The sequence below is a fragment of the Marmota monax genome, unplaced genomic scaffold, assembly GCF_021218885.2.
Source record: "Marmota monax isolate L192 unplaced genomic scaffold, Marmota_monax_Labrador192_F-V1.1 WCK01_AAM20220418_F8-fsc00002, whole genome shotgun sequence".
Taxonomy (NCBI): Eukaryota; Metazoa; Chordata; class Mammalia; order Rodentia; family Sciuridae; genus Marmota; species Marmota monax.
This window is the reverse complement of record NW_026693571.1, coordinates 21,222,891-21,294,979: the sequence shown is the minus strand read 5'-3', so window position 1 is coordinate 21,294,979 and position 72,089 is coordinate 21,222,891. Positions and strand designations below refer to the sequence as shown.

Here is a 72,089-nt window from a genome sequence, read left to right as displayed (position 1 = left end):
ACTTATAATAGTGAAGAAAACAAAAAATAAGTTTATTATACTATTATTCATAGATCATTTATGATATCAAGTGTTGGAAACTATCTAGAACTATCTAGATGATCATCAATAGAAGAATAGTTAAATAATATATTGTATATAATGAGACTATGTATTGGTTAAATACAGTAACATCATCCTATATTATGGAATTAAAAGTCACAAACCTATCTGTAAGAATATAGGTACTAAAATATATATTTTATCTAGAACTGATAAAATGTCATGTATATAACATATTATATATATGAACTATATGATATGAACTATAATATGAACTATATGAACTATAATTGAGAGTGACAAATGGTAGGAACAGACTGGATGACATTAGAGTAGATGTAATCCAAATTTATCCATCACTCTTTTGTTTGTTCTGAATCAATAATCAATATTTATTATTTAACTATAATATATAAATAATCTATGAATTATAAATATGAACTATAATTTACCCAAGTGAGATTGCATAATATATGAACTATATATGAGAACTATAATTTACCCAAATGAGATTGAAAAGTTATTGTCAATAAGTAATCAAAATGTATTTTATAAAAATTTATGTGCCATGTAATATCCTAGGAACTGAGATATAAGAGCGAGCATGAGAGTGATATGCATTCATGAGTGTGAGATAATATGCAAACATAAGTAATACAATTTCAAAAACTGCAAATCAAAAAGAAGATGGAGTAGGGCTTTGTAGTGGAGACTAAACAGGGGCATGTTGCTCGCCTTTTATAAGTTGGTCAGGAAAGTATCTCTCTTTTTTTTTAAGAGAGAGAGAGAGAGATTTTTTAATATTTATATATATATTTTTTTAGTTTTTCGGTGGACACAACATCTTTGTTTGTATGTGGTGCTGAGGATCGAACCCGGGCCACACGCATGCCAGGTGAGCGCGCTACCGCTTGAGACACATCCCCAGCCCAGGACAGTATCTCTTAATGAGTAATATTTTAGTTGAAACCTACATATAAGAAGGATGGCAGCATAAATATTATGAAGATTTAGGGAATAAGCACTGGAAACAGAGAGAGAGGGAGAGAGGGATAGAGGATAGTCAGCAAATGCAAAACACAATGGCATGCTCAAAAGTTATAGTGAAGATCAGTAGAGTCCGGTAAGTGGAAGAGAAATGGCCTGGGAGGACAAAATAAACAGGTAGGTGGCCACGGTGCTTTTCAGCCAGGTGATTTAAACTTGGAGTTCAAGTTTATTGGAAGCACACATAAACAGGATTTAAGGAAGTCTAATTATGATCTGATTCACACTTAAAACTGACACCATGGAATGGAGCATTAAGAGTAAAGTCTTAATCCAGGGGAAGGATTGTGGTCACTCCAAACTGTGTGGTTACAGTAGCCTTTTCTCTTGTCAGTAACTATTCTGTCTGTGTCTATTTGTCAGTCCTTCCTTTCTCCTTTCATTCTTCTCCTCCCCATTCCCCTCTCTCTTCCTCTCTTTGTCTATGATGAGCACATATATTGTGCCCTGGTGTGGACACACAGAAATAACTACAAGATTCACATTCTAGATAAAGCTGCAGAGATCATTACAGAGTTAACACTGATTGGTAACACTACATAGTGATGCAGACAGTTGCTTTGAAAATAGTCAGAGATTTATTTCATCCTGCTTACAGTGCTATAGGGCATATTTTGAGTTCCAAGGGGGAGGTGTCTTCTGTGCAATATATCATTTATAATCCATCATAGGCACTGCAGTGGGGAGAAGAGTCTGCATTTGCTGTGTGTTCAATGGCTTGTCAAAAAGAGCTGACCTAAGAGACATCCACGATATTTGCAGAAATACTTGTTACGCTCTAAAGTGTTTTCAAATAACGGTTTTCAGGCTCAAGGTAGAATTTGAAATATACTGAAATGTTTAGAAATCTCTCTCTCTCTCTCTCATAGGGGTTTTGCTATTTGTATCTGTTAGGAAATAGCTATTCCAAAGGCACAAATTTGAGAATAAATATTTGAAAGAAGAATAAAAATCTGATTTGCTAATATCCATGAAGAAAGCAGTTCAGGTTACTAAACTAGAAGTTTATATAGTGTATCTTAGAATACTTTCTTATATTCCATAGGAGAAAAGATTTATCTGACCTATTCCATGCAAAAAGTTAAAGGAAGAAGTAGGATTTCACTTGTAATTAGATCTCTAAGCTAAACACGTTAGCACTTGCTATGCATGACATTTCAGGGAATATCACACTTTGTCAGCTCATATTTGATCCACTCGTGAAGGGCCAGCTCCAATATGGCCAAAAGCTGAGGAGGGCTGGTAAAGAATCACAGTAATACTATTTATAAATCCACCAGCTTATAGCTTAGTATGTTTTTGTTCATTTCTCAACTGGGCTGAATCTTCTGAGAGAAAACGATTACTATATGGATTAAGCTATTAGATATTAGAATTAACTATGTTTATTAGCATATAAGACAGTAGATGTCAATAAAAACAAATCCACTTAAAAGATTTACTGAACAAAAAGTACCACTTATCTATCATCTTGAGTGTATAACATAAATAAACTACTCTGTGTCTTCCAAGTAATCTAGAAATTAGTGGAAAATACCTGTGATAGTTTTAATCTGGAGCTTCAGTTACTGAGTAATTTTAAGTCCATACTTGACCATTCTTGGATTTGTGTTCTGATTACTAAAATGGTTATGATGATAATCATTCCTGTAGTAGAAAATTTTGATTATTAATTCAGAACAAACAATGGAGTGATGGATAAATTTGGTTTACATCTGCTCTAATGCTATCCAGTCTGCTCTTACCATTTGTCACTCTCAAAAATGTCTGAGTTTGGATAAGAAATAACATGGTGAAGATAGGTCTGTAGACATCTTTGCTGACTTTTATTTTGTGCCTACCACCTCCTCTGGTCAGCCCACATGCCTGAAAGGATGGGGATAGTATCTCCATGCCCAGGAGAGGGTCTTGATATGTCTAATCCAGTGATTGATTTAGGAGCTCTTGCTATGCTTTATCCAATCAGCAACAGGAAGTCTCCTGGGACTCTAAACTCCAGGGTGGACACATGTTCCTGGGTTGTCTTAACTCAAAAATTAAAGATTTGTTTCCTGGTTGGGGAAGAGAAAAGTTTCTGTTTTCTCTAAACAAAGAGAGCACACTGTCTCAATGACTGATGGCAGCTATCTTAAAACCAGGAGGGAAGGTAGCCTGAAGGTAAAGCTGATACAGAGAGGCAAATTAAGAAAGTCATGGGAGCTCTGTTCAAAGCATACAGGAAGAGACTCTACCTTCCTATCTTGAGCTCTTTAAAATAATGTGTCATTATTGTTGTGCCAGTGTGAGGCAATATTTTTAAAAAATAAATTGGAGTTAAAATATTCTACTCAATGCAGTCTCTTATGATATTTTCTAATGATTAAATAAAAATTAACATGTTTACTGCTAGGTTGAGAACAGTAAACTGTTAGCATTTACTTATTTTTCATATATGTGGGTAAATACCATCACAAGAAATCTTGGTTCAGCTGTGATTCCAGTGACTCAGCAGGCAGAAGCAGGAGGATTGGAAATTCAAGACCAGACTCAGCAACTTTATGAGTCCCTAAGCAACTTAGTGAGACCCTGTTTCAAAGAAAGAAACTAAAAGGGCAGGGATCTAGCTCAGTGGTTAAGGTTAAGCACTCCTGGTTTCAATTTTCTGGTATCAAATTTTTTTTTTTCAAAAAAGAAAAAAGAATTCCTTTTACAAATGCTCTTAATGTACCATATGTATAAAACTTTGGGCCTTAGATTATTAATGTTCTTTTTAAAATCAAACAGTGCTCACTGGTTTTAGACAGATGAGATATTCTCTTCACCAAGCTTGGCAGTCAAAATCTAAGCATATTTTGAAGTTCGTAAATACTTAGATTTTTTTGTCCTATTATACATTTTCATCAGCCACATCTGACGGTCTCTGTCTTGAGTAGAAATAGCATGAGGTTAAACATTAGCCTGACCTGAGTAACTGGAGTGGACATCTGTGTGTGTATGTGGGTAGGTGAGAGACCTGGACTCCCTATATGTAATCATCCCACTTGTAGTAATAATGTTAGGGGACAGACAGATGTGAGTGGTGGGAATATGAAATTAAGGAAATAATTCCTTAAAATGAATCCACTGTGCTGAATCTCACATGCTTTCACTTTAAAAAGCAATTTGTAGCCTGGCCTACATTAAGTCAACAGAACATGTTCTATTCCTCAGCAAACTACCTGTTTTCTGCAGGGGAAATGCAGGCCTTAAATGCCGTAAGAACACAAGTTACTCTGAAGGAGGAAACTTTTGTGACCCTAACACAGACTAGATCCCAGAACTCAGGGAGATAGGAATTACTCCCCCCCAACCATAAAACCTGTCAGAACAGATTTCAATTAGAACCAGTTGGCAGGGGCTAAGTTGACCTAGAGTGATCATAACAGCAGGGACTTGAAAGTCTGATGTCATCCTTTTGTCAGTCAAGTCAAGAGGTGGACCTCAAGAGGACTCTCTGGAAACTTCTTTGGGATCTCCAATACAACTGGGGAGCAGGGGAGGCATGCTGTACCTTTCCTCTCCGAGAGGACCCACTTCTCCCTTTGGCGTGTCCCCTTTTCACTTTTTCTTTCTCTTTTAGTAAACTCATGCCTGTTATTTATGAGTGACATATCTGAAATCTTTCTGACTTGATTGCAAGAATTGGGGTTTAAAGGGGGCCTTTGTATGGCCTCAGTTTCCCAGAAGATCCCAGCCCTGTAACAGTAACACTCAAAATATTGAAGGAGAGAATCTAGTCTCCTCCTTTTTTAATCCATGTAATTTGGGGAGGGCTCTGTCCAGTCTCCTAAAGTGAAACATATACTCAAAAGCCCAGTTGGAATCAGAGCATAACTTTCAGACTGGTCAAGAATGAACATGTGACTCAAGACACATCAATAAGGACCAACGATAGCTAGAATCACAAGGTTTTTGCTGAAGCCACTGAAGAATAGTGTGTTCTGTCATGCTATGCTTAAATTTGAAAGCATGGAGGGCTAGAGCTGCTTCCACCCTGAGGAATTTTGTCTATCCTTCCACTTAGTTCTCTCAAGAACATCTATAGTTTTTTTCCAGCCTGTCAACTTTTCTGCAAACCCGTTTTTCAAGGCTTCATAACTCTAATGAAATTATTTCATGTAAAAATAAATTTGTTGGGCATCACATGTAGGCACAGTATCAGAATACTTTGGTGAACAAGATACAGACTCTGCCTTAGAGGACTCTCACGAAAATTTTGCAAAGCACGTAGCAAAGGAAATTAAAATAGCATTTATTATTGTATAAGCAGTCCTCTTTCTACAATGCATACAAAAAGAGTCACATATCTATAATCTCTCTCTACCTCTATCTAGGTAGTTGTAAAAGTTATGAATTTGGTGATCAAATTGTAGAAGTACTTTCAAAGCTAATATTAAATACATTGCTTCTCCTCCACTTTTTCATATAGTACAGAAGTCAACAAGGAGCTTTACAGATTTCTATGTATGCAGATAAATCAGGCTGTCCAGCTCCTGCAGCTAAGGAATGTGTCACCAGCAGGAGAGAGGAGCCCGTAGGCATTTTCTCAGGGAAACTGACCATGAAGACCTAGATCCAGAAGGAAGACAGCAGGCTTCGAACTTATGAAGACATCAACAATATACCCAAAGATAGAATGCTAAATTACCCTATCTTTTGAGACTGATAAAAACAAAAAAAAGCCAAACTAGCAAGATGACTCTAAACTTCTCTTTCGCTCATTTTATTTCCCATATATCAAAAAAGAAAATCAGAGCATCATGGCCAGAAAAAAAAGTCTGGATCAGTTCTGTGTTATCATAACAGGGTGCCTGACAACCCTGGAGGCAGATGATAATAATATGTTAAGAGCTGACTGGGCCTAAAAGCTTTGCAAGCGGAGCTCAACTCTTCAGAAATGTTAATTGCATGAGAACTTTAGCAGGATTGTTTTATTTTTAGGAGGAGGGTGATAGGTAGTCTATTCTGATTTTAAGTATATAAGGTATGGTGTCATGTGTCCCTGAACTTTCCATGTAAATGAGCTCTGGATTGGACTGTGACTGCCCTGCTTACAGTAGGGAAAACTGCTGAAAGATGAGAAAATGGCATGAATTAATGCCGGAGATTTTGCCAGAGGGTAGGCAGAGAGAAAAAGAGATGATCTGATTATACATTCAGGAATGACAGGTGAACCTCTAAAAGTTCAGAGGTTCAGTTCAGATATCCATCTCAACATTGAGCTGCTTATGTGAAGCTTTGCCACACACAAGGGAATGTGTTCTGTTTCAGAAACTGTTGACAGTCCTAAGATCTTCGGGTTCACCAGAAGAACTCTTATTCCTGCTTTTCTTCTCACTCCATCTTTTAAGAACAAAGTGTCAACAAAAAATGTGTATTGTAGTCAGAATTTTCCTTGACTGCGTATTTTTCTATTGTTACTGTCCTTGGGGGTTCTAAAATATAATGGAATTTTACTACATAAAGAAAAATACTACTTTTAAAACTTTCTCCATCCGAAATCATGAAATCACACCAAAAAAGGAAGGTAAAAATTTTAAATATCATTACTATCAATATCCTAAATTTGTCCTTTAATTTTATGGACTTTTTTAATTGGCTTTTTAAAAAACAAACAAACAAACAAACAACAACAACAAAAAACCTTTGAAAAGTTAGTTAATAATTAAATTATCTTCTTTGACCTAGTTGTTTGTTTCTCACACCTAATTATTGTTGAAAATTGTACTTTTGTTACTGTGGTTTGACAATACAAATTAATTTTAATACCACAGGCTACATAACTTCTACCATTGCCAGGCATTTAGTTATAGTCACTATCTGTAATTGTTACAGAGTTTGACAGATGAAAAACGACAACAACGATAAACAAAGCAAAATAAAATTTACATACATATTCCACATACAAAACAAATCCTGATGAAAACAGGCCTTATTCTGTCTGTTGCCAAAATTAATCATTTTCTGTACATGCTGGCTCTACACAGTGGGATATGCAGATCAGCAGCATCAGATCATCATCTAACCACATGAAAGCTGGTTAGAAACACAGAATCTCAGGCTCCACCTCAAATATATTTCATGAGAGTGTATCTTAGCAAGTTCCCATGTGCTTCCTGTGTACATTAAGAGATATTGAACACTACTTTGCCACTTTCTTTTTTCCCCTCCTCTCCCCTCTTTTCTCCTCTCCTCTCTCTTTCTTTCTGTTGTATTGAGGACTGAACCCAGGGAAGCTTTGCCACTAGCTACATCCCCAGCCCTTTTTAATTTTGAGACAATGTCTCCCTAAATTGCTGAAGCTAGTCTCAAACTTGTGATCCTGCCTCAGCCTTCATAATCGCTGGGATTACAGGCAGGCATCATTGCACCTGGCTACTTTTTTTGGATAGTGATATTTTTGGGGGTACAGATCAATGTTTTTAAGAATAAAGACTATTTCTTTTAGGCTGTAAATTAAGATATATCTTATATATATATCATATATATATATATATATATATATATATATATATATGATATATATATATATATTTTTTTTCCTGTTTACAAAAGAATATATGTCTATTTAGAAATAAAAGTAAAAACATTCATGAATTTATAAAGAAGGAAGTAAAATTTCTCATAATTTTATTCCTTGAAGATGATTCTTATTAATGGCAGAAAATAAATGATCAAAAGATTAACTCTGACATAAGAAATAAGACAAAATATAATTCAATCATTTATTTAATATGTCTGTATTAGTAGAAATCTTAACTCCATTTATAAGAGTTAGAACATGGTTTAAGTTTTTTAAAAAATTATAAGAATGTCTGAGGTTTACCTTAAATGATATTTCAATAAAGAAGATGCTGAAAACTCTAAGAGCCAGGTGTGCTGGTGCACAGGAGGCTGAGGCAGGAAGATCACAAATTTGAGGACAGCCTCAGCAACTTAGTGAGTCCCTAAGAAACTTAATGAAACCCTGTCTCAAAATAAAAATATAAACAAAAAGGTCTTGGAATGTGACTCAATGAAAAACACCCCTGGGTTAAATCCCCAATGTCAAAAAAAAAAAAAAAGTATATGTGCATTCTACTCTATTCAACATACAGCTCTTTTTCACCTCTGTGTTTATCTTTCGTTACCTCTCCCTTACAGAAAATATGACATGAAAGCCTGATGGAATTTGTATATTAAACTTAACACAAGAAAGTATCAGATGTCAAAATTCTACAATCTTTATGAGAAAAAAATGATATAATTCCAAGAAATAATAGAAATAATGAAAAATGGTGAATATTACAGTGGGACAAGGTGTGTAGAGAACATATTATTTTTCAAATATAAATTGTCAAAAATTATATTTTACCATAAGAGAATCAAAGGAATACAATGTCATTATCATATATTAGTTGGAACAGATATAAAAGAATAAAATGGTAAGAGTATGAGAAAATAGAATTCCCATACATTTTTAATTAGTTGTAAATTGGTCATTTCTAAAGTTTATTTGGATGATGTTTATCAAAACCCTTATAAGAGGCATACTAATTTTCTCATGAATAAGATTTTTAAAATTTATTCCAAGAAAATGATTATGGTTTCTAAAATTTTCATGAAGATGTTTATTAAAGAAGATTTTATGATATACAATTAAATAACCACATAGATGTCAAACAACTTAGGGTTTGTTAAATGGATCACATACAGTACTATGATAAGCCATTAGTATAGTAGTATGATAAATCTTTAAAATTTATATTAAAATAGTAGTATGATACATCATTAAAATTTTACTTTAAAGACATTATTTCATAAGACTGCCCATGGGATAAAGAAAAAAAATCATCATACATTTTTTAAGTGAAAAGAAGTATTCAAATTGGTTTATTATTTTACACCAATTTCAGCTTTGCAAACTTGACATTTGAAAATCTCATAGCTAGTTAAGTTTTACTAACCATTCATTTTTTTCCTAACTGAAAATAAAGGTGATTTCACTCTGAGTGATATGTCCACTCAGGGATACATTTTATTTACTGCACGTTATCAAGGTAACAATATAGTGTCAAATTTGTTTAGAGAATATTAGAGGGAAGGGGATAGGTGGACTCCATTTCATGATGATATTGGAAATGTGTCTATGCACATTCAACTCAACATTTCCGAGGTCAGGGTCTTGTATCAAGGGAGGTCTCCTCCATTCTTGCAAATGTTTGAATTCCTGGCATACTCACAATCAAAAACTCACAATCTACTATATGGTATGCTATAATTTCTCTCTGTCACTTCAACTATTATGAATCCTTTCACTTTACACTTGTATACAATGGAAATCACTAGCCACAACAGTACCAAACAAACAAACTTTGTCCTCAATAGTCTATTCGTGTATGTATGTATGAATGTACATATGTATCTATTGTAACCAATGGCTTTAAATTTTGGGTCCATAATTTATTATTTTTTTTCATTTTCTCTGAGTTAGGTCAGAAGTTAAAAAATGAGGGATAAATATATGCTGGTTCTAAACTAAAGCTATGTATTTGTGTGGTATAAAAAAGATCAACTATATTTAACTCATAAAATCAGATGCCAGGAGTCCATTTCTAGAGGAGAGATCTTTAATGGTAATTTATGAGACTAGGTTTTCTACCAGACCAACTTCTAAGACAATTTTGGGGATGAGTGGGTGAAGAGAACCTCATGGTGAATGAGAAGGGGAAAGTGGCTTCTCACAGCAACGTTTAATGCTTGTTGAGCTGCAGAAGCTTTTAGTTTTGTTCTCGAACTTTTATTAGTTTTGTACAGAAGAATTTGTAAAAATGTTCTTGAGAAATCTTAGCATGTAGTAAGGAGTGGACCAAGGCAGTCACTAAGAAAAACATCAGGAAAGAGGGCAATGAAGAAAGAAGTCTACATATACATTTATTATTTGTCTAGACAAGAATGAATAAGGCTCAGTATGTAAAATGGTGAACAACTGTGTCACCTTGAAGACCTTGCACAGGAGGCTGCCTGCTGGAGGAGAGGGAACTTGAGGAAAGAAGCACCAACTATGGGAAGGTCTGAGGAAACAACCAGGTTGTATCTCTTACACCAGAGAGCTAACAGAACACGGGGGATTCCCTCCCCAACACATGAGGTGGTGAAAACCTCCTTGAAAGTACCCTCCATGAAAGATGTTCTTAGTCAACAGCCACCAAAAATACACACCAGCTAAATAACAAGTCTGTGAATTTCTCCTTCTAGTGTCTCCTTCCCTTACCTGACCCTGCAAAGGACAGGAAAGGTAGAGAGTGAAATACAGACCAAGTATCACCTCTGTCTATACTGCTGGCCATGAAGTTACTACCAATTTCAGATGTCAAAGGCAGGAAAAAAAATCTTTAATTTGGTTGGAAGTCTAAAATATTTCTTTAAATTAGGCTGAATTTATGAATACATGAAAATAAAACTGTTCTAAGACTCTTCTAAGATGTAAAAATTACTTAAAGTCTATAGGATCAGCCAGAATTGTGTCTAAAGTAAGAAAAGAAGATATAGTAAATCATGTTGGATGACATTTGTAAGAAAGAAAATAAATGCTATTTATTGACTGCCCCCTAAGGAGTTCAACTGACTTCAAAAACCACTTTCTACATATATTAAATATAGGGCCATTCACTTGCAAGTATGCTTTATATAAATGACTTTGTTTTTAAAGTAAAGTATGATGAAAACCTTCAAATATATCACATATAACAGTATGCAAACCAAGGCATTTCCTGTCAAACATAACTTTCAGGAACCTCAAACACATTAATCCATCAACCAATAGGTATTGCATATTTATTCATTTGTTCAAACATATATTGACTACAGCAAATAGGTACCAGTACTATAAATATGAGTCTGGAAATTCTTACATATATATGTCTCATATAAACCTTAATACAAAAGAAAACTTGTTTGAGCATTTTTCTGTTAAACATTGTGTTTGTTCAGAAGGTAAGGATAATTAAAATGCTCTTGGTATCCTCACCATTAGAGTGTAGTGAGAAATTAGACTTAACTATAACAAAAAGTGCAAGATGATTGATATACTAAGAGAAATACAAATAAAGGATCATAGATTGTCAAAGAAGAATCATGAAAATTGAATTTCAGTCACAAGCAATTGATAGAGATGTCAAATTAATATCACAAAACTGAAATTTCCTTTGTTTAAGCCACTACCCCCCCCCCCCTTAAAAAAAACCCAGGAACTGCAAATCTGTATTTAGAAATAGAATTTTCCAGACACGACTCCAGCACACTGGTAAGAATAGCAATTCCATATCATGACTTTCCAAGGGCTTTGCACTAACCCAATTATGTCATTACATCCTCAAAATGACTCTCATGTTAGGACATGTTCCTTTTGTAGAGGGTAGGAAATTAGGATTTTTCTTGTTCTTTTTCCTTTCTTTCTTGTTCTTTTTCATCTCTCCCCACCACCATCCCCTTCAAGTCTGCACATCCTTCTTTCAACATTAGCACCAAATGTTGTAGGTGTGCCAGAGTAGAGGATCCAAAGCCAAAAAAGCCTGAGGTTTGAGTTCTGGGTCTGCTACTTACTCCTCTTGCTCGTGCTTTACTGAACAGCTATTTCTGAGCATCAGTTTACTTTTCGTTGGAACTTCAGTTGTGACTACAAAGTATGATTTTTGAAAGTACTCTGTAGCATATACAAATGCTACAGCACATGTAAGAATTTCAAAACATTCAGAATTAACCATCTCTTATTCTTTCCAACAGTTTGGATCTACGTATATTTCTAACTTGTCACCATGGTTCAAGTACCCTTTTCTCCCCCAGTAGATGACGGGTTCTAAAGAGGAAGCCATACTCCTATTCTCTGTAGCCTGTTCAACAGCAGGATACATAGAAGATTCAAGGGTATTAGTTAAAGAGAGTGTTTGAGATTTGTGGGATAAAGCTAAGATTATTTCAATCACAGATATATTAATTAGAGGTCCAAAATAAATTTGAATATAGAATTTAAGAATATAAGTACTAGTGATAAGTATATAAGTACTAGTGATGTGAGAACAGGAATTAACCTGTTTACAGGGATGTTTAAGAAGCTCAAGGAAAATGAGTTGGCAGTGAGGCAATATCATATGCTATCAATTGATCTTTTAAGTAAATGAGATTAAAGGTCTGTATGTAAAAAAAAAAAAAGAAAGCATTCTTACTCTTCTTCACAAATATCAGGAGACTGGATTTCTAATCAGGGATTGGATGACCTTAGCAGTTTAATTAACTCTTCTATGATGTTCTCTCTTCAACTAATATGGTAATAAAACCCCTTCCATGCATTTCATAGGATGCTAAAGATAAAGTTATACATATGAAAAGCTTGGAGATTTTTTTCAGAAAGGTCTTCTAATTTTCAATTCTATGCTCTTTCCACATCCTTGACATTTAAGTTATTGCTTTGTGTTTCCTTGAGTGTGCTGGCCCATGGGTAATCCTGACAGAGGATGTTTGTTTTTGGCATGGGTTCTCTCTGGTTTGGGTGAAGCTGCCGAGCTGGGTGCCAGTCCTGCGCTGCTCTGCAGCTGTTCCAGGGTTTGCTGGCATGTGCTCCTCTTGGGGATGGAGTTAGACAGCTGCCTCTTCAGTGGAGAATGCTGTCCCTATTGGAACCTTCTCATCAGTGCTGCTGTGCCCATTCCCTTTCCCATTTCCACCATGGCTGCCCTAGAGGTTCTCCTGGACTTATGACCTCTGAGAGAGCTACTCACATCATTGTAAACAATTTACCCTTCCACCACCACGATCCCTCTCACTAAATCTCTTCCAGTTTAACTGAAACTTTAGTCCTTATCTTCCAGGCATTTCTGTGAGGAACAGCAGCAGGAATCCTGGGTGAAAAAGGTTGCTATCTGAGGCTGACCTGTTGCTTCTTTCAGTCCCCTAGGACCAACACTGCCTTAGAATCCCATCTAATTGCACAGGTAAAGGAATTTCACAGGGCTCTAATGTGTTTGGTCTTGTTCATCCAGTTCTTTTTTATCTTCATCTGTCAATTTCTGCCCCTTGATTCTCTTGCAGTCCAGAATCATTCCCAGTATTCCTGGTGAGGATTGCCCATCCCATGAGGAAGGTCCTGCCAGAGGGTCATTCTATATTTGCACTGAAGCCAGTGGCCAGCACACAAAATTTCTGACACTTTCATGGCTCCATGAACTTGACTCTTTTTGCAGAATTAGTGAGGGATGTGTGGCAGAGTATCAAAAGTTTGTCCTTAAATCTCTATGTCTTTCCCATAAACAGATGTTGATATTTGAAAAACGGAATGCCCTTGCTAGCATTCCATTCTATTTCAATATGTTGAGAAAATTTTGCCTTTAATATTGTTTCCTACCCTTGCACACTAACTACTTTCGAATGTTTTTCTGATAGTTTGGGGATTCCTGATTGCTAACTGAAAAGTCAGAACTTCAGCATTCCCAGACTTACAATAAACATAATCAGCTTCTTAAGTGCAGTGTGTTTTCTTGCACACAAGTCTAACCAAAGCCCCTTAAGACTGCTGCAAATTTTCTTTAATTTACTCAAGATAAGCAAGGATACTTTCTTTCCATTTCTTGTAACTTCAAAAAATACATCAGAAAGGAGTGTTTTCTTTTAACTTGTTACAAATAATGAGGAAGCTTAAAGAATATCTTTGGAGAATCTCTATGCTTAATGATAATAGTTATCTATGGTCAGTATACAGAGAATACTTATATTTATCCTTACATGGATGAAAGATTAATTTTTAACCATGGAAGGGCTTTTGAAATTAGAAAATGTCTTTAATAAATTCTCTTGGTCTTCTCCTCAAGCATTTATTTTGGAAGAATTAATAAGTTGTGGAAATTACTTGTGCTCCTTAGAGAGGTGCTGTGTAAATGTAAGGTAACAGTATAAGGAGCCATTATATTAAGCATCAGATAATTATTTGAAGGACTATGAAACTTTAACCCATGGTGATTAAAATATTTTTTTCTGAAATTTTGGAAATGATTAATGTTCAATTCTGAATGAGAATTGTCATTGCTAATAGCTTTGGAGAGTATCATCAAGCAATATTCCTTGTGCTGAGTTAAGCGACTTATAAACCTAATCATAGTCATTTCCCATAGGAGAAAATATGAAATAGTTTGCTTTAGGCAGTACTGAAGAATTTCCAAGGAGAGCTTTTATTTTTCTTTACAATTCACAGAGGTGTTTTACTATAATGCACAGTCCACCGCCTGCTTAACTGGCTTTTCAATGTCATAAATGTAAGGTTACCTTGGGTTAATTTTCCTGTGTCCACCTGATCTGGCAGATCCTCCCCCGCTCCCTTCCTCAAAACTGTCAGCAAGATGACTGATTACAGCCAACTGCAAGTCCCCTTTTGGAATGAATGACCTTTTCTGGAATCAAGTTAGAAATTCAGAGGACATGCAGAAATCACTGTAAATTAATAAAGGAAGAGTTTAACACCCACTGACCAGTTGAGCAAATCATCATCGTGTTCACTTGCTTCTAGAAATCATTTGCAATGGATATTCTTTCAATTACCAAGAAAATTAACTACCTCAGAAGAATCAAATTAAGAAGTCCAGTGCAATGAGGTGGGAAGTCCTTTATGATTGGGATGGCCACCTGATGAGCAACAATTTCACATTTAATTACAATGTTGTATAATTTATAACTCTCCTTTCAAATGATGCCACAATGGAGGGGCTTCCAGCTAAGGGAATTATATTATGGGAGAAGACTCTACATAAGATAATCTCATCACTTTTCTGATAAGACAGGGCACTCCAACGAATAGTACTGGCTTTTACCTTGTTCTGATAAGCCATGTGTCTTATAGCAAGATTTTCCATCTAGATCTCCAAACCTATGTCTTTGATTACACACCCTTCCTCAGGCCAGACTTTGAGTCTGGCAAGAAACTAATTTCTTGCCGTCTCCACTTATTCCTACTGGATAATAAAGTATCTTTTTTTTCATGTTCAAACACATTATCACTTAGACACATTTGGAATCTTGCTGAAGTAGAGGGGTCAGAAGACAATGCAAGAGAAGAAATAAAAGCTAATAGTTTGAAGGGGTATGACTTAGAGGACCACATAGTTTCTGGGGAATTTCCAATGGGAAAACCAATGTGGCTGAAGACATATGTCTATATTTTGCATTTTATATAGATATTCTCATAATAGTAAGTAATGTTAGGGAGTTAAATTTGACTTCTTTTGACGTGTTTAGACTGTCCCTTTAACAAATAGCAATAATACTGGAAAAAAGACATGTACAAATATTTGTTGAAGGTAGCAGAGTCCCTAGACCTCAGTTTATTGCATTATGTTTTTTACCTATTTCAACCTTATTAGAATTATTTTTATTCTTCAAATGTTGTCTTATAATTAATATAATTAATATAAATTTTGAATTTCTTATTCTGTTTTAAAACAGAATTTTTTTTCATAGGATATAATTCAATAAATGCATTTTAATGTCATTGAAAAAATATGTTTTAGGACAAAGGCAAACATAATTAAAGAAATACTTGACACATTAAAAGTAAAGAAATATAAATAAGGTCTACTGTCAACATATCATTTAACACTTTAGAGGAACTACTGAAATTATAAAGACATTGTAATTTGAAAAGAAAAATAATATATAAAAAATAAGAAAGGAAGACCTTAATTTTTGTCAGAGATTATGTAATTGTGGATGAATAAAATTATCCTTCAAAATGTCCAAGTCTTGCATTATCTCTTCTGGAGGGCTTGATAGTGTGCACAGGAAAGCGAAGAGGAGTAGGAGAGACTAGTTGGACAGGGACAAAGACCACTAAAGAGTGCACTCTCTAACTCACACACTCAGTTGGGATAATGGACAGAGATCTCCTCCTTGAAGGCAGCAAGATGGCTGAGTTTACTGTGTGAAGTACTCAGCTCATTGGTACTCAGCAGTAGCCTACTTTCTATGATCCACGTCAGGTACTCTTTCTTACTCACATTTTTTTCCAGTCATCTTTTCTTTGTTCTCCAAACTGTCTACTTTCTTTCCTGCCCAGAACCTTTGCATACTCTTCACCAGCTTGGTGTCCTATCATTCCCTCCTCACGCCTTACAGTATCAAAATTTCTCACCATTATACCCCACTTCCTTCGGGAAACCTTCCTTAATTCTTGAGACCTGGGCTGAAATTTTATAGCACTGCATACATTTCCTTCACAATTATCCATACTGTAATTTAGTTATTGTGAAATTAGTTGTTCAGCATCTTTGTTCATCCATGTTCATCCATCCTCTTTTCTGTACCCTCATAAGTTTTAAATTATTATAAAGGCACTGAAAACTCAGGCCTTGCCTATCGTCTTTATTATCAGAGACGTGTTTGGTATATGAATAATTTCCATTATGGAGGACCTTGTATTTTTAGAAGACCAGTCTCCTTAAAAACAAACAAAAAAAATTGCCCTTTAATCTAAGAGTAATCAATTGAGTCATTAAAAGAAGTCTGTTGCTTTCACAAAACAATCTTCTAAATACTATGAGACAGTTCTCTGTCCTTCTGTATTTTCTCTGTCATTGAACACCATTCATTCATTCACTGCAAAAACATTTATTGAACACCTCATCAGATGGCATAAAGTCCAGAGTTTTTGTCACTTCTCACATACACTATGTTGACAATGTGGTTCCACTTTTTCCCTCCAGTGCCCTTGATTTTTGCTTTTCTGTAGTCTGTACTTTTTTTAACTTCTGCCATTGAAGAAATACACTGCATAGTGCCTCTTGAAGTTTCTTGTACATATCTTCAAAATTTGACTCTAGTTTTCCAGGGGATATCATGTTTATTAGCAAGCAGATGGTGTTGACAATAAAAAGGTCACAGGGTTCAGTTGTAAACACTAGGTAAATTGTGGGTATGGAATGGATAGAGAACAAACATATTCTTACTAGGGAATATTTTCCTATAAATATTTATACTCAAGGGAAAGTGAAAACTATTGGAAGGTTTAATACAATATGAAACTTAGAAAGGTGTTGTTATGGCTTAAATGTGTCCCCCAAAGCTTAGGTGGTGGAAACTTAATCCCTAATGTGCAATGTTCACAGGTGGAAACTTGAAGAGGTGATTAGGTCATAAGAGAGGAGCTTTCATGAATGCATTGATGTCATTATCATGGGACCTGGTTGGTTATAAAAGTGAGTTAAGCTCTCTCACATTTTCTTGCCCTTCTACCTTCTGCCATGGGATACTACAGCCTGAAGGACCCCGGCAGAGCGTAGCTCCATGATCTTGGACTTCCCAGCCTCTTATACTATAAGAAATAAATCTCAGTTCTTCACAAATTACTCAATCTGTAGTATTCTGTTTTAGCAGCACAAATCAAACTAAGAGGGCTGTCTTCTTTCAAAATGAATATTCTGATAGAACTTTTTCCATACTTAGATTAAAAAAGGTAAAGATGTAATGAGTGTAAAAATGTAATCATCTATATATAATAAGGACAAAATTTTAAAAGTATCTAGAAAATCAAGAAATCTGTAGGACCAACATGAAGAAAATTTTCACTGAAGTATATAACTTTTTAAAAAAAATTCGTAAAGAACAAAATATTTGATAAAGTAGAAGTAAAAATGGCAGTCTGGGAAAAGGCTTTAATGATTTCCAAACTTAGGAACAGATTTTGGACAAAACAGACTAAAATGTTGGTATATTTAAAATGATAAAAAATATCCTTTAGTCAAATGTGAAAATAATATGTATAACACTGTGGTAGTTGCTCTTCCCCAAATCATGTGCACTTTGTGATTTTTTTTTTTGAATAGAACATCCAGAAAATATTTGTCACCTTGTGCTCCCAGAATCACATCAAAACCATGATATTAAAAGAAGACTTCAGCAGAGACCAGGTAACTTGGAGAAGTCTCTCCTGGATACCTGCTCAGGTAAGAAGCTTAGAAGATAAAATTTTTACCCAGGTAGGGATTTTGTTTTTTATGCATGGAACTTCTTATGGAAATCTTAGTGAGAAGGGGGTGGAGGTGGGAAACACAATAAAACCTTGTCTCAGTGGATGGTAAAAAATTATAACATAGTATAGTAGGCTCTACTTGGAGTCCAGCATAGGCACAATTCTGAAGATACCTGTATCACAGTGAAACTATCCATTATGGGACTGACAAAAGAAAAAAAACAAGATCAACTTCCTCATGAACCTATTCATGTTAATCAATTTCTGTGTGTACATATGTATTTAATAATTTACACACATTAGAATGTAAACTGTTTTATTTATCTCTATTGTCCTTTCAAATTTTTCTTTATGTAGACTTTTACAGTCTTTTGTCCAGAAAGAAAGTTTGGTTATGTCCTATAGAATTTTTTACAATTTTTGTTAAAAGGCCTCTATCAATTCAAGAAGTAAATAAATTAAAAAATCAGTTATGAAAATTGTCTCTCATCATACTGCAATCTCCATATTTTATAGACTGGATATGATAAATTATAATTATGTATTACATGTCTCATCTGGATGGTATGCCACCTGCCTTTAAAATGTGAATGTCCTTTGCTTCTGTTCTATTTTCGTTTGGGGTCCTCAGCACAAAACTGAGGCCAAAACATCATGGCACATATTCACTTGTAAACTTGAACAATTAAGAGAAACTTACTACCTATACAAGGAAAATCAGTAACAGGATCAAATGACTTCCACTGAATCACAATAAGTGTAGAAGAGAATTTTTATGATCTCATTAGCATTTTCAATGAGATTTGAGCATTAATAAAAAGAATGCTATAATGAGAATGGAAAACTATAAAGAAAATAATTCTTGAATATTATCCTCCCCACAGTAAAGCCCTCAAAATATGATTTTTGAAAGTGAGCAAATCTCAAGAGAGAAACAATAAAAAATATGGTCAAAGTTGAAACATAATATTTTATATTAGATGAAGAAACAGTTTCTTTGATAATAAAAATACAAAAGCAATATGCAAATGACTTGAATATACATAAAATCAAACATTAAAATAAAAGGTACAGATAAAATATAGTAAAGTAGCTGAAAAAAAGCAAAACTGAAAAAATAAAATGAGACTCTCCTATTCTGAAGAAAGACTTAAGTCCCCATATTCTCAAATCTTTTTCCTTTAAATGGTTATTCTATTTTCATATGCATTTAGATATCAGTGCACTTATACATGTATTGATAGATAGCCCATATTTACTAAGAAATAATTTGCAGAGTTGTTGCTTAATAATTTAAGTTTTTATAAATATCCTATATGTAGAATGCCAGGACATATTGGATTAGGAGCACCAGGTATATAAAATTCAAATAAGTAGTTCTTATCTTTCAAGAATTTCATAATGTTATGAAGATCCTTATAACTATGTATGTGGAATTTTGCAACTTTCAGGTGGTACCTACCTCAATAAACATTAATTTCCTTTTTTGCTTACTGTGTTCCACATGATCTTTCATGTATACTGCAGATGTTATTATAAGAACTAGTTCTTCTGTGACAGAAGTTTATCTGCAACATTTTGGTAATATTGTCATGCCTTATTTTATAATATGCAAGTTTACCAATCACCATATATACATACTTCTGTTTGAAATAAATTCATGTTGAAAAATTATCTGTCCTTTTTAATAAATTAAAAAAATCTCTCCCTGGTGATCATAATATTTTAGAACATATTTTAAGTTTTCATTTAAATTATGTGGGGAATTGGTATGTAGCTCAGTGATAGTGTTTGCCTATTATGTATAAGGCCCTATGTTTAATCCCCACTACTACGAAAAGGTATTCCCTCTATCTCTTACACACACACACACACACACACACTCACACACACAAACATACACATATACACATGTGTATATATGTGTGTGTATGTATGTTGTATATGTGTGTGTGTTTGTGTGTGTGGGTGTGTAAGCCAGAATTGCATGAATTGAAGTTCAGGGATGTGTATAAATAGTTTTGTTCTGTTACTTCTTCCTCAAATTATCTTATTCATGTGAATCTACACTTATTTTTAAGAATTGAAACATTTCAAAAATAGAGGCCATGGAGCTTTTCTGTTAGAAAAATTTTTAGTGATTAGTAATTAATTTCAGCTATTAATGGTGGCTGCCTGACTTGATAATATGCCCATATGTCTAACCAGTGCTAATCTACATTGTGCAGAGGTCAATTCATTTAGAGATACACATTTTCATACGTGATCATCAATATCCTTTGATAGTGAATTCTCTGGAGAATTTTCAGCTAATTCATTCTCAGTATTTAGTTAGTAGGAATTTTTATGTGATGCTGAAGATGAGAATAATCAAATAACTAATTTCCACAAAGGCATTATATCTACCTGCTACAAGTTTGTATTGTAAAATTTGTATAAATATAAACATTTAACCACACATTTGAAAATTCCTTTACACATATATGAATTACAGTCAAAAATACTTCTAGGAGTGCCTGGAAAATGATAAATGTGTTTTAATTGTCAATCACGTAATTTAATAGTCAAACTGTTGTCATTCCATCTTTTTTAAAAACACATGAACACAAGTTTTCCCCTGTGGCAATGTAAATGTTCTTTCTTAAATGGATAGTTATTCCAGATTGGGGCAGAATTGTAAGCAATATAGTATAAATGTAAATTACCACATATTTTTACTAACGGAAATGTTGGGATATTCTGGGATGTGGTGACAGCTGTCAATAGAACTAACAAAAATCAGTTGTGTCGTCCCTGAGAAGAAGACGAAATGATTAACGCTGAAGGTAGGGTTGAACAGAGGTTGTCAATAGGTACAGAAATAGAACTTCTAGACGGTTGAACACCAAGGGTACAATGCAATGAAAGAAAATTTAGTAATTGTTAGTTCATGGATAAATAGATCAGGCACTATTACAACAATGGAATTTGTGATATATAAATAGTCACTAAGGAAAGAGATTGAAATGAAAGATTGGATTTACAAGTGGGGAAATTTCTCCCATATCGTTAATCTGTCTAGATAAAACTTCAACACACTACTTACCAAATAAAATAATGTAAGTGTATATAAACTTTAAGGTGAACTTTCTGAGGTTCAACACTGTCTTCTCCACATAAGAACTATGATCTTTTGAACAAAGTTTACTTCTCTTAACCCTCTATTTTCTCATAACTAAGAATAGGATTATTCATACAATCAACTTCAAAGAAGTAAAAGGTTTGGAAATTAATATTTGAAAGAGTTTTCATCTGTGCTTGGTTCATACATTTTACACAAAATTTTATTATAGAGAAAAATAATCTATATTGGAAAAAAAACCTACAGACATATCCCAGAATCAAACTATTCTATGGGTGAGATAAAATATAAAGTCTACAAGGAACCGTAATATACTAACTCATACCAGTAATTTCATGAAGTCAGGATGCTTGCCTATGCTATGGAAAGTAGTACCAAGGCATCACTGTGAGAAAAACAGACTTGGCTCCAGGCTATTCTATGTTCTCCAAGCCCATTGAATTCTCCTAAAAATCATTTGTTTTGTCTAAAACTTGTCTAACATCTCTACCATATCCCCTTCTTCTGTAGAAAAGGGGGTATATAAGTTTTGGGATCTTGTTGAGCTGGTTGGTAATCATACCATATGATTCTCTCCAGGCATGTAATGAATGTATGTTTCTTCCTTAAATAATCTGCTTGTGTCAGTTTATTTCAGTAAACTTTTAGGAGGTGAAGGGGAAGTCCTTTTGCCACTACATTATCTACAATAATAAACTTTAAATAGAAAGAATCAGGTAAGGTAACATATATACCATATTAACACTAAGAAACACTTTCAAAAGAAAGATATTAGAATAATTATATAAATTTCAGACCAAGTAGTCTTCAAACAAAAAAAAATGTTAGTTATGAAGAAGATATTAGATGATTATAAAGTGGTCAGTTCCCAAAGAAGATACAAAACCCCTTAATGTTACTAGAAGTAGTGATGCACACCTGTGATCCCATTGGCTTGGGAACCTGAAGCAGGAGGATCACAAGTTCAAGGCCAGCCTCAGCAATTTAGTGAGAGCTTGTCTTAAAATAAAAAATAAAAAGGGTGGGAACTTAGCTAGTGTTAAAGCACCCCTGGATTCAATTCCCAGAAAAAAAAAATGTCTGTTAGGTTTGGATTTAGAATGTTCCCCAAAGGCTCATGTATTGAAAGCTTGGTCAATGCAGTAATATTCAGAAGTGAGGATTTTTGGAGATGATTAATCTATTGAGGTTATACTTTGAATGGTCTGTTGGAAGACAATAGAAACTGTAGGAGGTGGGGCTTAGTTGAAGGGAGTGAGTCCTTGCGGACATGCCCTTGGAAATTATCATTTGTCCATGGATCACTTTTATTTCCTTCCTTTTCCAGACTCTTCTCCCATGATTTTCTGGCTCACTTCATGTCCAAAGCAATGGGCCAATGGACAGTAGATCTAGCAGAGTATGAATGGAAATCTTTGAAAAGTGATTCAAAACAAATCTTTCTTCCTCCAAATTGTTGTTCTTAAGTATGTTCTTAAGTATGTTGTTAAAAAAGCTAACATGGTGTATATGTGCAAATTTACTGTTATAGAGATTTCAACATTCCTTTGTCAGTAATTGCTAGATTAAACAAGAGAAGATAATAATGATGTAATTACTAAAATAATACTGTCAATCAACTTGATCTAATTAACATTTATAGACTATTCCATTGAAAGAGAGCGGTCCATACACTCTTCTCAAGATTACATCAGAAATTCAATAAGATAGATGAGATTCTTTTTCATAAAAATACAGGAAGCACAGAAATAAAAAGAATCCTTTCAGAAAATAGAAGAATTAAACTGGAAATGTCAAAAAGAAAAGTTGAATAATACCCAAATATTTGAATATTAAATATATTTCTAGATAACACTTGGTTCAAAGATATCATAAGAGAAATTAAAAATAGTTTGAGTTAAATAAAATGAAAATATAGTTTATAAAATTTGTGTAATGAAGCAAGCAAAAAGCAATGCTTAGAGAGAAATTTGCAGCATTAAATGCATGTATTCGGAGAAAGATGTAAAATGAATGATATATGTTTCCATATTAGGAAAATGGAGAACAGTGAACAATTTAAATGTAGAACAAACAGAAAGAAAGAAACAATAATTTTAACAATAGAGTTTAATTTAATTGAAATTAGGGGGAAAACTTCCGAAACCAATAGCAACAGAGTCAGCCTTCATTGGTGAATTCCACAAAGAATTTAATGAAGAAATGATAATTCTCCATAATGTTCTACAAAAAAAGCAGCAGCTGCAAAGAAGGTGCTTTTTTATTTATTCAATGTTGCCAGCATTGCCCTAATATCAAACACCAGATATAGATATTACAAGAAAGAATAACTACAGACCAATATCTTTCATGAACACAGATATAAAATTTTTTCCCACAATATGAGCAAATTGAATCCAACAATGCATAAAAAGAATTACACACCATGACCAAGTGAGATTTATTTCAGGTATGCAAGGCGGGCACAAGATTTGAAAATGAAATAATGTAATCCATCATATCAAAAGGTTAAAGAAGAAAAATTATTCAGACATATCAACTGACACAGAAAAATCATTTGACAAAGTAAAATGCTCATTTATGATGAATGCTTCTAGCAAACTAGGAAAGGAGGAGAATGCCCTCAAACAGATATGGAACACATCCAAAAGCAAAAGCTAACTAAGTGGGGGTACACAGAATGCTTTGCTCCTAAGATAGGGATGAAGGAATGATTTTACTTTTGTCCTCTCTTGTTTGATGTTGTATTGGAAGTTCTTGCTAGTGCAATAAGAGAGGAAAAAAAATAACCAGTATGCAAAAGAAGATGGAAAAAATCCTGTCTTTGTTCACAGATGAGATAATTGCCTATGTAGAAAATCTCAAATGGTTTAAAAATTACTGCTTCAACTAATGAGATTACAGTAAGGCTTTAGGATGCAAAGTGAATAAATAAAAGTTACCTTTCTATATACAAGCAACAGACAGTTGTAACATGAAATTTAACAAAACAGTACTATTTATATTAACATTCTTTTACAAGGAAATATCCAGATATAAACCCCATAATGCATGTATAGTACCCATGTTTGCAATACCAAAATCACAAATATTATAAACCTTCATCAAAGATATCAAGCACTTCTAATTAATTGGACAGGTTTCCCATGTTTATGGATTAGAGTGAATATTGTTACAATTCTAATTCTTCCCACTCTTATCTGTAGATTCAATGTAATCCCTATAAAAATTCCAGCTGCTGCTTTGTACACATTGACAAACTTAGTAAAGACTTACCTGAAAAGGCAAAAACACTGAGTATAGCCAACACAACAGTAAAGAGAAACAAAATTAGGGGTCTGAAACTGTTCAACTTCAAGGTTACTATACAGAAAATAGATATCAAGATAGCATGGCTTAAATTGAATATCCCAAATCTGAAAATTCAAAATCTGAAATGCTCCAAAGTCTAAAACTTCTTGAGTACTGATGTTAAACCACAAGTGGGAAATTTCATATAGTTAATTATATAGTTCATATAGTTAGTTTTATGTGCAAAATTTTTAAAAACACTGTATAAAATTACCTTCAGGCTATACATTTAACATGTATGTACAAATTAAAGCAATTTCATGTATAGACTTGAGTCTCATCCTCAAGATATCTCATTACATATATGCAAAATTGGTTAAAAAATCAAAATCTGAAGTATTTCTAGTCTCAATCACTTCAGATGATGGACACTCAAACTGTGTCAGGTTAAAAAAATATAGGTCATTGACACATAATGTGGAGCTCAAATCAAGTCCCATAAACTTATTTATGTTCTTTGATAAGGCAATTCAAGACAAAATGAACATTATTCATCAAATGATATAGGGAAAATTGGACATCCATATATAGAATGCACCCTATACATAATACTTTTTATCTTTCACAAAAGTTAACACAAATTGGATCATAAACCTAATTACAAAACTATAAAACTAGAAAACTACCAGAAGAAAACCTAAGAAAATCTAAATAGCACATTTAAACACAATACCAAAAGCAGAATCCATGAAAGAAAAAGATTAGTACGTTTTAATGTTTAGTCATAATTGATAATTGGAAGGAACTAAGATGTCCTTCAATAGGTGAATCAATGATCAAACTGTGGTAATGCTATTATTTAGATATAAGACGTCCTTTTAAAGCTCATGTGTGAGACAATGTAAGAATGTTCAGATGGGAAATGGTTAGTTTATGAATGTAGTAACCTATTCAGTGGATTAATCATCCTGATACAGTAATAATTTGAATGTGTTAATGAATGGCAGTTGTTGGTAGATACAGTGTGGCTAGAGGAGGCAGATCACTAGCAGTGTGCCTTTGGAGTTTATATTTTGTCTGCCATAAATGGAGTTCTCTCTGCTTCTGGATCGCCATGCCCTGAGCTGCCATACTCCACCATGCCCTTTCTGTCTCACCTTGGGCTCAGCACTTTGGAGTTGGACAACTATGGACTGAACCTATGAAACTGTGAGCAAAATAAAGTTTTCCTCCTCTAAATTGTTCTTGTCAGGTGCTTCAGTCACAGTGACGAAAAGCTAGCTATAATAGATGTTGTATTCATGCAAAGGAATATTACTCAGAAAAAGACTCTTTACATACATACACATAATTATGATCCTTTTTAATCTTTTATAGATAAAAAAGGAGCTCTATCAAGCCACAGAAAAACTGGGGTGAATATTGAATGCATGTTGTTAAGTGAAAAAAATGATCTCACAAGGTTATATTTTCAATGATTTTACAACATTCTGGGAAAGAAATAACTTTAGAAATAATATAAGGATCAGTGATTGACAAGAGTTCTGGGAGTGGGGAGGGTTGAATAGGCAACACAGAAGACTTTTTAGGAAAGCAAAATTATGTGTACAGGCTATAGTGATATACAGATGACATTACACATATGTGGAACCCACAGGATCCTAACAGTATAAAGAGTAATTTTAACATATGCAAATTTTTAAAAATATTCATTAAGGAAGTCAGGAGATACTAGAATGAAATGCAGACTGTGACAAAACAATCTAACTGTATTATAAATGTATGAAACCAATAAATGAATGTATCTGAAAAGAATGCAGATGGAAAATTAATGATATTATCATGCATCTTATGAAATAAGGAAAAGAATAGCAAGTCAAACACAAAACGGGAAGAATTCTAATAGAGCTAATAAACATTTGATGATACTGTATGGAAGGTAGTGGTGGGGTATATTGTGCACAAATGCCCTATATAGTAGATGAAAATGAAATATAGTTTCCATAGATATTAAAATAATAAGAAAATATAACAAATAACTTATGCCAACAAATTTGCAAACTTGTAAATTTAGATAAATTGACAAATTCCTACAAAAACATAAATAACCAAATGTGACATAAAAACAGATAGAAAACATGAAATCATATATATATTTAATATATAAATCCATAATTATATTTATGTGTATGTATGTAAAGAGTCTTTTTCTGAATTTCTAGCTAAGAGCAAGGCCTGATTGATATTTTGACTTTGATACATGCATATATATCAAAATATACATTATTAATATTTGATGTATATAAGCATATAAATATAGTTATTCATGTTCGCATCCATCTCTCTATATAAAATATCTGACCCAAATTATGTTTGTTCTGGGGATGCAAGGCTAGTTAGGGTACAATTTATAAATTGGAACAATTTACTATATTAATTAGAGAATGTAAATATTCATCTCAAAAGAATTAGAAAAAAATTGATAGAAAAGATTCATAAGAAAAATTAAACAAATTAAAATGACAAGCAAAATTTCACAATGTCATACACAGAATTTAAAGACTGGCCCTAAATGATTTGGCTTTTATATAATCCTCTGGCTTTAGATGTGGTGGAACCTGTGAATTTGAGGAGTCATTACTCATGTGTTTATGCTGCATTGCATGGAGAAAAGGTGGGACATACCCTGATCTCATGACCAGAATCTTTTTAAAAATAGTTTTATATTCTTGCTAACAGAAAGGGGGAAGTCAGGGAGACTGAAAGAACCATTTCTAGGAAACATGCTGACACTGAGCAAGGAAATGGAACATGAGCTCTTAGATCACTCTGAATTGAATTTTGCTTACAACCTGACAGAACCTAGATGTGGATTGTTCTCCAGAGTCTCCAGATAAGAGCAAAGCCTGGCTGGCATCTCTATATTTACCTGCAAGACTCTACCCAGTGAACCCAACAGAAGCCCTTTGGTCTTCAGATCTACAGATTTGAAAGCTAATAAATAGAGGTGTTCTGAGCTACTAAATTTATGACAACCTATTTAGCAAAATAAACTGATACATGTAGTCTGACAAACTATACTCCCTCCAAATATAAAAATGGAAAACCATATAGTACACATCACAGTTAAAAGCAAAGTAATTTTAACTTTGAAGTAAAAACTTGTTTGCACAGGTCCATTATCACCACTTCTTATCAATATTGTTTGCTAGATGTCCCATTCAGTATAAGGCAAAATAAATATATGAACAGAAAATGAATAGTTATTTTCACAAATCATAATTTTAATATAAAATAAATCAATGAAATTAATGAATGTTTTTATAATTCTCACTGAATTCAAGGCCATTATATAAAACTTAATTGTATAACTATATACTGGCAACAAACAATCAGATAATGAGCAGAAATACACCATTTGTAACAGCTTCTGTATCATCACAGATTTATAATATTCAGGGGAATGTCTAATATAAATTGTCTTGTCTCCCAGAAAATGCTATTTAGGATATTGCAGAATTTTTTTAATGGTGAGAACTATCCAGTGTTTGCATCTGCAGTCATCTAATTCTTAATTGCAATGTTTTTCTTGCATGTTAAAAATCTTTGTATTTCCATTTCACATTTGGGCCCTGTGTTCCTGGCATCTTAGCATTGACTGGAGCTTGGGTAGGTAAATCTCTTGTGAGCAGACATTTTTTGGACTACAAACAGTCCAAGGTGCCATGGCCTCTTGTGGATTGCTCAAGCTCTTGTTTCTCAAGCCTGGCTGTGATTTACAACCACTATGGAAGCTGTGTAAAATAATGGTTCCCAGACCCCACCTCTGGCTTTGGTTCCAGGCTTGGAGACGTTTGAAATGCTTTCTTTGGGATTCTATTGTACCTACAGATTGAGAATCACTTGTGTAGGTCTATAATACAGTAGCTCTCAACTATGTCTGCACATTCAAATCACCTTGGAAACCCTATAATACACTGATGAGTGGGCCCAATCCCACATACATTAAATGTAATCTCTGGTTAGTTTGTGAGTGTATTGATTTTAATATAAATTTCCCATGTGAGTCTATTGTGCTATCAGGACTGAGACCCTCATATACAATCTGCTTCTAAAGGCAGTATTCTTGTTTATTATGATATCTACAGCAGCTAGAGAATAACCCTGTCTATGTTTCTCCAGCTGAGGATGCTGTGACTCTTAGAAACTAGCAAAGACCTACATCTTTAGAGTTTCTTCCTCAAGACACTAGCTTTCCCTAAGTTTGAACATATTCGATATTGGTTAGCATTTCTTTCTATTTCTTTGCCTAAAATGGTGGGGTAAAATGTTTCATTAAGCTTTATTATATATATACAGCATTCACGAAGACTTAGTAGTTTCTAATAAGTTAAACTACTTCTTAAATTTCTCTCTCTCTTCTGTTTCTGTCTCTATAACCACATTTTCCCTCTAATATATTGCATGTAGGCCAGTATAGTTTGCTAGTCAATTTTTGCTGCTATGACAGAATACTTGAAACTGGGTAATGCATAAAGATCAGACAGTTATTTCTCACCATTCTGAAAGTTGGGAAGTCCATGATAAAGTTGCCGACATGTGGTGAAGGCCTTCTTGCTGGAAAAAGGGCACTGAGATAAACTCTTTCCATCAAACACTTTTATAAGGGTACCTAGCCCCATTCATGATGGAGTCCCTGTCACCTCTCATAAGGTTCCACTTGTTAATACAGTCACATTGGTAACACCTAAAATTTGGAGTGACTATAATCAAACCATAGCCCTGGCATTTTATGTTTTTTTTTTCTTTTATGGCCTAGATGTGTGATTTTCTAATTTAGCCCTCTAAATTTTATTGCACATTATATTTTGGTGAGAAAAGGGATATCAAGAAGTTGGGGGTCTGATAAATCATCTACAGTGTAATCAAATCTTTTGCTCCTTTTCTTTCTTTCTTTCTTTTTTTTTAATTGAATAATTTCTCACAGGAAACATTCTGCCATTAGAATCATTCACACAGGCCTGGATGTAATTAATGGTCAGTTGTCCTACCTTCTCCCCAGGCCTGTTCCATCTTTCCTATGTCCTGCTTTAAAGCCTCAATTCTAAAAATTTACAAAATATAATACATATTTCTTTATTTTAATATGATTGTATCACTTTGAAACAAATAATTTTTTATTGTTGTCTTCTTTTTATTTTCCATTGATCTTCTTGGTCTTCCCATTCAAACTTCCGAGATTTCCTGAAACCTCTTTGTACAGTCATTCTAATTGAAGAACTGATGGTGGTTCCTCAATTGCTATTGCTTTAAATTCTCTTTCCATATCTCTAAGAAACTTCCCATGAGTACCTTCTGTCAGCCTAAGTAACAATCAGAAATATATTTTCTGAAGAATAGTGGTATTTATTTGGTAGTAGCAGAGTTATAATGGGAAAGAGGGTCCAGTCAAGGGGAATATTTTAAAGGCAAAACGTGAGGGATTTTCATAAGCTACTTTGATACAAAATTCATTGGTCTTGGAGATCCCAGGCCAGAGCTGGCCTCAGCTAATAGGTGGAGGTGCCATTGCTGGGCAAGTGTTTGATCAAGAGCATCTTGTCTGACTTATTGCAGGCTTCTAGAATGTGAAAGATAAACTTTGTTACACAGTTCTGTGGCATACTGTGGGAGGCATACAAAACATGGGATGCTTGTAGAATGAGAAGAAATCTTTTGTGTTTTTAAAATTGTGAGAAAGTACTCAGGCAGGTCGGCGTGAGCCCTATTATTTCATAAGTTCCTGACTCTAATTTTGTCTGGGTCTCACAAAAAAGATCTTATCTTGTTATTATCAACTGTTAAATTTCCAAGATCCTGGCACACTCTTGGAGATTATTTCAGATTTGGCTTCTCTTCTGTTAAATTTTTCTGATTTCATATATTTTTTACGTATTAGATAGCAACTAAATTCCTCTCATCCAGGGATATCTTATTTTAAGAGAAGGTAGAATAAGTAAATTTTGTTCTCTTTTTATTTGTCTATCCTGGTCTTTAAGGCATGCTTTTTTCTTTTCCTGGTGTGTGTGTGTGTGTGTGTGTGTGTATTTATATTTTTCCTAATATGCAAACTTTTCTTCTAAGGAAATCTCCCTCTTATCATGAGCTCAATAACACTATCTTCTTTATTTGGTTTCATCCTTCTACCACTCTTAGTATGAAAGTAAAGCTGATTTGTACTTTTCCATCTTTTAAAATAACTTCCACTTAAAAAAAATTATATGCAAACTTGACTTTTCAGACAGTGTTTTAAGAATAGGCTGTTTGAGTTGCCATTTTAGTCTTTGTGTCTGCAATAATTTAACTGAGTTGGTTTTCTTCTCTAAGCAGAATAGAAGGCATATTCTGTTTCTGATGTGGGCTCCCTTTACTTGGTGTTGATTTATAAAATCTTCTCTGTTCTTATGGGTGAATCAATGAAAATTTATAGTTAGAGCATATATAATTTAAGTCTATTGATACAGTTTGGATCTTGAATGTCTTCCAAAGGCCATGTGTTGAAAGCTGAAGGCTTGTTCCCCCGCCTGCATGTAGCACTATTGGTAGGTAGTGGAACCCTTAGTAGTTGGGGCCTAGTGGAAGAAAGTTAGGTTATTGGGAATTTTCCTTTGAGGGGGATATTGGGACTCTTCCTCTTTGTGTGTGTGTGTTTTTTTCCTTCCTGGCTGCCATAAGGTGAAACAGTTTCCTCTAACACATGTTTGCACTATGATACACTGTCTCATCCATCACAGGTCCAAAAAGCAATGAGCCAACTGCCGCAGTCCGGCGGCAGCAAAATAACGGGGGTGACTTGTGTAGATTGATACAGCAGGAGTGGGAACCGTTTATTGTAGGACAGGAGGGGTATATATACATTCCACACAGCTTATCTTAATTAACATAAACTAGATACAGCAGTCAACCAATAAGGAATCTCCACACTTAATGGCTCGCTGGCGTTACTTCACAAACCACTCCCTCTGGCAAAATGCCAGGCGCCATCTTGACTTGTTTACAGACCCTAACAGCCAACTCTTCATGAACTGAAACATTGAAAATGTCCTCTTTTTAGGTTGATTATCTCAGTTAATGGTACAGTAATGGAACACTGACTAACTCACATACTGAGCCTAGTAGCTGGGAACACATAGGGAAAGGAAACTTCAAGAGCTTATAAAATTCACCCAAGCTCAAGGACTTGGCCCTATTTCAGGTTTCTCTTTCTAATTGAATACAATTTAGGCAACATGAAAAATAACAGCATAAATGAAGGTAGGCTATATGTGTTCAGATTAGTTATTTCTAGAAAAAGAACATCTTAGTTTCTAGCCTCAAGACTAAGTTGAACTCCAGGCCAAAAATTTCAGGAAAGCCAGAAGACTTGTGTTTTGTCTCCTGATTTTTTGGATGATAAGAAAAGCAAAGACTTCCTTTCCTTAATTCAATCCTTGCCCCATACTAGCCTAGCAATGTTGGATTGACATAAATTGAAAGAGATCTGTGGAAACCTCCTTTATATAACCTGCATTATCTAAAGGTTGAACTTTGACTGATTGTGATTTTTTTTTTCTTTTATAAGGCCAGTGAAGCCTATGATGGCTGAATTCTTCTTGTTGTGAACCTGAAGACCTCCTAAAATTTGAAAAGGTACGTTTGTATAAGGCTAGCTAACACATTCCAACCAGCAGAAAGTGAGTTAATTGTACAGTAATGGAACACTGACTAACTCACAGTCATATTGGTGAACCAAGCCATATTTTACTATTGAAAAAAATACCAGAACACTTCAGGCTTAAAGGAGTATTTCTAGGACATATCAGTTAGTACCAAAGGACAGTAGCACAAGCCAGGGCACTTTCTATAAAAATGTCATGAGGAGAGCTAGCACTTAAAATCTTCTTAGGTATAGAGTTAGTGGTCAACTTAAAATACCCTCCATGTATAACTACCTAACTATTGCAAAACAGTAAGTTTCAACTAGAATTTTAGTGTTATCATCCCAAATTCCACTTCTTTATAAATATGTTTTCAACTCAATGCACCAGATCCTTTCATTTCTATGAAGTAAAAATTACTTCTACATGCTCTACTGCTGAATCTTACAGGGATAAGCCTATCCATTTAGATTAAGGGACATCTCTTTAGAATAAGCAGAAAGGAGGAAAGAAAATATATGCTTATTTCTGTTGCCTTCTAAGAGTGAAAGTTAGAAGTGACTGATATGCCCATATGCTCTGTCAGACTCACCTTTTCTCCAGGGGAGAAATAAAGGAGTACAGATTGACCATACCTTTCACTATGAGCTCCCTCCACAAGGAGGGACATATTAGGAAAAGGGAATGAGTGTCTGCTATCTGCATTGTGCATGTTCCCCACCCCACTGATAAAAAAAAAAAAAAGGACAAATTAGAAAATTTCTGGAAATTTTTTTTCAGGTGCACTAATTTAATTCACAAGCTTAATAGCTTCTACTGAGAGTTTTTAACCAAGGAAGAAAACAAAAGTAAATTTAAAAAAAAATAATGAATCTGTTTCTCTGAAAATAATAGGCCTGTTTTGTACTAAACTGAAGGATGCTTCTCCAGGGATCAGGAAGCTCAGATTGAACTTGACTATAGAAATAGGTGGGGCCCCTGCCCCTTTCCCTTCTTCTCCCACCCCTTTGCCCTATATAAAGTTTTTTCTATTCCTCCCATGTTCCCTCTCCCCATCCCATTATGAGGCAGCCTCCTTATATCAGAGAAAACATTCGGCATTTGTTTTTTTGGGACTGGATAATTTTACTTAGCATTATCTTATCCAATGCTATCCATTTATCTGCAAATGCCATGATTTTATTGTCTTTTACTGCTGAGTAATATTCCATTGTGTATATATGCCACATTTTTTTATTCCATTTATCTACCAAAGGACATCTAGGTTGGTTCCACAGTTTAGCTATTATGAATTTTGCTGCTATAAACATTGATGTGGCTGTGTCCCTGTAGTATGCTGTTTTTAAGTCCTTTGGTTATAGTCCGAGGAGAGGGATAGCTGGGTCAAATGGTGGTTCCATTCCCAGTTTTCCAAGGAATCGCCATACTGCTTTCCATATTGACTACATCAATTTTCAGTCCCACCAGCAATGTATGAGTATGCCTTTTCCCCCACATTTTTGCCAACATGTATTGTTGTTTGTCTTCATAATAGTTGCCATTCTGACTGGAGTGAAATAATATCTTAGAGTAATTTTGATTTGTGAATGTGACGGGAATCATTATCCAAGTACATGTATGAAAGCATGAATTGTTGTGAACATACTTTATATACAAACAGAGATATGAAAAATTTTGCTCTATATGTGTAGTAAGAATCCTAATACATTCCACTGTCATGTATTTAAAAAATAAAATCAGTTAATAAAAAAAAAGAAAAAGAAATATGTGGGCCCAAGAAGAAAGAATATGGTTCCCAGGCTGGGTTTGTAGATGAGGAAATAACAATAGAGGATCTCTAGAAAACTGCACAATTCTTAAAATTCCACACACAGTCTTCATTTTCATTCCTCAGAGAAAGAAGACAGCTTTTTAACTAAGTGACTTTCCATTTCTTTCTGATATACCAAAGTCTGAGAGATTCTATTGTCTATTCTAGGTGAACACTAAGAGGCACAAAGTTTTTTCATTAAATTTATTTTTTGTAATCAACACAGACATGAATATTGCTAGGTTTTTGTCTTGTAATTAGTGTAACTAGGAAAATAAAAATGATAATTCATCTAAGAGGACTCTATAAGCTGAGAAATGAAGATCAGGCATTACATTTTTACTGGGGTCTTCACTGAATTAGAACTGATGGAAAACAAAGTTCAGTGCAAAGATGGGCAAAGATATTCCAGGCAAACATAAACAAAATGAAACCAAAAGTAGTACTATTAATATAAGACAGAATAGAATTCAAGGGCAATATCATTAAACAGGACAAAGATTTTTATTACCTAATGTAAAAGGTGAAAGCTGAGAATAATCTATAAACATAAAACTTTATGCACCAAACAATGGACCAGACAAATCTATAAATGCCTAAGAATACAAAAGAACATTGTATAAAGTTTTAATTTACACTGGTTAATAACATAATACATTTCAGAATTTGACAGATCAAGTTGACAAAAAAAAGATTCAGGTAATAATGCAGTCAGTGATTTTATCTTTATATATATAGACATAGATATTTATGTTGGAGGATTTTCTTTTGTTCTCATACATTTAAAAGTTGTTAAATATGTATTTGCCAGAAAAAGTATTATAAATCATAAAGGACTATTTCGTAGAAGTCTATAGAACGTACTTGGAATAAAATAAGACATTTTTTAGTAGAATTAAACAAAATTATTAAAACAAAAAGAAAAGACAGGGAGATAATAACAATCATGAAAAAAACCCTGAAAAATAAAGTCTTAAAACCAAATTATATTTAAATATGTAAAACAATATTCCCTATTTGACAACTCTAGTTACAGAAAAATATGGAAAATGCTTTATTTAGTATTAGAATCTCTAGATAAACTTAATATTAAAGTGTGATAGATACTGTATAAAACACTTTAAGAGAGATATAACCAATATTCTTCATAAAAATAATGTACCACACATACAGAATTGTGCTAAGATAATCCACAATGACTAAGCTCAGAACTGTAGATAGTTCACTACACTAAGCATATAAAAATATTTCATTATGTCAAAATGTCAAAGATATGATGTAGTAATAGATGCTGAGAAGACATGGTAAAATTCAACAACTATTTCTAATTAAAGTTCTACATAAAGTATATATAGAAAAAAATGCTTAAAATAGTAGATTTTTTTAAACAAAAATTAAGAACAAATGTATTAAATGGTAATTTCCTAAACCTAATTCTATTAAAATTATAAATATGACAGTAGCACCTTTATGACTAATATTACTCAATATTGTAGTAGAAGTCCTATTTAATAAAAATAAAGTGAAATAATTATTTTCACTTCAATTTCTAATAAACATAGGTATTTGCTTAGTTTTGAGCACAGTCATTTCCCCCTAATAGTATCTGGTTATATGTTATGTATTCTTGTTATTTCTTTATTGGGGACACTGATCTAATACTAATCACGCTCTTTACCAAGTTCAAAAGTTTCCCTAAGTTCCTTCCTAAGGAGTCTAACAACGCAAATCTTTGCTCCAACATTAATGTTTGAATAAAATAAAGATATGGTAAAATATGTATTTTGTAAATCATTTTCTCTATATCTTTATAATATTATTGATTATTAAAGTAACTTAAATGTTCAAACAAAAAATTTCCACCTGGGAAAATATAGGTAATTTATAAATATTTATGTAGATTTCTATATACACTTTTGGTAAAGTCTATACTATAGTACATAGATTTACATTTGACAATTTTAAGACATTGACTTTCTATGAATATGTTATATTTCTGTGTTATGCAAATTTTGTTTATTTCCTGCTATAAAAGTTTATAATACCTGTGCTTTTCTAGTTAATTTAATGCAAATATTTTTAAAAAAATCATTGTGAATTATTATCTTTTGTTTCTGTTCCTAAGTCATTAACACTAATATCAAAATAACTACTCCTTTTGTATAATAAATAAATATATATACATATATTCTTATTAAAGGAAGCAGTACAATTTTTGATGTAGGAAATAGAGATGAAACAGCAGAACTCTTTGGCTATGTCAGAAGCAGACAAAGGTGACTGGAATTCTGCTTCTGTGCAAGATGTGTGGCCACTGAGTCCCACTAACGTGGCCAGAGTTATGATCACTGCTTGAAACATATGCTTAAAACAGGATAAAAAGTTGGAGTTAGACATTATGTGAACTTGTGTTATGGTGCTGCTAAAAGAAACACATGTCTGTACTGACTCTGTACTTAGGGGATGCTAGTTGACACAATTAGTGGATCTGTTGATCCCTTCAATTGCAGTACAGAAAGGAACTGATAGATTGCAGGCCCCAGTGGACTGGTTGGAGGCAAATGGCTTAAACTACCTTTGTCAAATACACTTCAAAGTAACTTGAGCAAAAGAAAAATGATTTTGAATAATTATTTCAGGTAGTGAGAGAGAATGCCATTCCTAAATAAACAAAGCCTTATGAAGCCAGTAGACAACCAACAGAAAATGTCAGAAAAGAAATAGCTAGTTTTAGATGTAAAAGAATATTTTAGAAATATTATAATTTAAAAATAGATTTTTTGAAAAAATATCCTCAACAGATGAGGTATACTTAAGTTGGAATACAGTTGATGAGATGATTATTTAGTATAACTATCATATGACCTAGCATTCCCTCTTCTGGGTATTTGCCCAAAGGAAATGAAACAGTACCTTGGAGAGACATCTGCACTCTCATTTTCCCTTCAATTTTCTTCACAATAATCCAACCATCAAATCAACCTAGATGTTCCTCAGTGGATGATGGATAAAGAAATCTTGATGTTGGTATAGATGTAGATATGGATATGGATGATGTATGCATATATGTATATTATACATATATATATGTATATATATATCATCTATAAAATATATACTGCCATTTGCAATTATAAAGAAGCACTTGCAGAACATTATGTGAAGTGAAATAAGCCAGATACAGAAAGAAAAATATTGTATGATCTCACATTTGGAAAAAAAAATATGAGAAAAGTGGAATACATAGAAACAGAGAGTAAAACCATGGTTGGGGTAGGGAAGAGAGGTAGGACAAAGGGTACAAATTTTCAATTATTTAGGATAAATAAAGTCTAAAGATCTAATGTACAGCAGGAGGACTATAGTTAATAATATTGTAATACATACCAAAAATCTTTTGAGAGCAGATTTTAGGTGCTCTTACAACACAAATATACACATATGTGAGCTGATGGATACACTAAATAGCTTACCCATAGTAATCATTTCATTAGGGATATGTGCATCAAAAATCTGTACAATAGAAAGATCCAAAAATTTAAAAAAATATTAATAAATATCCAGATATAATCGCCTTGCTTGATGGAAGAAAACACCTCTACCGCGTAAAAGCATGAAGTTCAGAAGCATTGAAATTTAAAAATTTAGATTAAAACAACTAAGAAAAAAATTTAAAAAGCATTTAGAAGGAAATATTTGATACTACTTGATTAGTTTTCTTATATGTGACTTTTGAAGCAAGATTGAATGCACATAGGCTATAAAAAACTGTGTGTATATATATATATATATATATTATATATAATTTACATATTATATACAAAACATTATATTAAATAATGTTACATATTGAATGCTACATAAACAAAGTAAAAACACAAACTATTTTCCATATTCACATAGAAATAGATTCTACAAACTGATAAATAAAAAGCAAATAAAATAGAAGAGTGGGCAAAAGATGCAAACAAGAAGAGAAAAGCCAGATGGACAATAAAAATATTTTCTGAGTAGGTGTCAGGAAAATGCAAATTACAACTACAATAAGAATATTTTCTTATGTACAAGATTAATAAATACAAAAAAAAAAAACCCCACCCTGTCATCTAGTATTGGAGACTATGATGGCTAATAGGAAATCTCATAGATTCCTGGTGAAAACAGTGGAAACAGAAGAGAAATGTGTTCAGTAATGTCTATTTGCTTTAAAACCATTTTAACCTAAAATTATAAATTTATGTATTCTATGGGAAGAAGTGGACTATTTCATTGGGACTTAGCATTCTTTTATAGTGAAAGCACACTGAAATGGTGTGTCCTGAAGATGTTTAAGTAGAGAAGAATGCTCTGTCTGGGCAGCCAGGCAGGCCTTAGGAAACTATGCTCCTTTGGTTTGAATGGGTTCCCAAATTTCATATCTTGGTAACTTATTCTCAAAATCATATGTTAATGGTATTTTGAGGTGGGGGTCTTTGGGAGGAAATTAGGATTAGATGAACTCTCTAGGATGAAATTAGTGGCTTATAAGGCAAAAGCCAGGAAAACATGCTTTCTTTGGCTCACCATGAGATGCCCTCTGCCATGTCATAAACCAGCAGTGATGGTCTCATCATATTCCAAGCAGACACTGACACAGTGCTCCTGGACTTCCAGAATCATAGATTGAATAAACCTCTTTCTTTTATAAATTACCCAGTCTGTGGTACTCAGTTATAGCTATAACAAACAAATACACATGACTATCAAGACAGTAGAGTTGTGATTGCTAAATTGTGTTGATGATTGGCAAGAATAAAAAGAAATGAGAATTGTTAAACAAGCTGTAAACAACTGTTTTAAAATCAGAAAGCCCCTGTTGTGGCTTATAAAGATGTCCCCATCACCTGTAATAGAGGAAAGACATAATTGGAAAAGGTAGCCTAAAAAGCTAATTGTGGAAGCTGCAGAGGTGTATAGATAATTGAACTCCAGTCAATTCAGTTCTGTTATCCAAGGTTGGCATGTGGGTAAAAAAAACACATGGAATCCTGGAGATGGAGAAGCTAGTAAAATGCTCCTAAGGATGTTTATTATATTGGCTCTCTTGATTCCCATGCTTACAGATGTAGCCTGCATTTGCCTTCAAAAAGTACATATATCCACTGTGATGGCTGGTGCTACAGAAATCTTTCCCTCTAAGGTAACATATGCTCTCATCAGATGTTTATCACCTTCTTTCCTAGCTGCCATATTGATAGACAGGATTAAATCCTTGCATACCCCACCTGATATGTTGGTACTGATGAAGGAAAAAAAAACCTGTACCACTAATGACTTATAAGAATGATAGGCACATACCAGCAAGAGCCACAGAAGTACTCTGAGACAGGATGTTGATGGTAATTGACCTAGGGACTGGAATACCATGCTGGGGGAAAAATTCACTTTGTCAACAGTGGGGACAATTTTCTAACAAGAGATTTAACACGGTAGAAAGGACTCCAGGGAATGTGGGTTAAATTCACTTCTGGGTGTCTTTTAGAATCTGGAAGAAATAGTGGACACCTCTCAGTGAAACTTTAGTACCTGAGTTTCCCAAGGAGAGCATAAGAAAAGAAATCAAAAGTTGAAGGAAGTAAGTGATAAAGCTTACTTATTAGGTCTAGCCAGATGTAGTGGCTGGAACATATCCACTAGAGGATTTTTTCCATGAAAACACCCACAGAGTATGCAAGTTACCAAAGCCATAACAAATGTGTTGACAAGAGGAACATCAATATCACTAATAAGTTCAGGAGGGCTCTTCTTGGCAAGTCAGGCATTGGAGGTAGCAGAGGCATTCACACAACTGAGCTCATTAATACCTGTGGGATGAAGGGCCTTGAAGTAATAAAGGCCAAATGGCAAAGTGTAATCACTAGATGCCAAGAACCCACAGTTATAATATCATGGGAAAGGAAGGAGGAGAAACCAGAATGACTTGTCCTTCAGAGTTATACAGATGGATAATGGAGTGTAGTGGCCTCAGGGTGAGACAGATGGGTAACCAACAAATAAATGTGAAGTTGCTTAAAATCTATAATATAAAAAGAAATCAAGAGCAGGGAAGCTGAAAACCAAGGATGCTACCCCAAGAATAAGTCATGACTCTTTCTTTGTTTCAAGATTTAAGCCAATATTTATATTCAGAACCTATTACTTGAAAGGGTGCTGGTTACCTGTGTTACTGGGCAATATCACTCCTCAGTTCTGGTCTTTGAAGGAAAGATGCTGGTTAAGAGATCAAGTGAATAAGCATAAAGAGTTTATTTAGTATAATGGAAGCATGCTCCATGGAGAGTAGAGCAAGCTGACTTCCAAAATGGTCTGAGGTTTCCACATGGGGGTGGTGGTGGTTATATTTGGTCTGGGAACCTTGCTCCTCATGCATCATGGATTTATCATGGTTACTGCAAGTTTGTGCCATGGCTTAGTGCACCTCTGTTGGTTTCACCATGTTGGAAATTTATATTAATATCTATACAAAACTTACAGGGAAACGCCATAATGAAAACTACAATGAATTGGGGGACCTCCAAATGATAATGCTTCAGTGCTCTATGCATGTGTTGAAGTTGGAAAGTCAGGAGCTTCCTTCTTACACTAGAATAATAATATATAACCCACTTGAGGGATTTTCTAACCTCAGGATTATGGGTAGAAATTCTGTCACCCTAGTAGAATGATTTTTCATCCCTCAAGATGGGCTGATCCCTATTATTCCTTCCCCAATCCCCTATTCATGTCTATTGATCTGCAGCCTGTGTTAACACCCAGGAAGGGCCCTGAAGCACTATGGCAAGTACATAATATCATGATTCACCCAGTCCTTCCTCAATATGACCTATGGCTATTTCCTTGGGTGATAGTACATAGGGAGAAGGGGAATAACCAGACATTTAGAGAACTGATAGACATGGAGTCTGATTGATGCTGGTATCTGAATACCTCATCATAGTCCTCTTGTCAGAATGGTAAGGTATAGGTCCCAATAAAGGGTTCCTATTAAAGTGTGATTCCCAGTGAGCATACCTGACCTGACATTTTGAGTGGTCAATTTTGTAGGTTTTGGATACAAAACTAGCAGCAAGAATAACTATCATGCTGGATCTTTGTTCTTTAATATAATAGTTAATACACTGGTGAAAGTCAAATGGAAACTTCTGAAACTGTCTTACCCTCTGCCCTTCCTCCACACAGTGTATCAAAACCAATAAATACCATACCACTGGAGAAACTAATTTCACCACTCTATCTGTTCAATTCTGGCTCCTGTGGAAATCAGAGGGATACTTCAGTTGGAGGAGGGTAGCAGCCCCAATCATTCCTACTGTAATACATACGGTATCATTACTAGAGTGAATTAATAATACCTGAAATACACATACAGAGTCCTTCTATTTCATTCCAATTAGGAATCAGGCCAGGCATGGTATTGCACACCAATAATCTCAGTGGCTCAGGAGGCTAAGGCAGGAGAATCGTGAGTTCAAAGCCAGCTTCAGCAAGTTAGTAAGGCCCTAAGCAACTCAGTGAGACCCTGTCTCTAAATAAAACATAATAAAAAAAAGATTGGGGATGTAATTCAGTGGTTAAGCACCACTGGGTTCTATTCCCAGGACCCCCCCTCAAAAAAAATCCAAAAAAGGAAGGAGGATCAGAAACATTTTGTATTCACATGAGTAGACCAAATATTCTTTTCATTTTTTTTCCCTCAGAGTTATGCTAACTTGCCCTCTGTTATGATATAACCACATATCTGGACCACCCTGACACCCCACTAAGAAACACACTGCATTATATTGACAGTGTCTTGTAAATTGATTGAACACCCTTTGCAAAGCAAAGACCTTTTAGTGAACCCCAAGAAAGATGAAATTCTTCACGAGTGGGCACCAAGTTATCCTTCACCTAGAACCACCGTTTCAGACTATTTCCCACCACACAAGCATTTCCCTAATAAAGTCCCTGTATATTTAATCTTATCATGGGATTTGCTTTTAGGACAGGAACTAATAGGCCTACTTTATTAACTTGTTTTCCCAAATGTTTACTGAGAATTTATGAGATACCAGAATGGAGTTCTCTGGAATATAAACTTTCTTGAGAGAAGAGTCTATTTACCCATTCTTGGAAAAATACCTGGCTCATATTAATGTTCAATGTAGGTGTGTAGTCATTGAAGACACCGTGTGGAGCAATAGAATGAACACAAGTGTGTCAAACACAAATACGTTTTCTGGCTGAGCAGTGGAGCCTCGCTGTGTGCAGGCACAAGGAGGACTAAGTGAAGAGACTGAGTAGGACTGAAGAGCTCATTCCCTACCTAGGAGCATTTAAGCAATAATGTTTTAACAGGACTGTGTGAACCAATTAATCCCAGTCTAGCAGTTAAGTCAGGTTGGTGGGCTTTCAGTTTGTAACCACTGAGTAATAAAAGGTTGAAAAGTAATTGATTCCCTTTGGTAATAAACAGCAAGATGATGGGATGCCCACAGTGAATAACAAGGACAAATTGTAACAAATAGGACACAATTAACTGGCATCATGAAAATCTCACAACCAATGTCTGGACAAAAGCACCATGTAGATATATATGCCTTAACCTCAAGGAGTTTAGATAAGAAAACAGAACATATGCTTAAGAGATAGCAAGAGAATAACTGCAGTGTTTTACATAGCTAAATGCACGAAAAGCAGCAAAGTGCTTAGAGGCACTGATAACATGAGACAATTAGAAAATGGGATCCTTAAAGACTTGGAAAATGAAACCCTGTATCTATGAATTCACAGAAACTTGAAACTAAGCACTGAAGAGGTAAATGTTCAATTTTTTAAAACTTTATTTGCCATTAAGCATGGGGAGGTATTAATGAAAAACAGGAATTTTTGAAGCATATCAAGAATTTTACAAAATTATTTTAGCACCTCAGTCTCTAAAATTGCTTTAGTTTCACCATTAAAAATTGAGTATATGTTGCCTAGTGCTTCTCTGCAGAACAAGTAAATGATTTAGGAACTATTCTCAAAGTGTACACTTTCTTAAAGGTGCTTATGCATATCTTATAAAAGATCTGCTGTACAGAGAGTACAATTTGGGCCAGATTTATGCCTAAAAGTCAGAGATAACTCATTCTCATTGTCTACCTAGTGATAATATATTTGTAAAAACAAGTAAACAATCCCTTACCCCCCTGAAACCTTTAAAGATAAGGTGAAGGAATGAAAATGAAAGTTAAAAATAAGATGGATTTTTAAAAAATCTTGAAGAAATTCACCTGACAATATTATGTTTCAGCATTTGTAAATTAAGTCTTATTTTTCTTATGCAGATTACAAATTCAGGCAGAAACAAAATGAGTAAAAAGATGCCAGCAAGATGTTTAATTTAACTATGAGAGAATATTTCAAAAGTCAGTTCATGAAACTATCAAGTAAGGAAAAATAAAGCTTAAAAGTTCTTATAGATCCATAATAGCATGATAGGAAGATACTTGTTTTCACAAATACTTCCAAAGTAAGTCATGAAAAATGAAACACTCTTTTATACTTTAAAATGCATGACAAATGTTGATTAATTTTACCCTGAGAGCATGTCAGTTTGAAAAGGGGGATTATAAATGTACATGCCACCAGGTGCTCTTTTTTCCAAGGGGAGGGGAGTGAGTGTATCCATTTGAATCACTTAATGTGGTGTTAGCACCGGCACACTTTGAATAGAGCAAAACTGGAGGAAAATTGGAATAACATTGGCTTTCTGGAGGGTTAGAGAGGCTGTCCCTGCAGCAGGTTGGCAATTTGTCACATCAGTCCCTTCATGAACTATCAACCTCATTACCATGGTTCACTGCACAGTTGGCCCTTGGGAGTCTACACTAATAGCATGTAGAGGGTGATGAGGCTTGTGGTCTCAACTGCTTCATTATTGATTCACTTAAAAATATGCCACCTCCATATTTGAATAAAATAGGTGATACATTAGAGAAGGAGAAACACCAAAAGCATCTAAAATCAATTGAAGTAGGGGGAGAAAACAAGAAATGAACCTTGGCAGTAAGAGCACCAGAAAAGCTGTCGTCTTGGAAAGATGGAGGGTGAATGATTTTGTGTGACAGCTACCATTTGTTTATTCTATTGTGTGAGGCCATGGATCCCAGAAACAGCTTAAACTGTACATTAAGTAGGGCTACTAAATGAAATAGGTCTCGGGAATATTTTTAAGTCACTGCAAAGACACACAGCTTTAGGGTGTTTAAAGGACATATATTTAATCGCCACCAGCACCAAAAACATGTTGGGATTTCAACAACTTGAATAAGAAAAGAAAATTGTTCATTTCTAAAGCTCTAAGATAAAGATAATGTATGCAAGTATATATTAATACACTAGCAGGTACCATATTTTCTCCAATATTAATAGATTACTCAAATTACTTAATAAAGATCTCTACAGAGCCAGAAAACCACCTATTATAAAGTATCCAGGCACCTAATATTCTCTACTCATTCAGCAACAATGGATTTTTAGCATAATGATTGCTTCTAGCATTGAAAGAACAAATAGTATACGTGTGTGTATAATATATATAATATAATATACAAAATGTAGCTACAACATCTATATCATACATACACACTTAGATGGAGGTATTATGATGCTAGGTTTCCTTTGGCTTAACATTTACTGATTCATTGATAATGCAAAACAAAACAAGCAAAATCTGAAAGTAAAACAAAACCACACACAAAAAAATACTTATTTGCCCAAAACTTTGATATATATTGATACATTTCAAACTATATTTCAGACTCTGGATTGTTATGTCCCAAATGGTAACTATTTGGCTTCATTGGTTATTTAACCTTAAATTAATTAAAATTCAATAAAAATCAAAATTCAGTTATTTAGTCATTTGAGTTATATTTCAAATGGTTAATACATATAACCCATGGCACAGATGAGAATGTTTCCAATGAAAAGAAAATTATAGTGGGTAGAATGTTCTAGAGTATATGATTTCAATAAAGCCTCAAATAATACATCTGAAAAGTAATGAAGTGAAATAAAATAAGTATAAAATTTGAATTTTCACAAAGTTACACTTTTTTTCTGGCATCAGTCAGTCACTGTATTTTTGACGCTAACATCTAAAAATATTTTGCATTTAGCACATATTTAAATTACTCTTGGTGAACATTTGTAAAATCACTAAAATATGGCTCTCAGATTTGATCATGCAAATGTCCCTTTTCACATGGAAATATGGATTGATGCAGCTAAAAATTTTGGTAGAAGTAGGGAACCTTTTGTTGTACTTGCAATTATAAATAATTTGGTACCAGTCATCACACATCTGGCTACTTAAATTAGACAGGATGGAATTTCTGGCTATAAAGTATCAACTGCTGAAAAAGCATTAGATTTTCAATAATTTAAGGAGCATACAAAATTGTCTAAAGGTGGTTAAAGGCAAAGCCATCCTAAATTTAGAAAGTCAATTAAAATGTGTTTTAGCACAAAGCTTTATAACATATCCCCATTTCTAAGGCCATTTCTATAGAAGAACAAACTAGTGAGATAAAGAGTGAATGAGGCCTCCACAGTAGGATATGAAGCTAATCTTTTTTGATATTATTAAAGATTTCTGTAATTTTTCTCTTCCATAGGCTTCTCGTAGGTTGGAGTATGTGTGCATGTGCATTTTAAGATAAGGCAAACCCATATTTCAGTCACAAAAGAAATGAAAGGTTTGAAACAGTGTGAAAAGTGGTTCAGCATAGCTGGAGGCTACCTGAAATCTTAGGAGGATTTGGATAAAAATATTTCCAGCTCAGTTTGACAGAATTCTGAAGATAGAAATTGAATCAGCACTTTTGAACCCAAGCCTTTGTTCCCTCTGACTGCCCATTTTGGGGCTGCAGTAGGCTACAGAAAAAGAAAAATTCTGCCTATCCAAAGTAGCTTATTTCTGTATGTCACATATTTTTTTTTTTTTGCCTTTGATTATCGTTGCTTATGATTTCTTGGAGTCTTACTTCCTTGACACGTTTTAGGTTGTTTAATTTCCTTTTTAACTTCAATGCTTAAAGATTTTAAAAGGCCAGCTAGATGTGGGTTACTGGTTCACAGTGTTCAATCTCCTCTATTGTTTCCCATTACTTACAAGGTTAAAAAAAATGAAGTCTTTAGGTTAGCACTCATGAATTTCTCTAATCTTTGTCTGGATTGAGGATTCTTCTTTATAAAGTCTATGCATCAGATTAATTTCATTGTTGTTTCTCCAAATCCTAACCTCTTTACACCACTCTCATTAAAGGACTTCGGTCTGGAATGTTCTTCACTCTCCAAGTACCACATCATCATCCTTAAAACTCTATAAATTTGTTATCTTCAATTATCATCTAATTGAAACTCCTTTGTTCATTCTCAAACAAATATGCAAGGTGATGTTTAAGAATAAGATTCTAGGTCAGACTGCCTACACTTCAAAACCATCTAGGCTAAGGATTTACTGTATGAAGGACTTATTTCAGAACTTCCTTTAATATTGGATTTAAAACAAGAAGATTCATAAGGAAAATACAATTCACTTTCAAATCTTAACACATTATTTCTTGTATATGTGGCAGCAACTCAGAACCTGACAAATAAAAAACTATAAAAATAATAAAAAGTAAATGTGACAGGGGCTGGGATTGTAGCTCAGTTGTAACAGCACTTTCCTAGCACTTATATGGCACTGGATTTGATCCTCAGTACCACATGTAAATACATACATACATACATACATACATACATAAAAATTAAAGGTATTTTGTCCATCTAAAATAAAAATATTTAAAAAATTAAATATGACAAAATTTTAAGTCCAAGAGTCATTTTTCAATTTATTAATCAAATATAGATTTGCTTGTTGATGTTTTGGCTAATTAAATGCACTATGGAGCATTGTTAGAGTCTGTAAACAAGTCAGGATGGCGCCTGGCATTTTGCAGAGGGAGTGGTTTGTGAATTAACGCCAGCAAGCCATTAAGTGTGGAGATTCCTTATTGGTTGACTGCTGTATCTAGTTTATGTTAATTAGATAAGCTGTGTGAAATGTATATATACCTCTGTTGTCCTACAATAAATGGCTCCTACTCCTGCTGTATCAATGTACACAAGTTGCTCGTCACTCCCCCGGTTATTTTGCTGCAGCCAGACTGCGGCAGAGCATAAACAGTCATATAATTCTGTGAAAAACAGAATTCTAATTATTTATAAAAAATGATATTTTCTGTTATGACCAGCGCAGCAAGAACAAGAGATTTTGAGGAGAGGTGACAGGAAATTAAGCAAAACACAGATACAAAGGAAAACAGGAGACATTTTTAAGAAGAAATATGGGGTCAGGTGGGACACTATTCTCTGATGGAGAAACAGTGATCCAGAACTAGCTCAGCATGTTTATTATATAGGGTCTCATGATCAGGAAGTTTAACTACAGAAGCTCAGAATACTGTTCAAGGCCTGTGAGATATCAATAGGCTTCTTGTGCACTAAACAGTTACAGTGTTAGGAACATCTTTCGGCTATCCTGCTGCACCCACAAAACCCATTGTACTGGAACCTTTGATAACAGTGTTGGAGCCGAGTATCAAGGCTGTTCACACATCCTGCCTTTGGCAAGGAGTGTTTCCTAGGCTTGGCTTTTGCCTACACAGCAGGTTCAGCTAATGACTAGGACTCATTCACTGCCCACAATTTTCTATACAGAATCTCATAGGATGAAGAATAATCAAAAGTGTTCAATAAAGTGACTAGATACAAAATAAATATTCTAACCCAGTAGTTTTCCTAGGTAGCTCAATTACCAATTAGACAATGTGAAAGAGAATAATAAAAGCACAGTGTTTCTATCATGCATCAGAAATTATTTCAATCTACTGAAGTTATGGCTGTGTTAATTTTCAAAATATTTATATATTTATTGTTTACTAAAACTCATATGCATATCATTAATATGACAATGGTGATTTTGAAAAATTAGTTGATATTGACTATTCAGTATGAGAGTAATAATTGATTTTGTAACTCCTGCATTGTCTCCATGCCCAAACATATGATTTTCCAACAAGTTTAGGGTGATTTGAAATAATGATAAGTACAGTCAATTTTGTAAATTAATTCAAAATTCAGATTATATACATCTATGCATGCATTATTAAATCCAACATCTTTGAATAGGTTCAATTCCTTAACCTACATTCACCTTCTGCAGTATTTATCAGGAATGGAATCCCCTACTATATACACATACAAACAAGACAAGCTTTTGTATTGGTCTTTTATCTGTTAGGCAGATCCCACTTCTATGCTCCTTCTGTGATGCAAAGGTGGGTCTTTAGAAAGTCTTCTTTAGCTCGCTTCTCAGTTGACTTCATCTTAGTTTCTCAGAGTGGGGTCAAGTAGTCTGTGAATGGAGAAAAGGCACTTTCTTCATATTCCAGCTCCTGTCACTTTCCTTGCTACCATAAGGAACAGATTTTGGCATTTCCACTATGACAACTCATACATGTAATCACCAGCAAGCTATACCCATCTTGGTGATCTAAGTTCCAGTTGTATTATGCCACATCTATTAATTTAAGTCTTGGGAAAATTAAAAACCTAATTTAATCCATGTACCTTTTTGATCACTTTAGATAGTCAAAACAGATGTGCTAAAATGACAGTCACCTACTGTATTCCAATAAAAATTCGAATTATGCCTGTTCTTCCACTTTCATGAAACTAATAAGGGGATAGATATTCTTAATATATTCTTATATTGTCAGATAAAAGCAACTCAACTAACAACCTGGAATATGTAACTAAATATTATCTTCTACCAAAGTTATAAAAATGTAAATGCCTTTGAACTCTGACAAATAAAAAAATAACAATCAAGTAAAATTATTTACTTCTAAGAATAAGTTTGTGAATTGCTATAAGTTATATGTCACTTTGCTTTATGACTTTACCTCTGCTTTATATTTTGCCTAAGACTAGGGACCTTGTCAATCTCCCATTCATCTTTATTCTTCCTAATTTACCTCACACCCTTATCCTAGGAACTCTTTATGTATCCTTTATTTATGAAATCATCAATAAGGAAAATGGTTAAAATAGATAAAGGGATTATTAGATGTACTTTTTCTCTTCGTTTATATACAAAAGGTGGAATAGTTGCTTCATCTATCAAATTTGCTTTTACTAAAAGAAAACTATTTTAAAGAATACATGCTTTCGATTAAGATAGATAATAGGAGTTGATCTAATTCAAAACAACAGATACTTTCCCAAAACATGTATATTTGGGGCTGGAGATAAATTTTATGTTTGCATTAAAATATGAACAAATCTGTTTGTTTCTTCACCTTTTCAAAGTGAAAAAAATAAAAATAACACTAAAAAAACAAAATTTAGAAGTAATAGAATTTACCTCTACTATCCTGAACTCATTTATAGCTTTTTGTTCTGCAAGGCACATGCATAAATGATATTGTATCTTAATGTGAAAATCAATATTAGCATTTATGTTAGTCCTACACTTCCTTTGGGAGTGGAGAATTTACTGGTGAGCAAAGCAAAATGGGAAAAAAAATAAAGTTGCAGCCTTTATAATCCTTTCCTTTTTATGTGCCTTTTAGGATAGGACCCTCAGTTAAGACTAGTACTCATAATAATCTTAAAGAAATGCAAAGAGTTTTCTTTGTCTTTAAGAATTTGATATTCCACTTTGAATTCTGAATTAAAAATGGATTATCTATTTATGTAAAATTGAGAAATAACTACAATTTCAATCTCATTTCATTTCAGAATGGTCAAAGCCAATTGAGCTAATTCCATAATAACAGAGAACAGTTTTGATAGTGATATATAGGCTTGCCCTTACCACATACAAATTTTGAAGCATAATATAATTTTTGGAGGTCTCCAATATTAGTTTTTATCTGTTTTTCAAGCTTATGAATGTTCCCAAATGAATAGTCTATTGTTTAGCTACACAAAGGGGACCATTCCATTTGACCCTCAAGGTGATCCATCCGATCCTCAAGTGGGAGAATTCATTACCTGAAGCCTAGCATGAATAATGACGAATGCCATTAGTCATCATAAAATTTTCCAACAGCTTTCAAAATTCTGACCACAGTATTTGATTCAGTGACCTCTCATGACAAAAACCCCACAGGCTAACTGCACACCATGTAATGAAAGATTTTTTTCATTTATTCTATATTAATATACCATTAATTTCACATGCATTAGAAGACAATATACAAAAAAAAACTGGTAGAACTTTCCAGTAATTTCCAAGATATGCAACCTTGGATGGAATCTAAAACATTTTCAGTATATCCTGAAGCACTTTTTAGTAGAAAGAGTTCTTTATTACCTTTAAGACCAGCTTTCCTTCCCTTTCAAAATAGATCTTACATCAACAATATATTCATGCTATACCAAGGCTGCATTTTAGATTTACAGACTTATATTGATATCAATACTTATAAGAATTACCACAGTCAACAATTATGAGCAATATTTTCAAGATTATGAAATGATAGTATGGACTGTATTTAGTAAAAATTCAGTCTCTTCTTCTTTCATTATTGAATTGACTTTCCTGTTGGTTTTGGCCATGTGACTGCTTTAGCCAATGGGATGATTAGCAGAGGCTTCACAAGCAATCTTCAAATGTATTTGTCCAGCATGGCTTGGTTCTTGAGCTTCTGTGATCTGCTAGGAGAAGGGCAGGCTCCAGCGAGTCAGTACCATGCACACAAGGCTCCAGAGCAAGCACTTGTGGAACTGAGCTGAACTGAATGGCAGACTGAAGCTAAATAAAGCTGACTCACACCTCAGCCTGAACCAGAGAAGCCAGTGTACCAGCTGAGATCTGCCAAGCTGCTATTAAATTATAGAGACAGAGGCAAGAACATGAATGCTGGTAGCTATAATCCATTGAGTTTTGGGGTGGTTTGCTACACAGTATTATTGAAGCAATGAATTGACAAATAAGCCATGGAGAATGGACCATTTTAGATTTATCAGTGATTCTGAAGTCATTTAAAGTTGACTTGCCAGCTCTGACTTGGAAGGAAAACAAGACTTAGAACAACAAGTTCCAGTTTTAGCTGCTTACCTTAGGATGATATTCAATCATATTTCTGGAAACAATAGGCTTTTAAATGTTAGTTGAGATATAAATTATACTTCAAAAATTTGTGATCAATATGAGAGGAAGGAAATACAAGATAAATAGGGAAACCAAAATACTGTATATCTAACTTCTTTTTTACAGCCTAGATCTTTTTTCTATATTAATGCCTTTTTTAAAAAATTCTGGTTTCTGAATAGACTCATATTTTATTTCCCAATTTGCTTTTGGTTAAAGAAAAACAAAAACTGACCTTATCTGCTTAAATGGGCAATTTTCACTGTACTATAATAACATATTCATTTATAAAGAATTATATATGTATTCTTAAAATTTTTACCCCAAATGTCCTTTATTTCCACAATTGCATAAGCAGTATCTATCATGAAAGGGAAAAGGAAGGTAGGAATGTCAGGAGGAGAAGGAAGCATATAATAGTACTAATTATACCTGAAATCTTAAGAGTTCTGAGAGTTTACAAGGTGTTTTGATTTTCATTTCCTCATTCAAGTTTAAAAAAAAATTGTGAGATTGTTAAGAGTGAATATAATCACTGTTTTTTTTTTTTGATAGACCAAGGATTAAAAAATGTAAGTATTTAAAAGGTTTTTTTTTTTTGTAGATGGACACAATACCTTTATTTTGTTTATTTATTTTTATATAGTGCTGTGGAAGGAACTCAGTGACTTATGCATGCTAGGTGAGCACTCTACCACTGAACCACAATCCCAGCTCGAGTAATTGAGTTTTTAATGGCAGATCTTACTTGAAGTAAGTTCCTCTGATGTTCTTATTTTTAATTATAAAAGTCACTTTTGATTATAAAAAGTAACATGCTTTTCTCAGTGTATCATAGAATTTCCATCCTATAGGAGTTAAGCAAGGACCCACTTCAGTCCAGGTCAGAGAGATATTTTAACATATATTTCATAAGCTTTTAAATTAAAAATATCTTACTGTTTCTATTCCTCTCGATTCCTTTTGTCTTCTAAGATATTGCCATATATAGGATTGTCCTGTTGTCTCTTGTTGATTTCTCTCCTTCTGACATTCATTCCCTCACCCAATCCTTGGTTTCTGCACTTCAGGTAGCTCTTGAGACACACAATTTCTCTCTGCATACCTGATATTTTATATAAAACCATTTCAATAGTTTTGACCCTGACTCAAAGCTCTCATCAGCATTTCTCTGAGGTGAATTTTAGAATTTTTCTTCCCACTGATTTTATTTTTTTCAGTCTCTAGCTTTAGTTGGGGATCCTGGATCTAGGAGTTAGAGATCTTGTTTTGTGGTGTGATTGTGCTACAAATAGGAAAAAAAAAAAAACAGAACCCCAAATCATTTTTCCCTCTATTTTCACCACTCATAGTCAACACAACATAAAATACTTCTTCTCTGGTCAACAAAATGTGTGGAGATTTCTTCCCACCAGCAATCAAGCAATTCTGTGGACAAGAGATAAGGATGTTAAAACATGCTTATTCAATTTGATGCAATTCAGACACTACCTAGATATGGCATCAGATCACACAGGTTAAGGGCTCAGTCCTATGAGCCTGCCACTTCTCATGCCAGCCTCTAGTAGTAGGTGATTATCAGTATTCATTATTGGTCTGCTATAAATCATGAGTTTTCCAACCTTCTCCTTAGGTTTGATTTATTGTTAGAGCAGCTCACAGAAATCAGTTAAAAACTTTAGTTTATTTATCAATGGTATCCCCTCTCTGAGTGGAACACTCCATGAAGTATTCAGGTGGTCACCTATCTGGAAGCTCAGAAATGCCATCCTTTGTGTGTATGTGTAAACTTCTTTATGCAGCCACAATTTATGAGTAAGTCATTGATGGCAATCAGACTACAGCCCCTCTCCTCATCCTAGAGGTTGATGGTATGGGGCTTAAAGTCCTAACCCCATAATCATATCTTGAACTTTCCAGTGACCAACCCCAATCTTGAAGCAACATTGAAGTCCAAGCCATCAGTCATCTCATTAGCATACAAAAGATTATTAGTTCAGAAATTGCAAGGATTTTAGGATGTTTGCCTGGAAATGGGGAGAAAGACAAAGTAGGTGTATTTCACTGTATTATAGGTTGGTATTTATTATTGTTTATAGGTTTTCTTTTAGTGATTTCTTTGGCTACCTGTGGCTTATCTCATTTAAACTTTGCCCAGGGTTTTTGACAAGGGGGAAAAAAGATAAAAATATAGAAAGCAAAAAGAAGAAGAAGAAGAAGAAGAAGAAGAAGAAGAAGAAGACGACGACGATAAGAGGCAAAATGAATAGCTCTTTATTTACTTGAACAACACTTGAAACAGCTGGAGAAATATGTCTTATTGTTCTCTGCTATCTAGGTGTGAGTGATGCAAGGAGAGTTTTCAAAGTCTTGTGGTTCATAGTGTCTACTGACTGGATGGTGGAAGATGGGAACAACATATCACTTACAATGGTTCTATCACCTTTCGCAGAGGATATTAGAAAGGAAGGGTGATTGGTTGCTAGAAGATACAGGAATTAGTACTGGACACTAATTCTAGAGATAAGCACTATTAATATTATGGTTTTCTGTACATACGTCTACACATTTCTGTGTTTATAAACCTGTAGCACTTTTAATGCAAATTGCTCCTACAATCTTGTAAAACAATGATAAATTCATTCTGTGAAGCCAGTATCATTGGGATATCAACTTTGAACATGGGAGGTATTCAGTTTGTTTACTGAGTGTTTTTAATTTCCAATGTAGACATCTCTCACCTCCCTGGTTAGATTTATTCCCAAGTATATATTTTTTGAGACTACTGTGAATGGGATTGTTTTTCTAATTTCTTTCTCAAAAGATTAATTATCAGAGTATAGGAAAGCTATTGATTTGTATATGTTGATCTTGTCCTGTTACTATGCTAAGATTATTTACATGCTTTAGTACTCTTCTGGTAAAAATTTTATACATATTTGAAGTACAGGATCATTTCACTGATAGAGATCATTTTTTTTCCTATTTGCAGCCCTTGAATTTTCTTATCTTGACTGATTATTCTGGCTAGAGTTTCAAGAACTATATTGAGTAGGAGTGGTGAGAATAGACATACTTTAAAATAAATAAAAATCCAATTTCCAGTCAATGTAATTTACAAATGAACATTGCCACAAAAGAAATAGCACATTAAATTTAAAAAATTATAATAAACATTAGAAGAAAATCTTAATGTGACAAAAAAGAAAGTAAATAAATAAAATAGGCACAATTTAAGATCCTCAAAAGGTGTGAAACAAAACCTTGAAATTAATCAAATTATTGATTAATCAAATTGTTGATAAATCAAAAAAACTTGAAAATTAAACAATCAGAAATACTCAATTTTTAAGATTAGCCCATATCTTTAACATGCTGCTGAGAGACATTAAGTAAACTGGTGGGTCATACTTAATATAAAAATGTATGAATCAGAAAATAAAGATTCTTTAAAGGTACACAAGATTTGAATGACCTCATAAAAATTTTATAGATGGCTCTGAGAATCACAATCTTTTTTATTGTGGTTGAAGTACACATTACATACAACTTACTATTTTACCCTTTCTCAATCATACAATAACTATATTCACATTGTTGTGCAATCCCCCAAATCTCCTGCCTCCACAACTTATTCATCTTTTCAATTGAAACTCTGTACCCATTAAACAATAGATCCCATTCGCTCCTCTTCTAGTTCTCAGTGGCTGTAATATCAATTTGACTACTAAGAACCTCAAAAAAGTGGAACCACACAGTATTCTTTCATGAACAGCTTATTTCACTTTGCATAATATCTTCAAGATTCAACCATGTCAGGGCTGGGGATGTAGCTCAGTGGTACAGCACTTGCCTAGCACGTGTGAAGCCCTGGATTCAATATCCAGCATTACACACACACACACACACACACACACACACAATTATGCTGAGAGCTGGGGATGTGGCTCCATTGTAGACATGGTAGAGTGCTTGACTAGCATGTGTGAGACCCTAGGACTGCTAACAAAAACAATGAAAAGAACAACACAAAAGATCTTGAAAATTCATCCTTGTCATAGCATGTTTCAGATCTCCCTTCACTTCAAAGACTGAAAAATACTCAATTATGTCATTTACCACATTTTATTTATCCATTCATCTGTTGATGGACATTTGGTTGTTTCCACCTTTTGGTTATTGTGACTAATGCTGTTATGAACAAGTATCTGTTTGAATCTCTGCTTTCAGTTCTTTTTGGTACCTAGCCAGAAATGGAATCGCTGTACCATATGGCAATTCTATGTTTAATTTTTTAAGAAACTGCCATACTGTTTCCCACAGTGATTGAATCACTTTGCATTTCTACCAGCAACACACGAGGATCCAATTCCTCCACATCCTAGCCAACACTTATTTTTTTTCCTTCTTTCTTCTTTTTTTTTCTTTCTTTGAGGTGGTATCTCATTATGGTTTTGGTTTGTATTTCCTTGATTTCTAATAATAACAAGTCTCTTTTTACGTTCTTATCAGCCATTTGTAGGTCTTCTTTAGGGAAATATTTATTTAAGTCCTTCCCAATTTTAAAAATGGAAACTATTTTAATTAAGTAGGAATCATATTTTAAAATATAATCATATTGCATATCGACTACTTAAAATTCTAGCATAGTGTCTTAGCTTATTCAGGCTGCTATAACAAAGTACTATGCACTGGGTGGCATACAAACAACAGACATTTATTTCTCACAGCTCTGTAGGCCAGGAAAGGCCAAGATCAATGCAATGGTAAATTCAGTGTCTTTTGAGGGCTCATTTTCTCCTAGACAGCTATCTTTTCAATGTAACCTTTTATGGCAGAAGGAACAGGGATCTCTGCAGGGAGTCCTTTGTAAGGCATCTAAACTAGGAACACCACAGTAATATTTCTTCTCCTTTTCTTTCCCTTTCTTTTTCTCTCTCATTTTTTTTTTTTTTGGTGGTGGTTGTGGTGGAGTAAAGTATTTTATTTCGTGTAACTAACCATTGGTTTACTTATTTAAATTCTGTCTTTTCTACTAGGTCATGTGTGGGCAAGGTGCTAGTTCATTGTTGATTGTGTTTTGAGTCAACACTGAAGTTCTGGGACAGTATCTGGCATCTCCAAGGTGCTAATGAAATATTTATGAATCTTTGTGATGAAGGAGTATGGGTTTTTGCTGTGGGCAGAGTAGGTGATAGGAGCTGAAGGGGCACTCATCAAGATTGTAGATCATATTAGAATTGCTCACTGTCTTGCAGGAGCTCTGATCTTCTCTAGGAATCCATATGGTTTACGCTTATTACATTTTGTAACATGCCTCCAAAGACTCCCCAGATTTTCTATAGCAGTTAGGAAATTAGACATTCTTCATGTTTTATAACTCACATACTGTCCTTCTTTTAACTTCCATGGGGGCTGGCTTGTTTTAAATAGAGACACTCCAAAATCAACTGGGGAATAAAAGAGTCAGGGCATACATGGTGCTTATTATTAACCACAGGAAGCCAAGCAGTCTGGGAATACTCCCCTGTGGGGAAAGAAAGGAACTGCAGTGAAAACATATACACTTTCCTCAAGTTTACTATTATCTTAATATTTAATACTATTATACTACAATGTATTACAGCAGGTTGATTCTTAAAACCTTTGCTCTAATCTAAAATTATAACTTACTTCCATTGTGTACCACTAAACCAGGGCCTAAAATTATACTATGAATTAGGCCACATTTTGTCTTCTGAAGTTATTTTCATATTCAAATGAGAAAATAGCATAAGTCTAATTTATATAATTTATTTTCAGATATGACAAATGAAATGACTGCAAGATATTTTTCAAGATCTAAAAATGATGTAAAAAATACAGAGCAACAGTTTCCTTAGCGACCAACTTTGTCACGTAAGAGCCCAAAGACACTCTAATTTATTTTTTCCTCCATTAGAATTTAAGAAGTGCTTCTTTTAATTAAAAGCTATAGGATATAATGATTAAGTACCCAACAAAAGTATTAGGAGCAGATCTTAGTAGATTTTACATTAGTATTATCAGGTTTGAGTCCCTTTGATATAGACAGAATTTTTTTTTTTTTATCAATATCTTAGAATTCCCAACAACATAGTTCTGGTTCAGTGCTTTAAATCTCATTTTTACTTTTCCCAGAAATGCTTAATAGGATGATTCCATATCTTGCATTTGAAAATGTTGCTACTGTGAGAGTTAATTATTGCTATCTGTCATATTTTCTGGTTTCTCTTTAGATTGAGTTTAAAGTGATTTTTTTTTAAAAGAGTCACTTATTACATTGACTAATCAAAACTTCCAAAGAAAAGGTATAACTATACTAATGCCAATTTCTTCCTTTCTTCACATCTTTTATTTTTTCTTCTTTTTGTGCCTTTTTAATTACAGTGCTATCTGGACTCATTAAGTTTCAAGTTATCAGTTCTGTTAATACTTCAATGAAATATTAAAATAGGTTATAAATAAAATCAAGTCCATATTATATTAGCTTATTATATTATAATGCTTACTTTATAATCTGGTTATATTCTTATATAATCTTATATAATCATATTATCTATTATGTGAATATATTATATACTATATTTAGGTTTTTAATGTGTGTTCCACATCTAGGACAGTTGGGCAAAATGAGTTAAAGTGACCACTCTCTCCACTCTCTTGTAGTCTAATCCATTCCTCTGATCTTCTGTTAAACAGTATTATCCTCATGGAACATTTGGTGACAGGAGAGCCTCTGCTTTCACGGAATCCCCTTGGACAGCCCTTATGTATTTCACAAGCTTGCATTAGACTGAGAAAACATTTTGTCTTACGCTCTCAAATGAGAATGTTAACTCTTTTATATTCCAGGTGCCACACAAAATAGTGCCCAGCACAGAATACACATTTAGTAAATGTTTCAATATCAAATTGAATGGTATTCAGAGTTTTACATTTGACACAACTAAAGACTTTATAATGGTATTTCTGACTCATTCATAGTTTATGATAAGAACATAATTTGGATGATTTTTTTTACTGACCTTTGATCCTACATTCTTATAGACAGAAAATTTCCCATACCTCTGCCATTTGTCCCAAAATTGACTTCTTAATGTAGGCACAGAACTCTGCAGTATACCTATTCATTGAAATATCAATGTTCTTACTAAAAAAGCAATCCTGCAGAGACAATGTATAATATTTGGATCAGAAGCCATAGGATATAATGATTAAGTACCCAACAAAAGTACTAGGAGCAGATCTTAGTAGATTTTACATTAGCATTATCAAGTTTAAGTCCCTTTGGTATAGATAGAATTTTTTTTTAATCAATATCTTAGAATTCCCAAAAAAGTAGTTCTGGTTCAGAGCATTGTTAAACCTGTTAAAAACAGCTTTTTAAAGTAAAAATTTGTGATAGGTAATGTGAGGGTTATTTGTACCTTCATAACTGGCTAAAAATAATACTGCATTTTGCATCTTTCATCTTTGTCTGAAAGGGGTCACACATACCTTTGAAATCCTTTGGAAAATTAATTTTGAGAAAAAAATCACCATAATGTGCTACTTTTATGTAGTATTTGCTGTATTTTTTTAATCAAATGGGGATGAGAAGATTATCTATAAATGTCCACCTAAACTTTATGCTACCCTTTAGACAAATGCTGGTTTGAAGGTAAAGTCATTATGGCAACTGAAAGATAAAATCCCAAGGAACAAGAAGCTGACTCCTAGCTTTTTAATCCAATTGTTAAACTTTCCCCACATACTCTGTAGTGATCACTTTAAAGTGATCTGATCAGTTTAGTAGTAGTTGTTTCAAGTTAGGCTACCCAGGAAGCAGGCTTGGAAGTGGACATTACTGTGCCAAAGGTTATTGGGTTCTTTCAGGATCAGCCGCTTGTTGAATAAGTGGAGGAAGCTGACCTGGGCAGAGGGAAGTTGAACTCTGGTGCAGTCACAAGAAAGGCCAGAGAGAGGGACAGGGAGTGGGGAACTCTGTAGCTGGTCTGTCACCGCAGAGGTATCATGAGTTGGTGCCAAGAGATTAGGATTTATCTCTCATGATAGTCAGTGAATGGAGTTGGTTTGTCCCAGGAAACAAGACATAAACTCAGGCAAAGTATCTATCTTAAATAGGTAGTCCCCCCAAAGTGATAACTGTTAGCTGTCAACTTTCCCAGTAGCTGGGGGGAATGAGCGCTTTGGTCCAGAAGGTAGAGTACTGTATGGTATATTATAAACCCACAAAAATGATCTTATAAAGATAATAAAATAAAAATATATTAATCATATGTATTAATATACTTTATTTAATTGTATACATATTTTGTTAGTTTTCTTCCAAGTACAAGACAATATGGTTTTCAGAAAGCACTACCCCTGAAAGAGCTAAGTGATAAATTATTCTTATTAGAGAAGTAAGAGTCCAAACAGAGAATCAAAGTCTTCAGTACTTTCAAAAATTGTGGATTTAAACCACAATAACACATTATAAACTATAAACCTTGTATCTGATATATTTTATATATTCATCAATGTTAAAATGATTAGTGTTGATCTTGGAATTATAATTGATAATTTCTTCTATTTTTGGTGTAATAACATTTAGAAAAACTTGCTGGAAAGTGTGGGCAAACTCAGTGACCCTGATGTAATTTGTATCTTTATAACTTATAAAGTGTATTAATAATTTTTTTAAAAGTCCAAATATAGATTGATGTCTGGTGCCTAAAGACTACAGGAAAGGGATAAGGTGGGGTAGAGTAGAGGTATTAAATTGAAAAAGAAATATGTAAATATATTAAATATATATGTATGCCTGTATTTGTGTGTGTGTGTGTGTGTATATATATATATATATATAATGTATATTTATATATTATATATATAATGTATAAAAGTGGGAGGAATTTCACTAAAATATTTATTATTACAAAAATTCTGGCTAAAATTCCATGATTTTTAAATTGTCTTTTTCACCTTCTAGTTTAATTTTCTGCAAAATAAAAAATATGTACTTATATACATCTATCTATTTCTATTTATCTAGTAATATGATTCCTGGGACCACATATGAGATTGTAAACAAAAAGTCAAGTTATTTTTCTTCTTTCTTAGCTTATGTATGCTGAAACATGAAATAGAACTCCAGATAGATCTATCACTTTGAAACATGAGGAAGGAATCCATCCCTTATAAAAAGGAATAAAGCCATAACGTTTTCTCTTTAATTGCCTGTCACATTGTCTTTTGTACAAGATGCTTAAAAGACAAAGGTGAGTGACTGATTGGGGTTTGAAGATATCTTCATCTCCTCTGCAGCCCCAGTGTGAGGATTTAGTTGTTATTGGTTTTTATAAGAAATAACTTCAGCGTTTATTTTTTTAATTAAAATTAATATTATTTTTTCACATTCTTTGAACTTCAATTCAGTTGTCTTTGCTTGTCTTTACTCAGTTCACATTTTCAATTATGCATTTTTATTTGATTTTTCATGTACTTATTTTATTTTGAAAATATTCTCTATAAGATGTATGTTCAAGAACAGACTCTTTCTCCAAATATTTCAGAAGTCATTGATTTTTTTTTATATCTTTTGCTAATTGTCACCTAAGGGCTGAGTGAGCTGTGCATTTGTATGTCCTGTCTTCCTCCCTCTCACTCAGCATTCCCTTACTTTAGCTGATAGGAGTTTACAGTATGGCTTTCAGATAGTGAGCATGGTCAACACTGATGCTTTTTCTGATCGATCAAACCAGCTTCCTTTGTTGCTCACTGGCGACAGGATTAGTGATTTTGCTCATTTCACTGTCAGACGCAGTATTATTGAAGTTTTTAAAAATGTATTTTGAACTGTGTTTTAGACCAATTTAGAGATTGGAAGAAAGCTATAAATATGCAATCATTTTGCAAAAACTTCCTGCCCAGAGTATTAGACATCAAGGCAATACTTTCTTACTGTGGCTTCAGGAAGTTACCTGACAATTCTGATAAATTTCATGAAACACAGTTTGGTGGATGTATAGCAGAGGAATATTTCTTGATGAAGAAAAGATCTCTTTCCTGCTGAAACCCTAAATGTGGGATGTACCTCCATTCAAGTTCTAGCCCTCTGCTTTTGAGGCCGAAGAACTTACCTCATCTTATTCATGGATTTGATTTGACTCTGGAATTCTCACTCATATTTACCAAGTTCATAAGAGATCTATTTATATCTATATTTACATTATGAATGTGTCATAATTTACTGTGAGAATTTTGCCATGTGTAAGAAACTACTTATCTGAGCTCATTATAAGCATTTTTCTCCCCTGTAGCATACCAAATATCAATAAGCTTATGTTGATTACAGAATCAAACCACTGCAAAGTACAGGTTAATTTTTTTCCATGATAACTGATTAAGGTAGCTTAGAAATTCATTTTACCAAGAGGCATGTTCTTACCAATATAGTTCTAGCTTTTAAAGTTCCTGGCAAACATTTCCTCTTGCCTGCATAGTTTTTTGAACCAGTCTTTTAAGACCCTTCATTTCTGTTCTTCACTGAATGTTACTACTTTTTCTAGTGGATACATGCTTTCTGTAGACACAGTAATGTCTTCAGTAAGGTACAATGCCATCTTGGAGGCCTTGGAGCCATCCTTTCATTTTTTGAGAGATTTAATCTCTTGGCCTCAACACATTATATGTCCATGGGTCGTTTAACTTTCTCAGACCAATATCCCAGCCCAATTCCCAAGCATCGTTTTACTTTTGTTTCTTCATGGTCTACTATTAATGCCAACATTTCTTTACCTGCCAGTTTTATCACAGCTTGTGCACCCTGAATGTACAGTAGAATTACCTGTAGAAATTTAAAAATATAACAGTGGGTATCTGTGTCATTTCAAATAAACTCAAATCTCAAAGTGAAATAGCAATGTATGTTCTTTTGAGTCTTCACAAATTATTCCGATGATCCAGCATGGTTTAAAGCCCTAGTTTAGACACTTGACTCAACCGCCAGGTATATAATTTCCTGCAAGGATAAGAATACTGACATAGTATCTTACCAATTGCTATATTTGATAGATTTCTCTCCTGGCCTGAACTATGTCTGTTTCTGAGGTTTGAGAGAAAAAGTACTATCATTAGGTTACTTTCTTAACATAAATGAAATATCAGATCAGCAGTGATGTAAAGTTCTGGCTTGTGGAAATACTTTCAAAAGTTAAGGACAGGAGTTAACATTTACCAATTTTCCATGTGCTAGATATTAGGTAGTTAATCTCTAGAAACCTTTTCAATCATCCCACTCAACAATCTGAAATGATGAGTGTTATTTTATCTCTATATTATAATAAAGAAAACTATAACACAGAGAAGGTAAATAACTCTCCAAAGTGTAAAAGCTAATAAATGGTGAACAGGACTTAAATCCTCTTGATTTAGTTCAAACTCAGATTTTTTTCTTTTGTTTTTTTTTAGTGGAAAATATTTTATCCCTTCATCTTTTCAAAGAAGGAAAAATAAAACTCAACAATAATGCATGTTATCAGAAAAATGCAAATACAAATTCAGATATCAAGGAAAAGAACTGCTGATCACATTAACATATTACAGAACTCAAAATTAAGCATGCAAAATAAATTAAAACGTTAGATATTAACATTTTCTGTAGAAACATACCCACAGGTCAAAGTAACAAGTTTAAAAAAATCAGGTTTGTTGTCATTAAGATAATGGAAAAGTTAAGGAGTTCATTAAGTCATTACACTAGAAAGAGGATCTGCTTTGCAGTGTTATTTGTGAGTGTGTGTATGTGCATCATTCAGGAAGCCTGGAAAAATTAGAGGCTAGCGAGAACAAAGTCTTATGTTACAACACTTATCATTATTCCTTATTGTCTTGCATTTCTTAAATAGACATGCTATGTAAAGCAAAGCAAAGAAAAAGCAAATTTGAAACAAAACGAAAGGTTTAGTTCCTTTTTTCAGGAACACATTCTGTATAGATTATAAGCTAATGTAAGGAAATTCATGATTACATTATATATTACATATACTTTAATAGACAAGTAATGAAGATGTTAGATGGCAAAGGTTCAAGAAAGAGTATCATCATGAGCAGCAATGCCAGAAATGGAATTTTGGACTAAGAGAAATAAAGAAGAGGGTACTCAATGCAAGAAGAAATGTACAGTGATTGGCAGGAAGTTGGAAGGAAGAGATCAACAAAAGTGAGTAGCTAAGTCAGCTCAGACTTTTGGAGGTAGTTTGAGGGATAAGAGATTTGATTATTTCCTTCTTGGAATTGGGTTTATATTCCAATTGAAGAAATATTTATTGAAGACTGGTAAGGAGGGCTCCATTTTGGCATTCAAACTTTAATGTTAATATCCCCCACTGATAGGGTCTTCCAGGAAACTGCCTCTGAAAGGAAAAAGAGGAGGTTTATTAGGGGTTATTCTGAAGATCAACTCCTACAAATAGCAGGGCTGAGGGAGATATGGAGAGATGCAAATGCAGATTCACTTCAGGCCTTCGCCATCCCAATGGAGAGATGGGAAACTGAATGCTGCGCAGTCAGCTGTCTCCAAGTGGATGGAGGTCTGGGCCTTTGTAACTGGGTCATGGCATCCTCTTGGGTGAAACAGCCTTTCAGTTTAGACAATTCCTTCAGGGGTGGCAGTTTATTTATTTTCTTGCCAGCAGCCCTCAGAGCAGTTGGAGGAAATAAATCCTCAGTTTCTGAAGGAAGACTTGGGTGGTGCATGACTGTCCTCCGAGTTTATTCTGTAATAGAATAGTATTCCTGAGCAACAGAATTAACTCAATTAGAAAAAAAGAAAAGAAAAGAGCCCACTAAACCAGAATCTCTCAGGATGGAGCCCAGATGACTGATCAATTTTAAAAAGCTCCTCAAGTAATTCTGCTGATCATCCAGGTTTGCAAACCACTGTTCTAAAGGGCATAAACTACTCTCATAGAGATTCAGAAATAATTACACTTTTCTTCCCTGACTATTCAGTAATCTCACATAGGATACACTAGTCCTTAATGGGCAGAGCAGAAGGATGAACGAAGAAATCACATTTTCAATAGCTCTGTATTCAATGAAAGGGCAGATAGGCATTTTAAGTGTGTTCTACATTATATAAGAACAAAGGAATTAAGCACAATAGGAAGCCCATTAAATTGCTATTGCATTTAGAAGAAATTAAAGGTTATGCTCAGAGTATTATAGAATAGACATAGAGATTCATAAAACTATGTTAATCTATGCAATCTTCCAATAGATACATAATGAGCTATCTGGGCAAGCAGATAGAATAAATAAAATTAATTTATGGTTTTGTAATGCAGGAGCTTCTTTGTGTGGAAATAGCATGCTATCTGTAAAATTCCAGTTCTAATATTTGGGTACAGACATTAAAATGATTTTTCAATTAAAAAATAGATGCAATACAGGATATTTTGTCTATATTTGCAATCTACTGCTCAGAATGTTAGTAGGAGAGCTTGCTGCCACTTCCTGCTCCCAATATTTGCCAGTGTTTCATGTTTACCTCTGCATGTTTAGAGGCAATGATCTTAATTCCCAAATACTATTTGAGAGGTCTCTAGGTATTTGCCTCTAGAAATTTCTGTTTTCTCTTTCCTACGTCCCAGCCCCCTTTCTGATTGAGTTTCAGTGATGTGATAAGGAGTTTGGTAGATTGAGGTCGATCTCACGAAAGTTCAATTGCTAATAGAACAGCCGGCCCTGTCCTCGTGGACATAACATTACAACATTCATCTCAGCCTTCAAGTCATCAAGGATTGCACATGGGGATCATGTCGGAACATTTATCCATTTAAATAAGCTGTACAATTACACAACGGTAACACTGGGGGCCCAGCCAGTTTTCTATGTCATATCCATGACCTAGCCTTGACAAAGAGGAAGGAAATATTTTCTCCTCCACTTCAAGGAACATTTTTTTTCTAGACCAGGTAGGAATTGGAGGTTCTAGTATCTTGACAAAATTAGTGTTGGGTTTCCAGCTTCTCTAGGTTGTGAGGCTTCATCTGAAACCAATCAACATTCCCACTGACAATTCAGTGCAATTTTTTGAAGCAACTGAAATGAGTAGGAGACAGTTTTCTGGTAAGCAAGAGTGAATCAAATCAAGGCAACCACTGGGTTTTGAGTTTGACCTTGAGAGACACCTCTGAGTTTCTACTGAGGCAGAGTAAAGGAGGGCAGATTCTAAGCAGTACTTGCTGAACAGTTTTGGAGCTACCTAGAGAAGATAGCCTTTTCACAAGATGTAATTTCTATTTGTTAATTAACCACTGTGATGTAGGATATTGATATAAAAGTGCAGTCACCTCTAATAGTGTTAAAGCCTGCTCATATTATTTGGATGAGATACCACTATGCTTAGGAAATATGTTCATCAAATGCTCTTTAGAGATGGTAATTTATGTAGGACTGCTTTATGTAATACAGAATTTTAAAACATTCTATGTCAACTTGAAAATACTCTTAATAAATTACCATGTTCCTAACTACTATTGTATTACCCATACCCAAGCAAATTGCTTCAAGGTCTGAGGATGTTTATATAAATTGGTGACATTAGGGCACAAGCAAGGAATGGTACATATAGCCAGACAATGCCCAATTTATGATGACTTAATATTATCTTGACTTAAGATGTTGCAAAAGTGGTTCAATAGAACTTGCAGTTTAATTTTGACTTTTGATCTCTCCTGGATGAGTAACAATACTGCTCTCCTTGCTAGACAATGGGAGTGGGCAGTGAAGTGCAGCTCCTAGACAGCCACATCATCAAGAGGGGAAGCAGCCTGTATTCTGCAGTGTACTGTGCTACGAAGCTACAATATTCAGTAGCATCCATTTGATGAATTTTCAACTTAAAATATTTTCAACTTATAGTGCTTTATCAGGATGTAACCACATAGTATCTAAAGGCATTTGTAGATAGTTTTTAAATAACCACTGTTACTGTGTTATTTTCATTACAATCAACATTTTAGGTAGAAATTTAGGTAGAAATATAAAATAGGTCATACTGTCTAATGCAGGGCATGGATGGGATTTCTGATTGTCTTCAATGTGTGACTGGCCTGTTAAAGTCTCCTTACACTTCAAAGAGCAAGGTTCACACAGTAAGTCCTTCCCTGGAGGTCCCTGGGAAGATCAGAGCCTCAGGGTAGACAGGCATTCATGCACAGAAGAAAAACCTCTAGATTTTTGCAAGCTGCACCTATCTATTGCTAGTTTTGAAAATGATGCTGCACTCTCTGGGAAAATATGGGCCACTGGGTCTAATTCCCAGGTGGTCACAGCTCTTCTGTTCTGTTTCCCCTGCAGTGACTCAAAGAGGAAGGCTTTTTGCCAAAAATAATATCAGTTTTATTCACAATCTCTACCACTTTCCAAAATGATGTTAGTACTATGCCCATGGGGTTTCTTCGGATACTACCACAGGTATGCACCATCCCAAAGAAATGAGGAAATGAGATGATGTTACAGTTCATATCACATGCACACACACGTGTGTGTGTGTGAGAGAGAGAGTGTGTGAGAGTGAGCAAAATACATCATGCTTTGAAAGTCCACAGAATTTTTTTACTTGATGAAGATCATTCCGAAGGGATCACCCTAAATGTGATACCATGAAAGTGAATTAACCTCTTTTCCTGTTCTTTGTGCCCAGTGTGGTACATACACCTCTTGACACTGGTAAGGTCAGGTGGCCTCTCTGCCTTTTAGCAGGAGAGATCACCTGGAGTGCTCAGTGGAAGAAATTTTTTTACACATCTAGTTACCAGAGAATTCTTTTAAAAGGAGATTTTAAATAATTGGTCCTGACATCTGTAACATCCAGGGTGTGGTGGTACATGTCCTTTCACTGCACTCATCAAAGTGAACAAAATCCAAGTGGATGTGGAAGAAGTGTGGTTTAAAAGAACACTTATGAGGCTTGTCCTGCGTAAGAACATTTTGCATTAGACTAATATGATACCTTTCCTTTTGATTTAATGTGAAATTCCCAAGATTGAAGTTAATTCCTTGAATTGAACAATTTTGAAGTTTTTATATTCAGAATACCATTAACATAATCCACGTACATTATCTCTAGGCAGAAGAAAATCCTGAAGTTTCATATTGGTTTTCTATCAGGCACTAACTGAAATGGACATTCTTAACTAATTGCCATTTTAAAAGTCACAGTATGGCTGAGATACAGGACTGGTAAGTCTCAATGGGTAAATGTGATTCTAGAGAGCTTTTATGAATGTGTTAATCATTTTTATTGCAGTCATTGAGTTAAAACAGATAAACTTGGGAGCAGTGGGTTGTCCATATTTGAATAGGAGCACTAGTATTTAAAGAATTTCCAAATAGTTTCAGGAAGAGAAGCAGCACTGAGAGGCATCCATAAGACAATGCTGCCTCATGGAATTGCCTATTTATGATGAATTTCTCAGTCTGGGTTCAGGTCCCTCTTCGACCCTGATATATTTCTCTGCTCTTGGTACTCTGAGATATTTCCCTATCCTGGCAATTTAGCTTTGTATTGTTTTGGAACTAGTTTGAATAATTTCCTATTACTTTAAACTAAAAAGGTCTAGATAAGTGAGTCACGGGCATTAACTCATAGATAAGTGAAATAATTTAGGAGTATAATTATATATAGTACAATGCCTAGCCTGTGTGATATGCTGAATAAATACTGAGAGACAATTCAGCTAGGTGATCACAAGAAGAATAGAAAAGACAGGTTGGAAACAAGAGATATGTGATAAAAACAACAGCAACAAATATTTGGCAAGTGATGCATACAAAACAAAAAGGATCAATGTCCATGGTGAGAATTCAGGTTAGAGCCAAGTGACTTGAGAAGTAGGTTAACTGTGAGTTTCTCACAAAATAATTTCATTCCCATAACTTTTTTTCTTTTCAACCCAGAAAGCACAATAGCTAATGGAGAAAAAAATAGGCTACAACAAATAGTAATACAAGTAATATAAAACATCTGTAATTTTAAAATATTGTTTTCCTATGCATTTGATGAGAAAAGCAACTACACCACACCTGTCTTTATCCTTTGCTTTTTATGTCCAGGTTAATGTTTCTTGGCATTAGAATGAAAGCTAAAGAGTGCTCTCTTGAGAAGAGAATTTTTTATTTTTTAATGCAAAGTCAATTTAGCACTACACAATGCAATTCAAAATGGGGCGTTTCTATTTCACTGAAGGTGTTAGAAAGACACTGAGTGCAAAGAGACTTAGTTGTAAATAGCCTCAGTCACAGCAAGTCATAGCTGAAGGACAGTGCATGCATTTATGGAGGATAGAAAGGACCATTAGTCACCCATCCATCTTTTCAGTCACTAAGAAGACAATCCCCATTAGTAACATCATTTTTGAATAATAAGGAAAAAAATGTATGTATGTCCTTGGAATTTCAATAAATAGTGAACCTCACACCTGAGAAATGTGTTGGCACCTTGGAAAGTTAATTATCTCTTTCATATCCCACAATTTTATAGAATATTTTCTAGATTACTACGAGGGTATTAAGCCATCTCTTGATAACCTAAGAACATAAGTAAGAAAAGACTAAGAGAGAAAATATGTGAAAAATATTTAACGCATTGTCCACACAAGTGAGTTGCTTAAGATAAACAAATGAAGGAAAGAAGAAATGTTTTCCCACTTCATTCCTGAGTTGACAGATTAGGACTGGACTTCAGGGCACTGTAATCAAGGCTTTTCCTACTGATCATGGATACAGACTCCTGTTTGGGAGGTGCTTAGACTCACCATGTGCCAACAGTGTAGCATTTTGAGTTCATGCTGCTCATATTTTGTTCTGCTCCAATGTTGTGGAAGCCTCTGAGCCACCATACAAGCTCAGCCTAAGAATGTGGATAATTTACATCCTCAGGGGCAACTCTCAAATGGAATAAGGGTCAATGAAAAAGATTTCTGCCCATCAGGTGGACAATTAAACTGTGGTCCCAGCAGAAGTCCCCTAGCAAACTTGCCACTGCCTCCCCACATTGGCTTTTCTTTCTTGTCGCTCCCTCACTCTCCTTGCTTCCTCATTCCTGCTTCTTAAAAATCACCTTTTAAATAAAATAACTGCACCCAAGTTTTTGTCACTGTCTCAGTATCTAAAGGATTCTATATTAGAATACTAGGTCATTGAACATTAACCCAACTAATGTTCCTATACAGGAACGTAGTCAAAACCAAAGGCTCCAAAAAAAAAAAAAAAAAAGAATTTGATTCCTAAAATGTTAGAGAATAATAATGAGTAAATATCAGAATTAATTTAATGTATTTATTTAATCTATAATAATGGGTATATTTCACTTTATACCATAACTATGTTTATGCAAAATTACAACTAAATGAAATTTTGCAAAACAAATTGTCATTAAGAATTTTCAACATTACTGAATATCAAATTTTCTTATCACTTTAACTGTCTATATCATAAGATGGTAATAATTATCTACATAAATCAATACCATCCCATCACTCATTAAATATAAAAAATGAAGAAATTTGGTTAGTGAAATGAATAAATTGCTTCAAAATAGTAATAATTCTCAGTTTCTAAGTTCTGATCCAATATATTAGAATTCTTAATATGGGAAGTCATGTTATTCTGAAATACCATGCATAATCATTTGGATTTTAATTTTGAGATAAATCTTTTCTAATTTCTTTACAAGTGTGTAAAAAGAATTAGTGCCTAAAACAAACAAAATAGAATTACACATTATGAGTTAATTTCACTGTTATTAATCGTGTTATTATAGAGCTTATGAAGTCTTTGTAGCATACTTTATAAGCTTTGATTGGTAACATACATGATTTAGAAGGTAAAATCTGCCTATATCATACCTGGAATACATGGTGAATTTTGAAAAATATGAAAACACTTCAAAATGTTATGCAGTTGTTAAATTAATTTTATAAAATGAATGATTAAAAACAATTCATAATGATGGAGAATACTAGTATGACATACTATAAATTTTTCACTTCAAATTAATTTTAAATTTAATTGGAATTCAGGTAACTTTATAAAATTTAATCATTTTAAAGTATAAAATTCAGCAACAGTTAATGAATTCTCAGTGCTTTGCAACCACTACTTCCACATAGTTCCAAAAGATTTTAATCACTACGGAAAGAAAGCCTACTCATTGAGCAGTTACTCTATTCCTTCCTTCCCCAGTCCCTGACAACCACCAATTCACACTTTTTTAAAAAGCAATTGTTCTTTTATATAATTTTTTTTTCATAATTTATTTAAAGAGTTAAAACTGAAAGTTCTGTGACATATAATGGGCAAATAGAAGTCCATAATTTCTGATTTGCAATCCTTAGGGAAAACATATGTTGAGATTCAAGATTTTTTAAAAAATAAATGTTACATATGGATACATATATAGGAATTAAGCACCCAATGGAATATTAACAAGGTTTTTTTCTGGTTCAAAAAGTTATTTTATTGTGGTATGAATATTTAACATTTGATCTAACTTCTCAACACATTTTCAAGTGTACAATACAGTATTTATTGTTGACTACAGGTACATTATTGTATACCTCATGTCTTGAACGTACTAATCTTACTCAACTGTAACTTCAACATTGTTGATTAGTAAATCCCTATTTCTCTTGTCCTCAAATTCCTGATAACCATCATTTCACTCTTTTAGTCTATGAATTTGACTATTGGACAGAGCATGTACATGAAATCATGTGCTATTTATCTTTTTATGACCAACTTATTTCACCTGAGTTAACATTTTCAAGGTTCATCCCTGCTGCTAGGTATTGCAGACTTTCTTTCTTTCATTTTTTTTTTTGAAGAAAGTAGAATAGTCTTCCACTGTGTGTGTGTGTGTGTGTGTGTGTGTGTGTGTATATATATATATATATATATATATATATATATATCACATTAAAAAAAATACATCCCCCTGTCAGTGGACCTTGAGATGGTTTTCACATCTAGGTTATTGTAACTAGTAGTGCTGTAATGAATACAGGAGTACAAAAAATCTCTTCCAGATCATGGTTTCAGATCTTTTCAATAGATACTAAGGAGTGGAATTGCTAGTTATATTAGGCTATTTCCCATAGTGCTTGAACCATTATGCAGTTTCACCAACAGTGAGCAAAGATTCTATTTTCATTACATCCTTCATCAACATTTGTCTTGTTTCTCTGATAATAGCCAGCATGACAGATGTGAGGTGATATCTCCTTGTGGTTTTGATTTACATTTCCCTGATGAGGAGTGATACTGAGAATTTTCTCCCATGTACCTGTTGGCCATTTGTATGTCTTCTTTGAGATATGATTATTCAAGACATTTTCTTGGTTATTTTGTTTTGTTTTTATTTTAAGTTATAGGAGTTTATTGTGTATTTTAGAGATGATCCCTTTAACAGATATGTGGTTTGCAAAAATTTTCCCTCATTCTGTAGTTGTCTTTTGGTTCAGCCAAATATTCCCTTTGCTACAAATAAGGTTTTTAGTTTGATACAGTACTACTAATTTTTATTTTAATTACCTTGGTGTCATAGCCAGAAAATAATTGCAACGACCAATATAATACTAAGGAAAGTTTATTGTGATAATGATTAAAAAAGAATAATGATCTCAAATAAACAACCTAACTTTACATCTCAACCAGCTAGGAAAAGAAGAAATAGCCCAAAACTATCAGAAAGGAGAAAATAACAAAGATTAGAGAAGAAATAAGTGAAATAGAGAAAATAAAAACAATGAAAAAAATCAGCAAAACAGAGTCACTTATTTGAGAAGATAAATGAAGTTGATACACCACAG

At 34.0% G+C, this 72,089-nt stretch overlaps 1 long non-coding RNA gene across 1 annotated transcript; it reads left to right on the top strand.

The window, feature by feature from the left end:
- The first annotated feature begins 17,951 nt into the window (after nt 1–17,951).
- Nucleotides 17,952–41,315, top strand: LOC131424719 (uncharacterized). Its single transcript, XR_009228183.1, has 3 exons — nt 17,952–18,068; nt 32,107–32,174; nt 41,211–41,315. It is a non-coding gene; the product is annotated as an uncharacterized LOC131424719 (long non-coding RNA).
- Nucleotides 41,316–72,089: the final 30,774 nt, after the last annotated feature.